The sequence below is a fragment of the Puma concolor genome, chromosome B2 (genome assembly GCF_028749965.1).
Source record: "Puma concolor isolate L17-30 chromosome B2, mPumCon1.1.hap2, whole genome shotgun sequence".
Taxonomy (NCBI): domain Eukaryota; kingdom Metazoa; phylum Chordata; class Mammalia; order Carnivora; family Felidae; genus Puma; species Puma concolor.
The window spans coordinates 32903326-32964273 of NC_141671.1; the positions used below are offsets into that span (position 1 = coordinate 32903326).

At 54.7% G+C, this 60948-nt stretch overlaps 5 protein-coding genes across 17 annotated transcripts; 3 read left to right on the plus strand and 2 right to left on the minus strand.

Annotated features, from left to right (window-relative positions):
* Positions 1–5106: 5106 nt before the first annotated feature.
* On the minus strand, positions 5107–34366 carry COL11A2 (collagen type XI alpha 2 chain). Of its 9 annotated transcripts, XM_086706553.1 has the most exons (68): positions 33993–34366; positions 33592–33740; positions 30855–31004; positions 30508–30718; positions 29887–30049; positions 28265–28456; positions 27294–27371; positions 26882–27133; positions 26573–26635; positions 25719–25898; positions 23528–23587; positions 23384–23425; positions 23095–23157; positions 22651–22725; positions 22091–22177; positions 21803–21859; positions 21583–21636; positions 21441–21494; positions 21289–21342; positions 21067–21120; positions 20808–20861; positions 20681–20725; positions 20505–20558; positions 20028–20072; positions 19799–19852; positions 19565–19609; positions 19374–19427; positions 19083–19127; positions 18793–18846; positions 18623–18667; positions 18340–18393; positions 17915–18022; positions 16783–16836; positions 16434–16487; positions 16292–16336; positions 16153–16206; positions 15982–16026; positions 15797–15850; positions 15648–15701; positions 15374–15427; positions 14851–14958; positions 14612–14701; positions 14355–14408; positions 14012–14119; positions 13766–13873; positions 13570–13623; positions 13411–13464; positions 13119–13226; positions 12875–12928; positions 12605–12658; positions 12327–12380; positions 12113–12166; positions 11661–11768; positions 11203–11256; positions 10962–11015; positions 10772–10825; positions 10186–10239; positions 9811–9918; positions 9647–9700; positions 9436–9489; positions 9062–9169; positions 8872–8925; positions 8526–8561; positions 8287–8340; positions 7904–8171; positions 7107–7219; positions 6530–6736; positions 5107–5822 (listed from the first exon to the last, which is right to left on the minus strand). In XM_086706553.1, exons 2-68 carry the CDS (start codon positions 33671–33673, stop codon positions 5682–5684), a joined length of 5463 nt encoding a protein of 1820 aa, XP_086562679.1. In that variant the 5' UTR covers positions 33674–33740; positions 33993–34366; the 3' UTR covers positions 5107–5681. The 9 variants fall into 9 exon arrangements, with proteins under 9 accessions (XP_086562679.1, XP_086562678.1, XP_086562680.1 ...); XM_086706552.1 differs by lacking the exon at positions 33993–34366 and having other exon boundaries at positions 33592–33912; XM_086706554.1 differs by lacking the exons at positions 27294–27371; positions 33993–34366 and having other exon boundaries at positions 33592–33912.
* Positions 34367–35066: 700 nt separating this feature from the next.
* RXRB (retinoid X receptor beta) lies at positions 35067–41771 on the minus strand. 4 transcript variants are annotated; one of them, XM_086706560.1, is made up of 10 exons: positions 41314–41771; positions 40238–40644; positions 39731–39887; positions 39195–39374; positions 37888–38060; positions 37357–37486; positions 37030–37162; positions 36823–36926; positions 36432–36537; positions 35067–36334 (listed from the first exon to the last, which is right to left on the minus strand). In XM_086706560.1, the coding sequence occupies exons 1-10, from the start codon at positions 41543–41545 to the stop codon at positions 36187–36189; spliced, it is 1770 nt and encodes a 589-aa protein (XP_086562686.1). In that variant the 5' UTR covers positions 41546–41771; the 3' UTR covers positions 35067–36186. The 4 variants fall into 4 exon arrangements, with proteins under 4 accessions (XP_086562686.1, XP_086562687.1, XP_086562688.1 ...); XM_086706561.1 differs by having other exon boundaries at positions 36823–36914; positions 41314–41770; XM_086706562.1 differs by having other exon boundaries at positions 40397–40644; positions 41314–41765.
* Positions 41419–45540, plus strand: SLC39A7 (solute carrier family 39 member 7). The gene is made up of 9 exons (XM_025925425.2): positions 41419–41554; positions 41907–42007; positions 42318–42732; positions 42823–42991; positions 43153–43206; positions 43339–43503; positions 43649–43789; positions 43995–44191; positions 44648–45540. The coding sequence occupies exons 3-9, from the start codon at positions 42322–42324 to the stop codon at positions 44918–44920; spliced, it is 1410 nt and encodes a 469-aa protein (XP_025781210.1). The 5' UTR covers positions 41419–41554; positions 41907–42007; positions 42318–42321; the 3' UTR covers positions 44921–45540.
* A 132-nt stretch (positions 45541–45672) lies between these two features.
* Positions 45673–47982, plus strand: HSD17B8 (hydroxysteroid 17-beta dehydrogenase 8). Of its 2 annotated transcripts, XM_086706566.1 has the most exons (9): positions 45673–45819; positions 46005–46222; positions 46325–46441; positions 46552–46644; positions 46747–46832; positions 46951–47035; positions 47244–47286; positions 47520–47594; positions 47789–47982. In XM_086706566.1, the coding sequence occupies exons 1-9, from the start codon at positions 45774–45776 to the stop codon at positions 47803–47805; spliced, it is 780 nt and encodes a 259-aa protein (XP_086562692.1). In that variant the 5' UTR covers positions 45673–45773; the 3' UTR covers positions 47806–47982. The 2 variants fall into 2 exon arrangements, with proteins under 2 accessions (XP_086562692.1, XP_086562693.1); XM_086706567.1 differs by lacking the exon at positions 47244–47286.
* A 1690-nt stretch (positions 47983–49672) lies between these two features.
* Positions 49673–53637, plus strand: RING1 (ring finger protein 1). Its single transcript, XM_086706565.1, has 7 exons — positions 49673–49831; positions 49944–50079; positions 50873–51033; positions 51141–51356; positions 52072–52461; positions 52647–52920; positions 53221–53637. Exons 2-7 carry the CDS (start codon positions 50002–50004, stop codon positions 53320–53322), a joined length of 1221 nt encoding a protein of 406 aa, XP_086562691.1. The 5' UTR covers positions 49673–49831; positions 49944–50001; the 3' UTR covers positions 53323–53637.
* The last annotated feature ends 7311 nt before the right edge of the window (positions 53638–60948 follow it).

The window sequence follows — 60948 nt, forward strand, 5'->3', positions numbered from 1 at the left end:
GTGGGAAGAGTGTCCCCAATACCTCTCATATACCCACCCTAGTGCTTCATATAAATTATCTGTTTGTTGTTATACTGGGCCGCCAGCCATAGAAAGTTGGTTCTCAGGGAGACAGCTGACCCGTCTGCAAGCTAGACCAACCAGACGGGACTCCAGGAACCTGAACCACGGAGCCCAGAGACACAGAGGTTGAAAGCAGATTGACCAAGTGGTGTTTGTGGCCACACTCAGGGACAAAGTCCATGAAACTCTGAGGTCTCAAAACTGCCCTTTTTCTTCTGTACTAAGTCAACCCTTCCTTCAAATACTGAGTACCCTGGTATTTTTATAAGAAATTTCCTTTCGAGGGAGCCTGGGTGGTTCAGTCGGTTAAGCATCCAACTTCGGCCCAGGTCATGACCTCATGGTTTGTGGACTCGAGCCCCACATCGGGCTCTGCCCTGACAGCCTGCTTGGGATTCTCTCTCTCCCTCTCTCTCTGTCCCTGTCCCGCTTGTTCTCTCTCTCTCAAAATAAATAAACTTTTTAAAAAATCATTTAAAAAAAAAAAGAAATTTCCTTTGGGTCTTAAGCTGTTTTAATCAGATTTTATGTTTGGAACAAAAAGAAACTTCAGAAGTACGAGGTCTTGACAGCACTAGAATCAGAAGTTGAAAGGAGAGCAGTGTGCCCCAATCACCAGTGTGTCGCCAGTAACCAAGGCAAGGCGTTTGAACCAGGGGGGTGTGGCCAGTTCCCCTCCCTTGTCACTACAAGGGGGATTACTGCCCTGTAAAACAAGTGCTATCCCACTTCACAGATGGGAAAACTGATGCTCATAGTAAATAAGCACCCCAGTTAGAAGCAAAACGCCACTGGCAAGCTAGATGCAGGAGAAGCCCTCGTGAGGAATGCAGAGAGGGGCATCTGGGTGGCTCAGTGGGTTAATCATCTGACTTCAGCTTGGGTCATGATCTCACCGTTCCTGAGTTCGAGCCCTGCATCGGGGTTGCTGCTATCAGCACAGAGCCTGGTTCGGATCCTCTGTTCCCCCCTCTCTCTGCCCCTCCCCTGCCTACGCTCTCTCACTCAAAAATTGAAAAAAAAAGGAATGCCGAGAGATCTCCTGCCGGCTATCATCAGCACCACCCTCAGCCCTAAGTCGGCTCAACCCTACCCAGCCTGGACCATTTGCCGCTGCAGACTCTTCTGTCTGACCCCCTCTGTCTGTCACCAGGGCTCCAATTAAAAGTACGGTGCTACTTCCCACCCTCTGCCCAACCCTAATATGTCTGAAACCTGTTTCTTAATTTGTAATTTTTACTTATGTGTTTCTATAGATTTTCAATTCTGAAAAGTAGGGGAAATACTGAGGTATTAATAAAAAGACGGGAAAGTTGCAGAGCCATAAGAAACCTCTACCAGCCCTTGTGGTACAGGTGTACCCGAGTTAGTGAGCGCTTACCCACCACGTGACCCACCAACAGAGCCCAGACCATGGGGAGCCATGCACATAACACAGGAATATATCACCACGACCCACGTACTCTGGCCCCAGACCCTGTGGAATCCCAGCCCTTTAGAGCTGAAATGGCAAGACCTGGAACATGACCTTTACGCCAGCTGCCGTAGTATCCAACATGGCTTCTATCTGTTACTCTTTAGAAAACCACACACCTAATTCATGGGATTCACAAGGCCTTCCACGCAGAAGATGTTATTGAGAGGAAGAGAAGCCAGAGCGAAGTAAACAAATGGATTGTCACAACAATTTGTAGACCAAATGCCCATTGCCTGAGGGAAGGCGGTGGAGGGAAGGCGGTGTGGTGGGTTGGCTCTCAGGCTTATTCTACACTCTTGGCTGCTTAAGGGTAGCCCTAAAGGAGGTGTCCCTACAGATGTCCCTGGTGTTCATTCAAGGACCAGTGGACAGTTCTTCCCTACTGAGATGGCAGTAGAGGGGAATGTGAGGGGGGAAAATAAGAAAAGAAAGCCAACTGCAAGCACCCAGGGGGTGATGTCAGCTCACTTGAGCAGATGTGGGCTGGGAAATGTGATCCTGGCCTCTGACCTGCATAGCTGGTTAGGAAAAAACTAAGATGTGGTCCTAACCCTCCCTGCCGACCACACCGAACTTGCAGGAATCGGGGCTACATAATCACAGAACTGGGTCACCACCCCCTACTACTCTGGAACTCCTTTCTGAGGCAACTGCAGCCTTGTTTTGACCCACTCCCTTCCTTATCTGTCTCTACTCCTACCTACCCTGATCCATGTAGAAACTACAAATCCCAGCACGCAACATAGCCAAGGAGGGGGAGGTCTTCTGGGATATGTAGTGCTCTCAGGTGCAGTGATCTAAGTGGTCCAAATTTTACAAGCTGTTTTTTGACCATGAGGTAGGACGCCAAAAATATCAGCCCAAGGCTAAGAAGTCGCTCCAAGGCTGTGACAGGCTACAGCATCCATCCCCACAGCCTTCCCACTAAATCTCACTAAACCCCCGTGGCTGGCCGTGTGCCTGTGTCCAGGCCCTTCACAGCCTCATCCAACCTGGGTGGGGCCTTGCTAACGCACAAATCTGTCATATCCCTTATCTTTCCCAACATCATCAGTGACTTCCTTCTCCTTATTGGGTTCAAGTTAAACTTGTTGGAGGCGCAGTCAAGAGTTTCAGAGCCCAGCCTTTCCTGCAAGCGTTCGTGTTCTGACCCAATCAAGCCCAAAGGAACTCCCCAAAGTCTCTGCCTCTCTCTTCTTTATCTACTCCCCAGCCCATCTGGAAGCCTCCTCTGCCCACAAACCACTGGAGCCACTACCAGCACCCGCATGTTTAGACACCAGGGGACCTGCGCTACCCACACCCAGCCCCGCCCCAAAACTCCCGCCTCTGGAGCCCTGCCCTGCAACTCCTCCCATCTTTCCTTAGAGCCAGGGCTTGGCTCCCCCCGCCCTGGGGAGTCAGGAGGCAGAAGGAGCGGGCTGTGTGGTTCTGGCATCCTCGGCTGCAACTTGGCACAGAATCGCTGGTAAAACGGTTGTCCGGGGTTGCATTCTAGCTAAATAGGCTTTTGCGGATTGGCCTGGGACCCAACTGCCATGTATAAGTGTTATTTGAGTGAATGTATGGCATTGTTTTCATGGAGAAAAGCCCTCTAAGCTCAGAGCATCTGACCAAAAGTGACCTTTGGGGACATTCCCCTTTGGGTTCTGGGGGCAAACTCTGGGTTTGGCTCCAATTGCAGAGAAAGCACGGAGAAGCCTCAGCACTGGCCCAGCTTAGCTGGGGGTGAGCGCGGGCAAGATCTATTTCCGTCTGATCTTCCTTTTAGCTGAGGCCCAGAAGGAAGCTTCCGGAAGGGGGTTGTCGGAAGCCTTCAGGACTTGGAGATTAAGACCGAGGGCGAGTGATCTCAAAAACCCGTCCACCAACTGACCCCGTAAAAATAAGATCAGGGGGCTTCCACTCGGCCTTTTGGGCTGAGGGAGTGAGGAGGGTTCAGTTGGGGACGAAGAAAGGGACAACGTGTTAGGAAGGTCTTACTCCGCTTGCCCTTTAGTTGGCCGAGGGCTTGGCGCTGGCACCAGGGGGCAGCAGAGGCGGAGAGATGCGCGGAGGGGCTTTTCACCTGCAAATGGTTTCCCTGCCCACCGTCTCTGCCAGGCTGGGCCTCTAGGCCCCATAGGAGAGCTTCTTTGGATCCAGAATGAGCTAGCTCCACCACTCCAGGGTTTCAAAGATCAGGGTTCTGTCCTCAGGGGACGGGGACGATCAAGGCTGTGCCGTCCGGGATCCGCCAGGAGAGGCGGGGCGCTGCCTACCGGGGACCTGGGTCCCTCCCAGGCCCGCCCCAGGGGCCTGCGGCCACCGGGACACCATACACACGCTCGGACACCCGCAGCCGGACGGCGAGCGAGGAAGGGGTGTCCTGATTGAGATGAGGCCCTGGAATAAGTTTCATTCTACTGCCAAGACGGGCAGGAGCCAGGAAATCCTGTGTGAGGATGAGCAGCCCCACGGGAGGTGGGGAGGCCAGCTAGCGATGCCTGGCTGAGCGGCTGCCCTGAACTGAAGGGACCTACCCAGACACCTGACCCGGAGGGCACAGAGCTGCTGAATAAGCCCTAAGAGGGGCCCCTGGGGAAGGAGGAAGCGGGGGCAGCACAGCATGCGATGAGACTAGGACTGTGCACCTTGACACAGAGAAAAGCCCGGCACTACGTAGCTGGGAATGCACACAGGTATGGGCAGGACACGAGGTGACCAGAGGTCCAGGGGCAGGAAACGCTGTCTTGGAAGGAGCCCAAGGTCCTTATTTGCAAAGAGTTTAGACCAGACCTTCTAAGCACCCCCTTCCAGCCCTGATGTCCTAAAAATGGGGAATTGGGGTGCGGGGGAGGTTGTGCTGGACCTGGAAACAAGGAACCCAGAAACATGCCAGCACCTGTGTGGGACAGAACCCTGGGCTCCCACCTGATGTCACCGGGAGATCAGTTTGGCGGTCCGCACTTGTCAGCCAGGTTTTATGAACTCTTTTCTGGGCCCTGACACTGCAAAAGGACAGGCCCTCTGGGCATAGGGATTAAGCCTTCCATTTCTGGTAACAGCTCAGCAGGCAAAGAGGGGTTTTGGATGGGGGCCCGGGTGGGGATTGAAATAACAACACAAGTACCACACTCATACGCCCAGGAGGGGACAATCACATTATTTAACCATCAGTCAGAAAGGACACTGGGCATGGGGCTAGACAAGGTCCTGGGACCTTCCATCCATATGCCACACATTAGCCCTTCCATTGCGGGATCAGGGAAGGCGAGGTGGGGGAGGCTCAGGGGTGGGACCAGGGTGGCCAGGCTGGCGGTGGAACACTCAGCGGGCTGAGTCGTGGCCATTTACCAGCTGATGAGGAAGAAGCATTTCGATATTTCAACAGCGCTGAATACAGGCCCTGCACTCACCCCTCACTCTTCTGTTTCACCCCTGGGGGCTCGGCCTGCTCCCCAAGTAGCAGGCGGTTCCTGCAAGCCCCAGACCAAGTGAGAGACAGCCGGTGTGGGGGTCAGGGAGCCAAACACCCGGTAGGGGGAGATGAGAAAGCCCCACACTGGACAGAGAGAGTCAGACCCTGAGGCAAAGGAGACCATATATTCCAACATTCACAGTGGGTGCTACAGGCGGGCTGTGAGGGAGGTGGGGTTTGGCCTGAAAACCTCCCCCCACAGTCACTGAGGAAAGCCCTGAGGCAAAGAGGAGGGTGCCGGGGCTCACCCCTGGAGAGCCCTGTCTCCAAAGTCCGCTGATTTTTGTTGGCATTTCTCTCTTTATCTTGTTTGTTCTTTTGTTTTCCACTCTTTAAATAATTAATATAATTACTTTTAAATACAAAATACACAGTGTCCTTTCTCTTCTCTTCTGCTTGTTTGGGGTGATTGGGAGGTGCGTTTTAAATAAGGGTCTCGGCTGTCCAACGGGTCACAGGCTCCAAGTGGGAGGACCAAGAGCCCCAGATGCCACCCCTCCCCTGGGGCATCCCGGCACCCGCTTCACCCCTCCCCTGGTCTGCCCCTGGCTGGGGGCTCCCGGAGCCCTGGCCTGAAGCCACCTAGATGGTGAGGAGCCCTCTCGGGAGGTGGCACAGAGCTGATGCTGTGGGATTCCAGGTGGGCCTGGTTTCGACGGACAGGGTCAGACAGAGGAGGACCTAGCCCATGAAGCAGACAGGCCCCAGCAGCACCCCTCCCCGTTTCGGGGGGGCCCCCAGGTCTGAGAAGGAGGCGTCCAGCACTGGTAGCTGCTCCAGCACAGGTGTTCGCACCTCCAGCACCGTGCGGCCTTGCTGTGTCTTGAGGGGGGAGACGGGATAGAGGGAGCAGTGAGCATGGTGGAGGCGTGCACACGCCCCACGGGTCCCCCAGCCTCAGGCCTAGCCCCTAGCTGCTATTCCCCCAGTCCCTGTCACATGATCCAACTTGCTAGATTTTCTTCTTCAAATTTCTTCCAGAGCATCAGGATTGGGAACGTGTGCGCGTATCTGTGCTCCTGAACGAGTCTGTGCAGCCTTGGGTTTGTCCTTGAGATTGTCTACGTGTGGTGGTTGTGTGAGTCTGTGGGACTCCATAGCGATGTGTAAACACGTGTCCGTGGTGTAATCGTGTGATAATATCTGACATGATTCCACATGTTGTGTGTCCCCGTGTGACCCTGTCCAGACAATTCTGGGGATGTATGTACAGACGATGGGTGTCTGGGTCCTCCTGTGCCTTCCTGGAATGGGTGATTTGCACCCCCGTGTGCCTCTGTTGGGCAGCCTGTGTAAATGAGTGCACGAGCCTGCACGACTCACTCTGGGTGATGCTGGTGTGTGCGTGCAGGTGAACCCCACCTTCCATCCTTTCCACCCCGCCCCCCATCACCCCCGTCTGAGCTCCCTCGGGCATATCTGACACCGAGAAGCTGGACTTCTCCTGCTCTTCCTGGTGCCTCTGCCCAAAAGGTCTTCCCCCAGCCTGACTCTGGGATCCACCCCCACCCAGCTCTTCCGGTTCCCACCTGACAGCCGTCTCTGAATTCCTTGACGTAGGGGCTGGTCTCCAGGCTCAGCTCATCCTCGTTGGCCCCCCGGAGCTTCAGGGGACCATCTCGGGCCATCCCAGAGCACGGGTAGGAGACATCCTGGTGGGCTGAGACGCTGAGCAGCCGCAGGAAGGTGAGCTGGACCACACCTACCGGGGAGCCTTCTGAGTCCACGTAAGAGAACTGGCAGGAGAGAGGGCCACAGTCAGGGGCAGACAGAGACGGGCTTGCGGGGCATCTACAGACGCAGGGTAGCTGGGCCACGGTCAGGGGCAGGGAATGGGTGGGCAGAAAGGGCCGGGGGAGAAATGAGGGGCCAGAGTGGGAGCCAGGGACTGACTGAGGGTAAACAAGAGGCAAACTTGGTCTTGGGTTATCAAGGGAAGGAGACACAGTGAGCGGCAGAGGGCCGGTGAGAAGGAAAGAGTCAAGGAAAGAAGCGGCAGCAGGCTCCGCAGGGGTGAGGGTGCCTGTCACATAAACCTAGAAACCACTAGGCCCTGACTGGGCCATGCTATGGGGCAGGGATGAGCAGTCAGGCGCCAGCTCTCACTTGTGTGACATCATCCCGGGGCGTCACACATGTTTCCCCTCCTGCTGTAAAGTTGCAGAAAACCCGGAAGGCATCCCGAGCACAGCCCTGGTTGGGGTCGACCCAGTACTCTCCTGTTGGGTGAGGGAGAAGGAAGGGTCAGCGCCCCAACAGGTGGGACCCAAGGTGCTCCTTGCCTCCCTTCCCACTTCTCCCCTGATGCTGCTCCAAACCCCAGCACTCCCTCCCACGTCCTCCCCCCTTGACCTCCTCCCCACATGCTTCCCTCATGACCTCACCACCATGCCCTCCCCCCTTGACCTCCCTCCCATGACCCCATACCCTCCCCACCATGCCCTCAGTCTCCTCATCCCATTCTCCCCCAGAGCCCCACACCACCACCCACCCTTCTTCACATTCCATCATCGCTTACACCCCTGCCCGTCTGTGGCACCCCTCCCCCCAGCAGCACCCCCAGGCTCCCAACGGAGGAGGCAGGAGCGCTGACATCCTCACGGGGATACAACACGTGATTGTAGATTCGCACACATGGCCATCCGTGTAAATGTGAGCACACGTGTACACATGTGTATATTTGTCGCTTCCCATAGGCAGCAGGCTGACGACGAGCTGCCGTGCACTGGGAGGACCAGATCAACTGGGAAATATGGCAATACTTCTGACCTAGTTGGCAAAGAGCTGCCCTTCCAAGCCCCTCAGCGCTCACCCCCACCCCACACCTTCCCCAAGAACCCCCTCCATCCATTCTGCTTTTCAAGCCCACACTGTTATTTTTGTTTCCTGAGGCCGGCACTGACCATCAGGCAGCTCCGGGTGGCAGAGCTTCAGGTCCTGGCAGGTGCGAGCGGGGCTGTCCTGGGTCCCTGTCGGCCGCCTCATCTGCTCAATCTCCTCCCGCAGGGAGTCCAGTGAGCCAAAGATCTCCTCCAGCCCCCCAGCGCTGCCCGGAGCCCCCCCAGCCGGTATGGCCTCATCCTCTTGCATCAGGCGGCTTCCGTCCACGGAGCGCCGAGTCTTTTTGGGCATCTGGATGGGCAGGGGCTGGATCACCTCACCCGGGGGGCCCTGGGTGGAGAGACAGATGGAAAGGGTGACAGGCAAGGTCGATATGAGGATGAAATGGAGAAACACTGGGACAGAGAGGGACAGTCAGAGAAGCAAGCCCTGGCTTGTAACTTACCGGGTGTCCCGGAGGACCCTGGACGCCCTTCTCTCCCTTGGGTCCAGCTGGGCCCTGCCAAAGGAGTAGATAGGTCATGGAAGGGTCAAGAGGTCAAGCATGTGATCAGGGTCACAGAAGGGTCAGTCTCCAGGCCAGGGAGGAACTCCACTGGAGGGAGCACATTTGCCCGGGAGAGAAAGTGTCAAGTCCAGCTGGGGGAAGGGGGCAGAGCTCAGAGCTGGCTGGGGGTCACTCACTGTGGCTCCTTTGGCTCCTTTGGGGCCAGCAGGTCCCTGTGAAATGAGGTTACAAGACAGAGATGGTCAGCACAGGGGACGGTTGGGATATGGAGGAATGGAGATGCAAAGTCATGAGTCCACAGACCCTGGCTTTACCACAGGAGGGGCAGGCGTGAGGGAACACGGGGACATTTGGGAGGCCCCGAAAGGACGGGGAAGGAAATGCTGCAGATGTAAGGACATATGGAGGACCCTGGGACCTATGCTGGTTAGGCTGGTGGTTGCCATGGAAGCCATTGGGGGATTATGGAGGGGGGAGCAGTGGGGTTTAGGGGATTTTGTGAGGAACAGATGGGGTACTCACGGGGAGGCCAGGGGGCCCTCCAGGACCAATAGGCCCAGACGCTCCTGGAATACCCTAGGAAGGAGAGGGGCGTGGTTCAACTGGGTCCTCCTCCACACCCCCTCCCTCACCCCTTTCTCCACCTCCACCCTCACCCCCAACACGAATCCCCACACTCATCCTCCCAGACCTTTCAGGACCATGTCCTCACCGTCTCTCCCTTCTGTCCAGCGGAGCCCTGGGGGCCAGGAAGTCCCCGATCACCCTTCTCTCCCTGCTCCCCAGGGGGCCCGATCAGTCCGATGAGACCTGGGTGACCCTGGAGAAGGGACAAGTGGTCAGGGGGGTGCAGAGAGGAGACACGTGGATGCAGAAGAAGGAGCCCATGGGGGTGACAGCGCAGAAGGCAAGAGAGACTTAGGCACAGGGTCTGACAGAACAGGGCCTGTGAACGGTCGTCACTGGGTAAGCACCCCCAGAGATGGTGCTGGAGCCCTGAAGCATAGTGGTGGGCACTCAGGGTCCCCCTAGGCTTCAAGGGTGAGGGTGAGGGGAGATACTTGGCCGCATATCTGTGTCACTCACCTTCTCTCCCTTGGCTCCGACATCACCCCGGAGGCCAGGAAGCCCCGGAGGTCCCTGTGGGGAGACAGGAAGTCACTCTCTCCAGGGAGGGGTGGGACCAGGCCCTCCCACCACCACTTCCCACTTCCTCCAGGGCTTCAGCTGGATTCCCCCTGCCCCAGGGAACCAGCATCCTCACCCCGACCCACCCCACTAATCCACAGTCACTCACCACAGGACCTGGAGGCCCAGCCTGGCCTGGGGCCCCAGGACGGCCTTGCTGACCCTGCAGATTCAAGGAGGCCACAGAGGTGAGGAAAAGTGTCCCCACACAGGTACCCCTCAAGGCCCCTCACCCCTCCTACCCCAGCCAAGCCTTTCCATTCCATTACTCACCACTGAGCCTGGGAGACCTCTTAACCCATCAGGACCAGGTTTCCCTGCTGGGCCTGCAGGGCCCACGGGGCCTGTCTTCCCCGGGGCACCTACAGCGCCAGGATCCCCCTGAAACACATACAAGGAGTGAGCCTTAAAGGGTAGAGGAAGGGAGTGTGGGTGGTGGTAGGGGGTCCAAGGCGGACTGGATGAAGCAGAGAGGAGGGGTCAAACCCCAGGAGCCCCTTGAGCAGGAGTAAGTATAAGGAACGGAACCCCCATCCGAACAAGAGGCTCAACATAGAGGAGGTCAACACAGGGTAGACATCTAGAGAGAGGAGTCTGGGGAACCAGAGGTGCCAGGAGATGGAGGGAATATTCCAGCCTCTCCCTTACCTTGGCCCCCTTCTCTCCTTGCCGCCCCTCAGGACCAGGTGTGCCAGCGGGACCCTGCAGATGGATACAAGGAAGGAAAAGTCGGTGAGGTAGTGAATAGCCAGGCTCAGCCGCTTTCTCCACTCACACACACTTGGGCATGCACAGACGCGGTCACAGAAGCTGAGCCACAGACAAGCTGGTACAGCTGCACCCGTTGTTAAAATACCGAGTAGTTCTGTGCATCTCGCAAAAAGCCACTTGCCCACACACCATCTAGTGCCCCACCTCCTGCCCCAGCAACTAGAGGGTTAATCTTTGGCCTAGCAGGGGCCCTCCAGGAAAGCTAGCCCCTTCCTCCAGTGTCTGTTCTGATCAGTTGGTGAATACCACCGCCCCTGGCAAGAATATATACAGCAAAACCCAAGAACAGACACACTCAGTTATACACAGACACTTAAAAATACAAATGTTCACACACACGTGCACCCCACCCAAGGACAGCCTAGATCCCAAGCACCTCCCTGCCCATCCCATGTGTTACTGTCCCATCCTCTATCCACCCTAAGGACCGCCCCACAAGTTCCCAGGTGTCCACCTCACTTACCCGCTTCCCAAGTGGTCCAGGGGGTCCATTCTCCCCAGTGGGACCAGGGGATCCCTATGGAGGGGGGAGTAGGGGTAAATGAGTGGTTAGCCTCCAGCCAGTGGACCCCTCAGGAGTAGGGCATAAAAAGGGGGCAATGGGCCTGAAGGCTTGGGCTCCATGGTGGAGGGAGGGGTCACTGGTCACTCACGGGCTGTCCTGGCTCGCCATCCTCTCCTCGGTCACCCTTTGCACCATCCTGGCCCTGCAGGGATGAACCAAGGTCAAGGGTTGCCCCAACCCAGCTGGCATCAGCCCAAAACTGCTAATCCTCCCATCCCTCCACCTGCCCTGCCCCGCCCCCAGCTTCTCACACTCAAAACGCATCAGCCACATGGAGGCTCCGTACAGAAGCCCACCCTCTTTCCCCTCTTTCTCTGAGGAGGACTCACCCGAGGGCCACCTTCTCCAGGAGGGCCAGGATCACCAGGAAAACCAACAGGACCCTAGTCCAGAAAAGAACAGGCAAGGTCACAACCCCCTAAGCCTACCCAGAGCCAACACAGACCCCCATGGGCACATGTGACACCCTCCCTCTCTATAGGCAAGGCCCGCCTGCACCCCTTGAGAAGATGGTCTCCTGCACCCACTTTTCTCACCTCATGCACTTTATGCCTTCTAACGCTTTCAGGGAATTAATTAGAAGGCATCTCTCACCTTCTGTCTCTGGATTCCAGACCCCATACATCCCTCCCAGATCTCATTCCCAGAGACTTCCGCCCAAGTACTCCCCCCATCCTTGGGCTCTCCCCACTCCAAGACCCTCCCACTCATACACACCCATATTCCCAGGTCTCTCATTCCCAAGACCCTCCTCCCAGCCCTGCCTCCCCCCCTCCGCCAAACTCACAGGGTTCCCTTTGGGGCCATCATCACCGGTGGGGCCTTTAGGCCCTGGTGGTCCGGCCTCTCCTGGCTGCCCTGATTCTCCTTTCTCCCCACGCTCCCCACGTGGGCCCTGGAAGATGAATGGAGGGTACAGATGGTCCCAAAGGGGTCTTGAAGATCAAGGATGCAGCCCCTGCTTCCAAAACACCTTCAGCCTCCCCTCTGTCCCCTCAGTGACAGCAGGATGCACACAGAAAGTCAAGCCCACAGGGAATCATCTGGTCCCTCTTCCCTTCAAAGAAAGAGTGTGGGGCTCACTCAGACCCAGGGGTCCAATCTCCCTGAGTATGGGGAGCACAGGCTCCTGGGCTGTAGAAGAGCTCCAGCTCTAGCAGATCACACATCGGGGGTGGGGCGCTGAGGTTGAGGAAGGTGATGGGGATTAGGGAGCAAAGCCTCAGAGCTTTCATTCACCTTGACACCTGGCTCGCCCTGGACCCCTGGAGATCCTGATTCTCCTGGCTCCCCCTGAAAGAAGACTGGGGTCAAACACCTCCTTCTCCCCCAAAATCCTGCTATTCCCCCCCCATCTCATTTTCTTTTGCCACCCCCAACCAAAACTAACAGACGATCCAACCCTCATACCCCCGCCAAGGCGAGTCCATTCATTCACCCCCTTCCCAGTTACCTTCTCTCCAGGGGGACCCAGGTTCCCAACACCTCCCGGGGGACCTTGCGGACCCTGAAAGAGGAACAGAAGTTAGGGTAACTGCTTAAGGAAGGAGGTGCCATTCCAGGGACAGAGCCTGGATGAGCGCCCCAAGGTCACAGCAGTGAGACAGTGGGAGGCCTTCCAGGCCAGAGGCTTCTCTCAGCAGCTGAGATGAGACTAGAGTTTATAGTCTGAGGAAAGGGAGGCAGGACTGGCCACGTTGATCTGAAAGGACAGAAGCTAAGAGGACTCACATCAGCTCCATTGGGTCCAGCTGGGCCTCGAGGTCCTGGGGGGCCCGGAGGTCCCTGGGGAAAGCAGATAGGGCAGAGATGGGGAGGGGAGAGAAAGAGCATTAGGCACACAGAAATGGCAGGGGGCTGGGTGAGGCAGACATCCTGGGGGTGGCAGGGGACGGGGACAACCCTACCAGGGAGCAGGGGCATCGGCGGCAGTGGGGTGTTGGGGCTGCTGGATGGGGGGGTGACTAGTAGGTGGGCTTGGGGCTAGGGGGTCACACTCACCATAGGGCCCACATCTCCTGTTTCTCCTTTCTCCCCCGAGGGGCCTGGCAAACCCTGTGTGGGGGTACACAGCACGTGCCCAGATGACCAACCCCCTAGAGCACAGCTCCAGGTAGACAGTGCCCTTCCCTCCAATCCCACATGCCCCCTAGTCCTCAGCAGCAGGGGATGGTGGGGGTCTGGGGCAGACATCAGACCCATCCTGACCCCACCTCTCAGCCCCTGCCTCTACCTTCCAACTAACCTGTAGGCCAATGGGTCCCGGGGGCCCATTGAAGCCTCTTGTTCCTTCATCGCCTTTGGCTCCAAAGTGTCCCTGGGGCCCCCGAGCTCCGGGCTCCCCATCTGCTCCCTGAGGTGGAGAGAGGGCAGGGACAAGGACACAGAGACGGTCATGGGTCAGGTGTTCTCTATTCACAAACTCCACACTGAGCTGGGCACCAGCCCCAGAGCCCCCACAGGGCAAAGCGGAACTGAGGGCAGACTAGAGGCTGCCAGTGCCCCTGGTGGGGGCAGACAGGGCATCAGTCACTCACCGCTGCTCCAGGTTGCCCCACGGGACCAATGGGCCCAGGGGGTCCAGGAGGGCCCTGCAGGGGAAAAGGAGAGTCAAAGACACCAAAGACAGGAAGAGAGACCAGGTGGAAATGAGGCTAAAGGTCAGAGGTCAGAAGTCAAAAGTCATGGCCACTTACATGTTCACCCTTATTCCCTTTAGTGCCCTTCTGCCCAGGGTCTCCCACCTCACCCTGCAGGGAAAAGGCAGGTGAGATATTAGAGAAAGGACCTGGATGAGGCAGGGAGGTTAAGACAGGAAAGGGGATGGGAGGTATGCCCAGATCATCGATCTCATCTGGAAAGATTGGGTCCAGGGTCTGTGGGTTCCCACACCTTGTCTCCATCCTCTCCTGCCACGCCTGGGGGTCCAGCGGGACCAGGAAGCCCCACAGGGCCCTGCACCCCATCTCGGCCAGTTGGACCAATGGGGCCCTTCTCACCCTGTAGGAAATGAAGAAAGGAGTCATGACCCAGAATCATCACCTTCAAACACCCTCACAGGAAACCCTCCAGAGCCCAGCAGCTCACAGCTCACAGACCCCTCCCCAGTGTGTGTCTCCCCAGGGACCCCACACTCACCGGGACACCTTTCTCTCCTGCAGCTCCAGGGGGACCCTGTGGGCCAGGGCGCCCTGGGGGGCCAATGGGTCCGCCTGATCCTGCTGCACCTCGCTCCCCAGGGGAGCCCTGAAACAGGAAATGGCGTCAGACCCCCAAGGAGGAGACCACAGCCCGCCCACACCAGAGGACCCCTGACCATGGTTCCCAGGAGAATAGCCCAAAATTGGATGCACTATGGCTGACCCTAGGTTCCCTCTGCCCAGTCCCACAGTCTTGCCTAGATCCAGATGCCACTCTTCATCCTTCCACACCCACTCTTTCCTGGGTCCTCCCTCCTGTCCCCCAGGGTCCCCAGACTCACTGCAGGGCCAGGAGGACCAGCCGGACCTTCGTTTCCCTTCAAACCGGGTCCACCCTATGAACCAGAGATTTGGAGCAACAGATGTGAGACGGGAGGGTGGGACACAACAAGAATGAGCGTCCAAGAGACATGCAGGGAAGGATGAAAGTCGAGGGGGGGCAGGCTCAGAGAAATGGGAGTGGGGTGACACTGAGGGATGCCAGGACAGCAGTAACTTTTCTCAGGCAATGCGGCTGGGAGATTGGGTTCACACTCACGGCAATGCCCGGGAGGCCTCTCTCTCCTGGGAACCCCCTCAGACCAGCAGGTCCATCCTTCCCTGGGGCCCCTGGGGGACCAGGGTCACCCTAAAATGAAACAAAAAGTGATGAGCCACAGCTATGCTCCCAGATTGGACAGAGAGATTTCTGGCCTTTCTCAAATCCCCAATTAGCTGTTCCCTTCAGCACCCCAACCCTGGCCCCCCAAGTTCCCCTCTGCCTGGCCCTTTACTGACCTTTGTTCCTTCTTTTCCAGATGTTCCAGTCAGTCCCTGCTCTCCAGGGGGCCCCGGGGGTCCTGGGTGACCTCTCTCCCCCATGGGCCCAGTTTCTCCTGCTGCTCCCTGGGAAAGAGACAGAAAGACTCCATCTCAGATCCTCTGCCCGTCTCCCTGCCCAAACAGGCCACTCTGGCCACCCTGAAATAACCCCTCTGGAACCCTTTTAGCTGTGCCCCAAAGCTACTGAGAGACTCCTAGGGCTCTGCTAGGCTACTGTGCTGGTGTTAACTCCCCAGTTTGGAGTAACCACACCACTTGTGTCCCCACTGGGGAACTGCCCCTTTGAGGCTCAAGAAGATGAGAAGCGGCCCAGGAACCAGACTGAAGTTGGGGTCCCTGCTCCAAATTCCAGCCCCGGTGGGGTGGGGGGCAGGTCAGGCAAAGCAGGGGCTGGGGCATGTGATTGGAAAAAGGGACAAAAGGGGCAGAAAGACTAACTCCAGGGTCTGGGGTCCATTCTCTCAGAGGGCAGACATACCTGAGGTCCCACCACCCCTGGAGGGCCAGGGGGGCCAGTCTTCCCTTGGAAACCCTGAGAGAGGAAGAGGAGAGAACAGTCAAAGCATATCAGGCATGGACACTGTGGGATGGACCCCAGGTTCCCAGAGGAACGGCAGGGTCACCACCAGGTCCTTGGCCATGGATCTGAGCAGCACCAGGTTGATCTCCACTCTGCCAGAAGAACCTCCCTGGTGGGCCTTCCAGACAGCTCTGGAAGTTGAAGGTCTCAGGGGGCCAGGGGCATCACTTACCACTTCTCCTCTCTGGCCTGGGTGTCCTGGCAGCCCGTCCTTCCCAGGGGGACCCTGGAAGGGGTTCAGATGTCAGGTGAACTCTGAGCTGGAAAGGAGGATGGAGAAGAAGGGTTCACAGAACCAAGGCAGGTCAGAGGTCAGCTTACCGGAGGTCCTTTGGGGCCAGGAAATCCATTGGGGCCTTGAGGTCCAGGGAGACCCTAGAGACAGAGCTGGGTTGAATCAGGAGAATGGGCAGGGGATCCAGCTTCCCCCCTGGGGTGAGAGGGCATGGGCTCCACTCAAGCTCCCTGGGGAGCATTAGGGATCAGGAGACTCAAACCACACTCACCCTTTCTCCAGGGGGCCCATGGGGGCCATCACCACCTGATGTTCCCTGTGGGGGGAAAGAGGGTCAGAGAGCAAGAGGAGCTGATTTCTAGCTATCCTGGAAGTCAGAGGAGTCAACGGGGAGCTGGGCTAAGGGCCAGATGGTGGATGGAGCCCTGCCAAGACCACTAACCTTAGCTCCAGACTTCCCCGTGGCACCTCGGGGTCCCCGCTGACCCCGTGGACCCTAGAGAGAGGGGAGGGGAGTTGTCAGAAGAATCCCAAAGCACCTCTTTGGATCTTGAGCCACATGTCTGCCCCCCTGCACTCACCGTGGGGCCCCGCTCTCCCCGAGGCCCTGATTTCCCTGACAGGCCCTGGTAGGAAGGAAGCAGAGACACCACATCACCCAGGGCATGACTCCTCCAACAGAGCAGCTCTGCCCTCTACACCCTCTCCCTTCCCCCAGCTTACCCGGGCTCCCTTCTCTCCACTGGCGCCAGGAAAACCAGGAAATCCCAGGGAGCCCTGGTGAGGGTAGAGAAGGAGAAAATTGAAAAGTCATAAAAAGGGAGGACCTAGAAGAGTCAATAGGGGGTCAGAACTGGTGACAGAGGCAGCAGGAAGGGAGGACTATGCTCTGCCAATAACTAGGTGTCCTTGGGCAAACCCCTGCTGCTCTCTGGCCCTCTGTTCCCCCATCTGTGGAATGGGGGTGGACTAAATTCACTCCAGGGTCCCCCACTGCTCTGTCAGTCTGTGCTTCCTGGAATCAGGGGTCAGAGAAGGGAAGAGGAAGGTCACAAAAGGGGCATCATATCACCTTGGGACCCTGGCGTCCAGGGTAGCCAGGCAGACCAGGAACACCCAGCTTGCCCTGTGGAGAGATAGGGAGCAGTCAGGAGCAAGAGGAGCCACAGATACCACTCCATCCCTGCCCCCAAGAGACCCCAAGCCCCAGAGACAGGAGCCAGCCCCTACCCGGCAAGGCTCCCCAGCAAACCTCCAGCCCCTGACCCCTCATCTCCTGTTCCACAGGCTGCCTGGCTTTTGTAATCTCTCCTTCCTGAGAATAGATTTTCCCCAACTCTGGTGGTGGGATCTCACCCCTTCTGTGTCTTTAAATCTGCAGTTCCATCAAGTTCCTCAGGACTGTGATCTAGCCCCTGCCTACCCTTCAACCTCAGCTCCCTTTGCCCAGCGCACACTTCTACTCCATCAAGACCAGTCCTCCTGCAGGCCCGCACACACCACACTCAGGAACGCCTCTGCCCCCACCCATGCTCTGCATCACCCCTAATCCCCCTGACATGCACCCCTTCCTCCTGATGCTTCAGGGCCCACCTTGCCCGGACAACTGTGAAGCAGAGGCTGGGAGCAGGGATTCTACAGCCTGACTGCCTGGGTTCAAACCCAGGCTATGCCCCTCACTGGCTGTGTGACTAACAAGCATCTTAACCTCTTGGTGCCTCATTGAAAGCTCTCTGAAACACAGGGCTGTAGTGGAGCCTGCCTTGCAGGACTGATAGGACAAGCAGGTGGGGTGTTGGCACTCGGTGAGTGAGGGCTTGCTGGAGTTACCTCTGCAGGTCTGGCTCACCTCCTCTTTGACTCTCCCTTCTTGGAATTTCTCCTGCTCTGAGTTCAGACACATTTTCACTCTGCCTTGCACCCATATACCTTATGCCAGCCTCATGCCTTGTCCTCACCCCTATGTCATGTAAATTCTCATGACAGGAACTTTTCCTTGACTTCTTATACATCCTCACCCCCACCCCTAACTGTCAGTGGCCAGGAGGAGCCTTCTACAGAGAGGTGAATAACTAATGGTCTTCAAATGACTAACTGACTCCAACTATTGGCACCCTAAAGTCGATCCTGATCCTAGTGCCCAGGCCTTCATCCCCTCCATGTCCCTAGAGCATGTAGGCACAGACTCCCTCATCCCCGGTCACCTTCTCGCCCATGAGCCCAGGGGGGCCAGGGTCTCCAGTGGGTCCAGTACGTCCCTTTGGTCCCTCAGGACCATCTTCTCCCCTGGAACCAGGAACTCCAACCTCTCCCTGGGTAAGAGGGTTGAAGAGGCAAGTGTCAGGGACTGGGGGTATAGGCTGGGCTCCAAGAGGAGAGGTAGGCCTCGGTGAGGCTGAGTAGAGTCCCAGAGCTACTGCAGGACAGGGAAAGGGAGAGTGCTGTGATCTTTGGGCTGGTGGGACTCAGCTGTAGGGTTGTCATTCTGCGGGGGGGGCAGGCTTTAAAGGGAAAAGACCACTGGATGGGGACTCTGTGGTTTCAGGAAATAGGCTAGTGATTGGGGGCTCCAAAATGGAGGAGGATCAGGACTTAGGACTGGGGGGCCAGTGTGTGGGCTTCTACTCACCCTGTCACCTTTCACACCCATGTCCCCTTTGAACCCGGGAAAGCCATCCTCGCCCTGAGAAAAATGGGGGTGAGAGCTCATCAGCGATGATGTGGAAGGTGGGGGGGGGGGTCAGGAGGTAAAATAGAGCATTTTAGAAAATATGGGTGGAAGGGTGGATTTCAGAGCTGGAAAGCAGCACAGGGCAGGCTGGAGGACAGGAAGTAGGGGAAGAGCTGGACCAAAGGGGTGGTGCTGGGCAGAATGGAGGGAGGTGCTGGGAAGCTGGAGGCACGCTGCTCACCTTTTCACCCTTATGGCCCTTCAGACCACGAATTCCATCCACACCCTAGAATTAGAAGGGAGATAGAGACAGGGAGATCGGGGGTGGAGGTTGGGAAGGATTGAGCTCCTGAGATCCCAGCTGCCTCCCCCAACCATAGTGCTTTATTTCCCAGCCTGGTTGTCCATTACCTTGACACCTCGAGGTCCCGGATATCCTAGAGGACCCTGAGGTCCAGATGGACCCTGGAAGAAGAAAGAGAGATACCTGTAAAGGGGTCTCAGGGTGTGACTTATGGAGGCCTTGGGGGTGGAAGAAATGGAAGAGACAACATTGGAATCTGGATAGGGATACAAGGCATGGGACCAAGAATACTTCAGCCACACGTGAATGATAAGCCAAGGAAATTCCAAGGATTTTGAGGCCCCAGAGTCTGGGTAGAAACTCCTCCAGGGATGAAAGCAGGCATGGACCATCTCACCTGGTTTCCTTTGGTTCCAGGGGGACCTTCCTTCCCCGGGTGACCCTGCAGGTAAAGGAAGGAGAATGTGACATCTGGCCACTGTTACCTTCCCTGCACCCCTTCCTTCACTTCTTTAGCCCAGCTTTCCCTTGTGACCCTAATGAAGCCTAGTGACCATGGGCAGGCACCACCAGTGACCTCCTGGTGTAAGGAACACACTATGTAGATAGTCACCAAAGGCACTTGGAGGTCATTCACTGGGGTGGAGGGTCATGTGGAATTTGGATTAAGAGGTAGGGACCCACTCACCGGAGGTCCATCTGAGCCAGGCATGCCAGGGAGCCCTGGTTTCCCTCGGGGACCCTGCAGGAAGACAAGGAGGCTCAGGGTCACCAGTGGGATCAGGTCACACCATGGCTGAAGCCCCAGCCACACATTTAAGGCTCTCCCTACACCTCCCCCGGTGTATCTCCTGTCCCCCAAATCACTTAGTCACTTACCTTCTCTCCATGAGGGCCAATGGCACCCTGGGGCCCAGGGAGACCCTATACAGAGAGAGAGAGGAGTCACAGGAGCCCCACAGGGGTGGACTACTCTCTCCTATAGCCAGCATCCCCATTCAGAGCATGAGTGGTGAAGGCTTGAGACCTTTAATTTCCATCCAGGGTCTGAACCACTGTGGAAGCCCAGGGGAAGTTGCTAAAGATGGGGAGGGGTTGGACAGGACAACTCACCTGGGTTCCAGGAGTGCCCTGTTGTCCAGGAGGTCCTGGCTCTCCCTGGGGTCCCTAGAAACAAGCAACCAGGCAAGGGTCAAAAGAAGATGGTGACAACAAACTTAGGGCCAAGAGCTGAGTCGCAGCAGGGGCAGCAAGAGGGCAAGAACCAGAACCAAGCAGGGAGTCAAAATGGAAACAGGACCTTGGCTCAGGGCCAGGTGGTGTCTCTGTGCCCATTACTCACCAAGCTCCCTTTGGGACCATGGGGACCATCCATGCCTCGGACTCCCTGAAACATGAGAGGGGCGTGAGCAGGCTGGAAGATGGGGCCAGGGCCCTGGAAGGACCTGTGGTTTCTGAGAGGCCTGGTCATTCCAGAGGGTGGGACGGGGCAGCCTGACATCGGTCAGACCTCCAATTCATCCCAAACCTAAGCAAACATAGCCAGCCCAGATCCACAGGGCGTAGGTCTATGGGTCTGTGGGTTTGTGGGGTTTTGTTTTTCTTCAGAATTTTTTTTAAGCTACCCTCAGAGCCTTTAGTACAGTGCACCATACGGCCCTGTAAGAGTACCTGGGAGTAAAGGCTGGAGCAGAGCTGGGGGCTGGGGGGGAAGGGAGAGGGAAACAGAAGTGTGGGAGGAAGAGGCAGCTAGAAAGGTTGGAGAGTTGGAAAGGTCAGGGGGTGAGGTCAGGGTCAGAAGTCAGGGATAGTCACATACCGGGGGTCCAGGAATACCAGGTGGGCCTTTGGGGCCAAGGAGACCTCGAGGTCCCTGCAATCAGGTGAGGGGAAGATATGGCATGTGTGGGCGAGAGGTAATGTGTCTCCTTCATGCCCATGCCGCTCCCCTGACATCCCCAGAGACCCCCCTCACCCAAACCCCTAGACACTCACTGATTCTCCAGGCAGTCCCCGAGGCCCAATCTCCCCATCGTCTCCCTGGAGGAGGAAGACATGATGAAGCAGCCTCACCTTCCCCACTTCTCCCATACTGAGCCCCTGCCCTAGCCACAATACTTACCCGCTCTCCATCCTCACCAGGGGGGCCAGGAAGGCCCTGGGCACCAGTATCACCCTGGAAAATGGGGGAAGAGATAAGAGGGGCCTCAGAACCCCCAATTCAGGCAGATACTGACCCTCTTTAATTAACCAATCAGTTTCACCCATTGAGTTCCTCCTGGGACCCTCAGCCTCCTCCTCTTGCCTTGAGATCCCTACCTCCCCACCCCTCCATGGAAGGTCTACCCCTCGTCACAATGCACTACCCCCAATATACTCACCCTATGTCCCTTCTCCCCAGGTAGCCCTGGGAGTCCATCAAAACCTCGGTCACCCTAGGGGAAGAGGGCAGCCCAAGTGAGGTCCCAGCCCTTTACCCACCCTATCCATCCCTACTTTGTCCTGAGTGTCACTTCATGGGGAAACCTGGGGAATTCAGTAATCCCCAGAGCTTAGATAGTGCTAGAAGCCACAGACATCAGAGAGGGACCCATACTTGTTACCTTCACTCCTGGTTCTCCAGGCATCCCTCGAGCTCCATCAGCACCTGCTCGGCCCTGGGGTGCAAAGGAAGTGTCAGAGCAAACAGAGGCACATTCCTTCACACTATGTGTGTGCCCTCTCTCCCACCCACACCCACCACACCCCCACTCACCCTTCGCCCAGCCTTGCCAGGAGGGCCTGTGAGGCCTTGAGGTCCTCTGGGGCCCTGGTGAGGAAGAGTCAGGGGCAGGGTTAAAAGGCATAGACAGAAAGGGAGGCCCTGGATGGGGGATCAAATGGGTGGGGCTTGTCACCTGAGGTCCTAGGTCTCCAGATTCTCCTTTCAGGCCAGGGCTCCCAGGCTGTCCCTGTGACAGAGAAGAGAGGTGGCTATGTTAAATGATACACCCAACAGTGACTTCAAAGCCCTCCCCAAAATAAGCAAAATAACTTTCAACACGGTCCCTTTCTAGAACTATCCCTACTCCCCCCCACACACAAAGAACTCCGTACCCCAATACCTCACTCACTCACCAAGGGTCCAGGGCGGCCTGTGTATCCCATGGGGCCAGGGGGTCCTCGGAGCGCCAGCTAGGGAAGCAGGGGACACAGCAGAGCTGAGGAAGAGGTAGCTGGAAACTCCCAACCCCAGTACACCTTCCACCTTCCAAATTTGCACTTCCACTCCTTGTATTCCCCCAAACCTTACTCTCAGCCTCAAACTAACCCAGACCTTACCCTCCTCCACAGTTACTCCAACCTACCCTTCCAATCCCTCCTAAAGTCTTCATTTGCCCTCCATGCCCCTCCAGCCTTATTTACCCGTGCTTGCTGCAGAATCGCCTGGGCCTGAGCCTCCTGGGCTGCTACCACAGGGCCCTTGTCACCCCCACCACTGCCAAACCGGAACTGAGGGGCAGAGAGAAAGGAAGGTGTAGGTTCTCTTCCAGGAAACCCATGTGACTCTCCCAACCAGAGGCTTCATCCAGAATTTCTGCCCCATCTCCCAGGTTCGGGGACAGCCCCACCCCATGCCTTCCTCCACTGTCTCCCACAGAAGTTTTCCGGATAATCACATAGAGATTTTCAGAAACTACTCGCATCTTCCTCCCCTACTCTCTGGCTTCTTCCTCTGGGAAAATTCTCCTAGAGTTTTTAGAAGTTCTAGACTTCCTGAAATATAGGATTTTCTGCCCAGTTCTAGATGATCCATGTTTGGTTCCAGGTCATCTAATGAGATCTAGTCCATCCACCTCAAAGATCAATCTCTTTGAGTTGATGGTCTTTAGAGAATCCTCCTTTGCTCTCCTGGTCTTCTGGTTCTTGGTGACAGAACATGATTCCCCTACCTTCCCCATTCCAAAGCCCAGAAGACAACTCACTGGGAGCATGAGCGATGTGCCAGGAGGTCCAGGGGCCCCATCTGATCCAGGGAGCCCTGCTCGGCCAGGGGGGCCCTGGAGTGGGGAGAAAATGAGGATAGGTGATAGTTGGGGAATGTTAGGGTCCTGGCATCATTGTGAATCTGTCTACAGGATAAATGTAGACTTTTCTAGATCTTTCCTGAACCCTCCCACTCCCACAGAGAAAAATGAGAGTGAGACACCAGATTACTCCCCTCCCCATCCAGAGCCTGTCCTCCTTTCTGGGTGTTGGAGAGCACACCAGCCCTTTGTTCATTAATCAATCTACTAATGAGGAGTTATTGAGCATGGTGCCCCCATTGGGTTCTAGAGGCTCCTCTGCAGCCCTTCCCTCATAACACACACACACACACACACACACACACACACACGTGTGCATGCGCACACACGCTGCTCCCTTACCCTCTCGCCAGGGTCTCCAACTGGGCCTGGGTTGCCCTGGATGCCAGGGGGACCAATCAACCCCTGAGGAACAAATGAGGAGTGGGTCAGGTGTGGGCATTCACATAGAAGAGGGGTATGTGGCTGAAGAGTGGTCTCTATAAAAGAGATTTGAGGATCTGGGAAGCTTTGGAAGGATTCTCCAGAGTTCCAAGAAGGAAGCCTGATCATATGTGGGGAAGGCAAAGATGATTGTGTAAGTAGGGTCTCTGAGAAAAGAATGGAGGCTAAAGGTCACAGCTAGACTCACCGCAGGGCCTTCTGGGCCAGGAGGCCCCTCCACCAGCATACCCTGTAGAGCCAAAGGTTGAAAGTCAGAGGCTACAGGGCTAGCAACCCACTTCTTTTTCTTCTTCCCCCTGCCTTCAGCTCAGTGATCAACAGACCAACTTACAGGTTCCAGCACCGCAGGTTCCCCCTTCTCTCCCTTCAGCCCCCGGGGTCCACGGGCAGCCTGAAGAAGACACACATGTAACCCCCAGTGGGACCGGTGAGCAGCCAGGACACCAATACTACCCCCATCCTAACTCCTACTTTCTTTCATTCCCAGATCCTCTGGACACCTCCCTAACCCTACCCTCAAAATCTCCCAGCCCTCTCCTAAGACTCCCTCTTCCCAGACCTCCCAAGCCTTCCAAGGAGACCTCAGGGCCCTCCACCTCCCAATTCCCAGCCCCACCTTAGCAAATACACTTCCTCATCTCCCTTAGAACCTCTTTCAGAAAGGTTTTCACCCCAACCCTTTCTGGGATTCCAAACTCCCCAACCTCCCCCAAACTCTCTCTGACCCCAGGAATACTTAGAACTTTAAGAAAACATCAACATCCTTACCCTTACCCCAATCCACCAAATAAGAATCTCTCTAAGATTGTGGATTGATTTTATCGGGGTTTGGAGGGAGGGCATGGATCCATATGAGAATCAGATATAATCCATGAAGTCTTTTCCAGAAAATAAAAGGTGTACGCCTTTGTGCACAGAATTTTTCTTAGAATTTCAAGGGGTTCACAAAGTTCAAAACTCTCCAGGGATTAAACATCCATACTCTAAATAGATTTGGAGATCAGGCCCCCCCTGATATGCCAAACTCAGACCTCATAACTGGTTTTTTTGGAAAAATACAGCTCTTGGACTGTTGCTCAAGCCCCAGAGCAGACTCCCCTGGCCCCGTTCTTCTCCCAGCAGGGACACTACACCCTTCCTCTGGCCCTCATATATACTCCAAGCCCACCAGTTCTTGCTTTTCTACACTTCTCAGATGTCCACTCCCAACACTAAGGCCAAAACCAAGATAAGGATGGGAAGAATGGAAATCATTCCCCAACACCCCCAACTCTCCCAGCAAAGATCTTCAGAATGTACCCCTCCACCTCCATCCTGCCAAACAGCAATGACCAACTTCTGAACTTTCCCAAATCCCAGATCAACCCCAAATTTCCAAAAAGCAGCAAAAGGGAAAGGCAGCAGAGGGTTCAGAGTGTCAATATTAGAGAAGGGAAGTGTGGGATGAGGCAGCAGTGTAGAGGAGGCAGCTCTAATTGCAAGGCAAGCAAAAGATGAATGGAGTAGACAGGAAATATCCCAACTGAGAAGGAGTGGTCGAAGACCTGGGAAACAATTAAGGGAGACATTTCAAAGGGACAAACACTTGGAAACAAGAATGATGCCAGGGCCAAGAAAAATTAAACATGGCCAAGATGGCTAGAAAATGAACTCGACAAACAGGAAGTGGTTGGACAGACAGGAAACAGCTAAGAAAAGAGGATCCAGGAAGTGGACCTTCAACAACAACATGGCTACCATGACCAAGAGAAAGAAGAAGTTCACAAAACAGATAAAAAGTGACTCCTGGAAAGGGGATTATGACAATGAAATGTGATTCTTCCAGAAAATACAAACATTGAGGCTAGAACACACAGGAGGTAGCCATGACAAATATCTAGGCCCACAATGGAAACTTTTTGGATTTGGATGACCTGAGACACACAGGAAGTGGCTTATTAGCAAAGGAAAGCTAATGAAGACAGCATGAAAAACTAGAAGCAAAATATAAATAAGTCCCTTTCAGTACAAATTTTCACAGTCACCAAGATGGATGCCATGGCCAGAGAAGACAGAAAAGGGCAGACAGGAAGTGGCTGTAGGTTAGAAAATATGACACAGGAAGTTAGATCATTTGGCAGCAACATGGATAAGAAATTGTTTTTACCAAGAAGAAATGATGGAGACAGACTGAAAACGGACACAAAGTAGGGGCTTAGTGACCAAAAGCTTTCTGAAATACAGCTTTATTAAGACAGAAAGTGGCCAAGAAAGACAGGAGGTGGCCATAGGATTAAAAAAGAAAGAAAATACCAATTTCCCTGGGAAGAGGAATCCATGAGGCGTCACAAGGCAAGGTATTTGGCAAGAGAAAGCAGAAAGTAATCCTTTCAAGCAACATATACAACTTATATGAACAGAAAATGGCAAATCATCAATGGGAAGTAGCTTGCAGCCAACAGACAAGAATCAAAAACAACAGGAAGCGATTCTTAGAGCTACCACTGGAGGTCAAGAATGGAAGAGGAGCTCCTTTCACTTACGGCTCCCGAGTGGGCTGTCTCCGCAGACAGGGCAGGGCCAAGCTCCGTCTCCTCACGATAATCGTCCCCATAGCCATATGTGTAATCGTAGGGCCCTGCTGGGGGGTCTGTGCCACCCTCCCCATAGTCCTCTGTCAGGAACCTGTCGGCTGTGGAGGGGACCTGGAGATCTGTCTGCTCCTTCCCGGGGATGGGGAGGGAGAGGGGTAGATGGGGGCATTAGGGCTGAGAGGAGGTTTTCCCTGGACCCGAGGGTGTGGCAACTTCTAGCCTTAAAGGATTCTGAGGGTAACTGGGACTGGAGTTTTTCCCCCAAGAAGAGCAAGGGAAGTGGTTGCATAGAAAGGGGATGGCCATCAAAGACCCAAAATGAGGAGGGATGCCCCAAAAATGGGCCTGGTGGGAAGAAATGATAAATTACAAGAAGAAAGAAGGATGGCCGGAGGGCTGGACACAGAGTAAACAGTCCATACAGACAATGGTAGACAAAGGATTCCAGAGAACAAAGAAATGGATGGAAAAACTGAGAGAAGAGAAAATGTGACAGCACTGGACAGAAAGTGACTCCTGGGAAGAGAAATACAATACAGAAAATAAAACTTTTTGACATCAACATGGAGAGGTTACTCCAGAATCAAAGAATGGAAGGAGACATGGACACTGAAGAAAAATGGCTATACTTAGAAAGACAAGCAGACCAATAGGTCTGGAGTGACTGGAAGGCCACAAATGGACGTGACAAAGAACCCTCCGGCCAGAGGAATGGCTGATTCACCAAGATGACATGGGGCAAGGGGGGTGGGTCACAGATGCCCACTGCCCCCAGCGGGGGTTAGGGTTGGGGATGAAGTTACCTCCTCATGGGGTGGCAAAGGGCTTGGTTCCAGGGTTCCTTCCTCTCCACCTGGGGTGGGATCCTAACCCCAAGGGGAAGGGGAAGAGTAGCATGGGGTGGGAAAGGAAAGAGAAAGGTTAGTGGGAAAGGAGGCAAAGCAGCACCTTGTCCCCCTACCCCCTCACCCCGTGGGCAATGTCTGTCTGTGCTGGGGGGTGGGGGTTATCTCAGATCTTGCAGCCCCTTCAGAGGGGGGGACAGTTTGGGGAGAGTGAATCTCCGAGGTCATAGAGGTTTGGGGGCACAGATCTGGATGCCCCAGCTCTACCTGCTGGTAACCGCTTCCTCTGGTCCTGGGGGGGGCCCGGACAGTTGGGGGAGCTGCCCGCCGAGCTGGGCGTCGGAAGGGGGGAGGGTGGCCCCGTGCTTGGCCAGAACCTCCAATTCGAGAGGGCCTCCGGCCTGGTGAGGGGGGCGCCTGCCGGGCTGCTGACCTCTTGGCAGGTGGGGTAGGCTTTCTGGGAGGGGTCCGACGCCCCCTGGGGGAAGGGAGCACCCTGCGGTTGGGGCTCGGTGGCCTCTGCAGCAGAGAGACATGGGAGGGGGCAGTGAGGAAACTCCTATAATCTAAATATATAATGTCTCTTCCCACATGTTAAGAGGGGAGGAAGGTGTCATAGGAGATGTTTGCAAGGGGTGGCAGGAGGAAGGGGAGAACTGATGGGGTCCCTCAAGTTTACCTGATAATCAGGGGTCGTCCCTGTAGTCATCTCATCATAATAGGGGGTCTCGTAGTCATAGAAGAAAGACTCAGTGGGCTGGGGTTCGGGAAGGGGCAGTGGAAATAGTAGGAAGAGGTAGAGGTGCAAGAGTGAGGAGAGGGAAATGAGATAGTGTGGGAGTTTGGAAAAAGGGTAGGAGTTGAGGATGAAAGGAGAGGTCAGGGGGTCAGGAGAAGATGGGGAGAGGTGGGAAGGGGGGGTGGATCCCACATGTGGGACAGAAGCAGAGACATGATTAAGAGACTGACCATCTAAACTTCAGACCACTGACCCCAGATCATATCTCACCCCTAACCATCTGGACCCTACCCAGTCCAGAATTCCTTTCCCTCCCCTCCCCCACAGCCCCTTACTCTGCATGTCCATGTGCAGGGGGCCAGAGACTGGGCTCCTACACAGAATTCCATAGACCCAGCCCTCCTCTGGGATTTTCTCTAGCTCCTGCTCCTTCCCATTTCTCTTCCTAGGTCTTACCATAACAGCTTCCTTCTTGCTCGTTCTGTCTCTCCCCTTCCATGCTCTCCCATCTGCCATCCTCTGTCCCCAAATCTTCCCCCCCACACACACATACACACTGTCCCCCAATCTCTTAATTCAAGGAAGGGATGGGAAACCCAAGGACACAGTCCCAGAAAGACTGGCAGAGGAAAGGAGACATGAGCAGGGGACACAGCTCCCAGCCATGAATTCTTCATAATGACACTTTTTATTTTTAATTGAAAATAAAAAGGTTGATGAATGAGGACTGGGAGGAGGGAGTGATGAGAATAGGGAGGTATGGTTAGAGAGCAGCCCTAGTGGAGGGGAGGATGGGAGCCCAAAATAGTATGGGGAGCTCTGGAACATTGGGGGAATTGCCCTGGGGAGGTGTATGGGTATCTTCCCTCCCTGGGGTATGCTGTGGTTTGGGGTTCACCCAGTTCTCTCACCTGTCGCTGGGGTTCCTGGTTTTGTGGCCTATGAAGTCTTGGTGGCTGCTGCTTTGGAGATCTCTGGGCCCTGTGAGAGTGTTGTTTCTGAGGTCTCTCCCTCCAAGCTCCCTCACACTCCAGCTCCTTCTGTTCACAGGATTCGTAGGCAGCTTGCACCCCTGGGACAATGACAAGCTCCTGGATGTCACCCTGCAAAGACACAAGGAAGAAACACCAATGGAGGGAGGCAGAGAGGGCCTCAGAGAGAAACAGAAGGTAGAGTTTGGGACACAGGTAAGAGCCAATCCTATGTAAAACAACATAATGGGAGAAGATCGTTGTCAGCCTTTTCAGTTTTCAGAAGACCCTCTCATCCATAATCCCATTGGACCTTCACAACAACTGGGAAAAGTCAGTAGGATAAGGATATTTATGCCTATTGTCTGATATATTCCATTCAGAACAGCTCAAAGGGACAATGACTGCCCCCAAGGTCACTTTCAATGGTAGACTCAAGACTAGAATTCAAACACTCCAACTCTAAGTCCAACACTGTTTGCCTACCTCCTGCCCCTATGGTAATGCATCAACTTTTTCACAAAGGCCCTGGAAACAATGGCCCAACCTTAGTTGCTTTGACCTGCCAATGGCAGTGATGATGATAATTCTCAGAACCTCTAGAAATGGGGGAGAGGGAAGCCATTTTTGAATTCCAATGGCATTTACTTGTGCCCACACACGGTACTTAGCACAAGGCTGCCTTATATTGTAGTTTGGGGTTATTGTCTCATCTTCAAAGAGGAGCCAGGAGCTGCTAAGAATAATAGAGACCTTACATTACTCTTCTGTGTTCCCCCTGAAACTGGGACAGCAGGTATTCAGAGAATATTGACTGGCTAGGTGAGAGGATGGATGGATGGATGGATGGATGGATGGATGGATGGGGGCTCAAATGCACCACTGGCTGGAGGGTTGGTGGATGGTGAGTGAGCGAATGAATGAATGAAAGAATTGGTGGGTAGATAAATGGAGGTGAGAAATAGAGGAAACAGAATGGTAGGTAGGTAGGTGGATGGAAGGGAACATGTGAATGAATGAATGGTTGGATGGAGAGTGGTTGGGTGAGGATATAGGTGGGTGAATGAGTGGATGAATGAATACATGCATCCTCATGTGCATGGGTAGATGGGCTGGGTGGGTGGATGAATGAGGGAACTAATGGATGGGTTCAAGATGGATAGATTGATGGATGAGTGAAGAAGAAAGTGGCAGGGCAGAGGAAGATGGGCAAGCGTGTGGATACAAACCTGAATGTTTGATTAGTGTGTGAGCACATAAATGAATGAGTGGGAATTACATGAGTAAATGAATGGGTGGGTGCAGATAGAGATATTAGTTAAAGAGATGAATGGATAGGCGGACTGACGAAGACTGATGGAGACATCTGTCCTGCCATACACATGGGCACCTATTTCTCCTACATAGAAAATCACCCCTGAGGATAGGATATGGAAATACAAACTCATAAGAGGTCAAATGAAGGGTCAGGGCATAAGAAGATGGAGTACTGGTCCCAGAAGGGGAACAGACACAAGATATGAGACCAGAAATACCTCTGTTCTCTGTTCTCTGTTTGTTACCTCAAACACTTCTTCATCCAGGATACGGGCACCAAAGATAATCACTCCATGGGTGTCCAACAGCGGACGAGCACTTCGGGGGAGAGGCCGGGTGACTCGCTTCTTGCAGTCAACTATGAGGGTGACAGACTGGCCCTTCACAGCCACTGCCACACGGTGCCACCTGGTCATGGAGGGAGCGGTTCAAGTGACTGACGGACGGGGGGCGGGGAGTCAACAGGGCTGGGGAGCAATTGATGGAAAGGTTGGAGCCAATGACAGTAATCGTAGTAGCATCATAACAGCTACCATTTGTTGAGTGTTTACAATGCACCAGGCACTACTTTTCTCATTTGATTCTCATGATTCTCATCCCTATTTTACAGCCCATAGAAACTGAGACTTAAAACAGTTAAGTAACTTGCCTAAGGCACAGGCAAGGATTTAAACTCTAAAGCCCAAAATCTGGGCTTGAAGTAGCTGAAGCCCAAAACCTGGGCTTGAAGTGTCGCTAGGTTGGTGACATGTGGCCAAAAACGTTGGCAGGTTTCCTAGTTTAGGGAGTAGGGGTTCTGGGGCAGTGGCCAGAGGGGAGCTCCTGAAGGTGTAGTCCAGGCAGACCAGAGGAGCAAACGGACTTACTTGCCATCTGCTAGGCTGAGGCCTCGGAAGACTGGCTGAGCGGGGGGTCGAGGCCTTCCAGTCTGGTCCTCATACAGGAAGCGGAAGGGTCGGCCAAGCTCCAGGCCCAGCTGTCGGACACCCTGGGCACTATAGAGAGTCAGGAGGGGAGCCTGGAGGCCAGGGCGGGTCCGGACAGCAGTCAGCAATGAGAAATCTTTGGGAAAACCTCCTGGTACCCGGGAGAGACATAACCAGGTGGAATGAGAGGCACAAAGAGCCAGAAAACCCTTCCCTTCTGGTGTCTGATTCCAGACCCCACCCCATGACCTACCCCAGCTCTCACTAGTTCACCATGTCACCCATACCTGGGAAGAGCTGGCGGGTGGGTGCACTGAGCTGGGCAGGTCGGGACACTCGGTAGGCCACATCAGCTGGACAGATGCCTCTCGCCCTCCGGACACCATCAGGAAGGGAGGGGAACCTCAGGGCCCGGAGCACATCCACAGGGGGTGCACCTGGGAAAGTCCATAAGGATCAGGAGAAGGGACACACCCTCAGGACGGCCAAGATATGGGGGTATTTGGGATCTAGAACTCAGCTTCCTGGGGCTCAAACTCCCTGAAAAGAAAGGTCACCTCTTCCGTACTTGTCTCTGAATGCCCCTTAAATGGACGGGAAATCAGAGTCACCTGGGAAAGGGCAGCACTGGCCCTGTATTCAGCTCCATGTGACCCCTGCCCCTCTCCCTCTCGGTGTGTCTCACTCAGTCTCCTCTGATCTTTGTCTTTCAGCCTATGAATCTCTCTCTACTCTCCACCATCTCCCCTTCTCTCTCTCCGTCTTACTCTCCCTGTCTCCACATCTGTTGACCTTTGTGTCTCCCTGTCTTTCTCCCTCTCTCACTCCCTTTCTGTATCTCTTGGTCCCTGGGTCTCTGGCCTCTTTCCCATATCTCCAGCACAAACAACATCTGGGCAATCGATCATCCTGGGCACAGGAGGTGCAGGGGGGCCACCAGGCAGGGAGTAGAGAGGCAGATCTAAGGGAACGGGGCTTCGGGCTGCTTCAGTTCCGTGTTTGGGGAGGTGGGGAGGACCACACTGAGGAAGGAGAGAGCAGAAACAGCCACCCCAGGAGTCTATACCCCTGGCTGGGAGATGGGCTGGGGGGGCGGGGGTGGGAGCTGAAGCTGCCACGAGGAGCCGGAGCAGGTCCAGGGCCCTGAGCCACACATCTGTGGATCCCATCAGAGTCCTTGCCCAAAACCCGGGCAAGCTCCCCACACCTGGAACTTCAACCCTGCCCCACCACCCCCACCTCTTGGATCCAAAGATTCAAGACCCAGGCCATCAGCCCTATCCACCTTGAATTCAGCTTCCCAAGGCTCACACTCCTGGGAAGACAAAGGTCACCTCTCCCTCGCACTCCTCACGCCATCAGCTCCAGATTGGAAAAATTCCAAAAAAAAGTCCAGCAAAATTTTCACAGAAGCATGGGGCAGGGCAGGGGCCAGAGTGATCAGGAGAGGAGAGCTGGGTGGGGTGGGTGAGGTGGGGCGGACAGGCAGAGAAAAGGCCCTTTGAGTCCAGGCGCGGGGAAACCACGGCCGTGCCCTCCCCTTCACCAACATCCCCCCCCCCCCACCCTAGCCTGGCCCCTGAGTGTGGCAGCTCCGCAAACACCAACACACAAGGGCCGCTTTGAGAAAGGAAGGGTGAGTGAGACAGAGAGACAGAGACTCACAGAGACCCCAGGCCAAGGAGACCTCAGAGGCCCCCGCCTTTCACCAAACCCCACAGGAGTACAGTTCCATCCTATAGACGGTCTACCCACAGGACTGCCCACCCATCTGCCCACCTCAGGCCACATACGTGCCCCACTGACTCCAGCCTCAGTCTGCCCCACACGCTCCCCACTAGTAGCCCCATCACCCCCACCATTCTACCTTTGGCCCCCAAGTGCCCCATTTTTTACTCTAATGAAGTCCACACTAGCCTATCTACCTACAGAGTCCCATCTCTAGCCCCTCAGCCCCAAAACAAGAGACAGTCATCTCAGCCATCCCCTGCCTCCATGCTAGAGGGTTCCTTTCCTCCTTAAGAAAGATTCCAAGAGTCCAGAAACATCACACACTTCAATTTCCAGTCCCTCAGCCTCATCCTCCTCACATCTTGAAAGTTTTTCCTTCTGTAATCTAATCTAAATCCTTTATGCTGCTATTCTGACCATTTTCTCTCCACATCGGAGAAGAAATGAATGGTGGAGTTACATGCAAATTATCCTCTAGTGTTTCTATGAGTGGGAGGCTGGCTCCTGCCTGCTTAGGACCCAGGTGCTCCCAGCCCCCTCCTGTCTGACATCAAATCCCTTTCCTAGATGCCAGGACTTCTGGATCCTGGGAAAAAGAAGGAAAAGATTGGGGTTGTGGACACCAGGGTCCCAGGGGAGCCCCGCTGGCCAGAGGGGGAGGGGTGGGGCAGGAATGCAAAGAGTTGGCTCTCGCCTCAGACACCTGATCCCAGCCTGTCCAGCGGCCGTCCTGTTGGCAGCCAGCCCCAGTGCTCCCCAGAGCCAGCCGCGTGGCAGCATCGAGGGCACAGGGAGGGGGAAGGGGATACTGTCGGGAAAGCCAGTGGGACAAACAGTCCAGGCATCCCTTCTTTCTCTACTCACTAGGCTCTGCTCTGACCCACAGATGCTCACCCCTCACCCCAGACATATAGATAGAAAGCCCGGAAGATATACACACCGTCCTCACCCATCAACACTGGCATCTACCTGGCCACCCCAGCATTGGCTGGACTGCACCAGCTTTGGCCAGCTTTGGCTCTCCCTGAGTACCTCAGCATCCAGTCCCCTCTTTAGGTGAGCCTCCACCTTTCAGTTTTACCTGCCCTCTCCCAGTTACTCCAAGGAGGCAAAGAGATCCCTATCTTTGTTCCAAGGGAACCGAGTGACCTGCCCTCGAGTCTGGACCCTTAGCCCCCTAAATCCCCTTTTTGAACTTAGAAGCTCTGCCTCGGGCATCAGCTATCTCCTATCCAGGGGGGTACTCAGAGCTGCAGCCTGACTCCAAGAACCCAGGCGTCGGACTCCTCTTACCTGCCCAGGCAGGGACGGCGCTCAGCCCCAGCACCAGCGGTACCAGCAGGAGGAGGCGATGACAGCGGCTGCACCGCTCCATGGCTGGCGACCCGAACGCCCGGTCCCAAGGACCTACGGGCGGCCGGAGACGCTGAACGCCCCCAAGGCTGACAGGAGAGAGCGAGCAGGCTTTGAGCCTCGGACGCCCGGGTCCTGCGGAGGTCAGAGGCTGTCGGGTAGCAACAGCTCTCAGCGGCCCAGCTCCATGCAACGAGGCGCCGTCGGGGCTCTGGCGCTGCTCCTTCCTCAGTGGCCGCCGCTCCTGTGTGTCCCCGGCCACCCCGGCGGCCCACAGCCCCCACCCCGGCCCAGCCCCCGCCTCCAACCGCCCGCCCACAGCCACCGAGGGGAAACCCCACCCTCGATCTCCACCTGGTTGGGGGGGGGGGGGGGGGAGGCGGTGGGAGACAGCAGCCCTCGTTCAATGACCCTTGCTCCTTGCAGAGGCTGAATGGCCTATACCCCAGATTCCTTTTTCGGGAACCCCAATATCTCTTCCTCTGCCCCTTCCTTTTCTAAGACTCAGACGTCCAGTCAAAGCCCCCACCTCAATTCCCTCCCCGTTAAGGGCCCAGAGCCCCTTTTCAGCAGTCCTGGGCGGGATTTAGGGCACTGTGGGAGGAGAGAGGCGGGCCTGGGGGTCTCTACCTCCCCCCAACAGGTCTCCATAATTACTTCCCCTCGCCCCGCCCAGTGTAATTACAGAGCCGGCCTGGGGTGGGGGTATTTATAGACAAGGCTATAGATAGCGACTGGAGACCTGCAACCCGACGGCTGCGGGGGGGGGGGGGGGGGGGGGCAGGTGGTTAGAGGGGAGGCAGAGGGACTTAGTTTGGGGGCGGAGAGAGCCAGAGGCTGTACAGCCCGACACACACAGGATAATCAGGTCCAAGGAGATGAAAATGGGGGGACGAGGTCAGGGAGTCCGGGAGCCCAGGTGGCAAGGGACTCAGGGGGCCATCGACGCTAGTTGGAAGAGTCCGGGGAAACAGGGTCACTCAGGGACGAGAGGCCGCCTCCGGGCGGGCAACGCCTGAAGAGGCCGCCGCGCTCAACGCCCAGTGCGCCCCCACGGACGGGCACGGCGCCGGGTCTGCCCGGAGCCCGTGGCGCGGCCGGAGAAGACAGGAGCGAGCCGAGGCGCCGCCGCCCGCTGGCGCTAGGAGGGCGCAAGCGAACAAGGCGCCTTTGAGAATCAGCTGCCCCCCTCTTCCTCCTCCGGCCGGCCCCGCCCCCAGCCTGGCACACCCTCTCCCCCCTCCCCGACAAAGCGCGCCTTGTGTCCCCCACCCTGTGCCCGCCTCTCAGGCCCCGGGGAACCTCGGCGGCGGCGTCAAGGGAGCTCGTCCGGAGCTCCCGACCGGATGCCCCCCCCACACACACGCGGCCAACGCAGTGCTGCTCCCCCCCCCCCCCCAACACAGTCACCTCAGTCCAGAAAACATTGATTTTAATTTGAAAGCTATTTTATGTGTGAGTGAAAGAGAAGGGAAAGGAAACCCAGAGAGAAGGACTGCGAGGCAAAAATCATGCAGCCCCAGCACCCTATCTCTGCAGGCTGACCATCCCCCCCTCAATTCTCAGGCCAGGGTCCTGTGTCCCCAGTCTACACTGTGCCCAGGTCTGGGGGAAGGCTGTGAAAGGAAGGGCCTGAGGACTACTCACCAAACCACCCTGCCATCACATCCCAGGCCCCTTCCCCAAGTTAGACAAGAGATGGGGGAGGGGATAGGGAAGGCCAGTGCTTGAAGGGCCCCAGGGACAGACCATCTCAGGGCCCTGCCTTTCCCAAACACCACCTCCACCACTGGCATTTCTTAGTCAACCTGGGAAAGTACAGTACTTCTTTGAGTCTAACTGCAAGTCTCTATCCTCAGAGGAAATTAAAAATAGCAGATCGGTTCCTACATCTTCACCCACCCCTTAACCACCACCACCTTTTTATTCAGTCTGACTGCAGCAGGAGGTGAAGTGTGAGGGGGGCTCTGAACAGGAGACAGTGACAGGGCTCCTCCCTCTTCCAGAGTAGCCCCCACCTGCTGGGCTACTGTCAAGGCTGTCAAGGCCTGGAGGAAAGCCTGTCAGAGTGCTACTCCCATGTCCATCAGTTTGGGGGGCCTGCCCCCCAGTATCCATCTCCGAGAGAGTTCCCATTTTCTCTCTTCACATGGGTAGCTAAGTGAGGCAAGATGAGAAGGAAGCAAGGTCCTGTGAGCAAGGCCAGTGCTTTGTGCTGGGGGAAGGAGAGATCGTTCCAGGCAGGGGGTAAGAAATCACCCCAAATCATGACAGACCCAAGACAAATTCAGAGACTCAAGGTCACTGAAGGATGAGGTCCAGCCCTCACAAGGATCTGGGGTCCCCTCTGACTTGGGATATCAAACAAACCTCTTGGAGGGTTTATGGATCCCCTTGGAGGTCTCAACTCTGCCCCGTACTCCTCACCCCACCAAGATTCTAGGACACGGCCCCTCCCCACCGTGCCCCCAAGGCTGGAGTCCCTCTCAGATGTGTACTCCTCAAGTGTGAGGAGCACCACGTGTAGGTCTGGGCTCAGGCCAGCTGGTGGGGAGCCTCAAGCATCTCCATGAGGAAGGTGTCAATGGGGGTGTCTCCAATGAGCTTGAAGAAAAACAGATGTTCTAGACACTTAAGGCCAATGGACCTGAGGGCAGGAAGACGTAGCAGCAGCTTGGCAAACCTGAAGCAGAGGTGGAAGAAGACAGCTGGAACCACACGGGCCCTGAACACAACTTCATGGCACCCCCCAACCCCACACCCCCACAGCTCCTTCTCACCGTCCCTGCTGCTCAGGGTACTTCTGTTTGCAGTAGGTCTCCAGTGATGCATACACTTTCTCCCTCAGAACCTCCACCTCACTGGGGTTGGAGAGACCCTTGGCATCTGGGATGGCAGGGAAGAGAGAAGGAAGAAGACAAATCAGGACAAATGTGGAGATGTGGCCCATACGATGTCCCTTTTGGGCCCCACCTACTGGCCCTTTAACAGGTGCCTGGCTAAGTTGTGGAATGGGGCCAAAGGGGAACGTATCAGTGCATGTGGGTTTTTCTTGGTCAGCTGGGAGAGTTCCAGATTGAGGGGGACAGCTGGGTAACTTAGGAGTCTCTGGAGAAGAGGAGGCTCCAAGGTTGCCTTGGTCTTGAGAAACAGGGGTAATCCTCCTCTTACCTGGATTGAACAGAATGATTGCCCTCAGGCAGCCAAGCTCTGTCTTGTCCATCCTCATGTCACGCATTTTGGACACTAGCTCTGTCAGCACCCTGGAGAGGGACCTGCAGGTCACTCAAAGGTCACAGCTCAGCCAGCCTTGGACACGGACCAGCCTATAGCCCCACCCCCTCTACCTACAGGCCAGCCTAGCCGAAGGCCACTGACCGATCAAAGATGGCTCCCACGCCTGCAGAATGGGCTGAGTTGCGGTGCACATGAAGACCTGTGGCGAGGAGGATGCCATCTCGGACATCAATGGATCGGTGGGAGAAGGAAGCAATGAGGAGCTCGTTCCAGCCTGCGTGGGGGGCGGCAAGGGTCAGGAGCCAGAGCTCAGACCATGGGATTCAAAGCATATCAGGGGAAGAGAAGAAGTGAGGAAATCAATGAACTTGGCTCCCTTGGTATGTAAGTATGCACTGGGGTCACTGAAGGTCAGAGGTCAAACAGGGATCAAATATCAAGAGGTAAAGGGGATCCAAGGTCACTGACCTGCCCGTAGCAATATGACCTGGTCATCCAGAGGCAAGGAAGAAAAATGTGGGATCCTCTTCGCCCACTCAACAAGCGTGAATAGCTGTTTGTCAGCTGCCTGACAGATGTTAGTCACGGGGTCATTTGGCTGCAGGGGATGGGGAGGTAAGAGTTACGGAAGGTCTGGAGGTATACTGGAAGTCCCCACCTTGTAAGAGGTTTCTGACACCACCTCCTTATCTAGAGTCTCCCTTCAAACCCATCTGAACCAATCCCCATTAGTCAGGCTTCTCTTCTGGCATTCGCGAAAACAATTATTTATTTAGGACTAGCCCATGGTTCTACCACTGGGTTGTTTTGGGATGGGGACAGAGAAAGCTATCACACCCACCTCAGATGTTTGAGAGACCTTGTTTGGCAGCACTTCCAGTCCCAGGCAGTGTTAGGGGGGATGGAGGGTAAAGGGAGGGGAGAGGGAAATAGAACCAACCTAGACTCCCGTCCCCCATCCCCCATCAGGAGAGAGAGTGGATTGACCCCATCACTCACGCTGCTGCCGCTACCCCCGGTTCCCCCAGGACCCTCAACGCCCTGGTCACTCTTCTGCTCCACGGCAAGCTCTGCCTCCAGGATCCTGTCCACAGGCATCTCCTCGGGGGCTCCCCCAGCCCCCTCCCCATCCCCGTCCTTGTCCTTCCCCCGCTGACGTTCCTCCTGTACCGCTGGGGTGGGGGGAGGGGAGGAGAAGAAAAAGTGGAAAGTCAACAGTCAGCCGTGAAGGGTTCTGAAATGTCTTTAGGGCCTTATCAGGGTTCTCAAGGCCCTTAGGAGATATTTATAGAAATTAGAGAAGTCACTAGAAATGGTAGACTAGGGAGTCTGGAAGCAGGGGCTATAAAAGAGCATATAAATAAGCCAAGAAGGAGAAGAGGAAGGCAGGATAAAGGAATTAGGAAGAAAACTAACATTTAAACCTAGGGTCTAAGAAATGGGCCAAATACATTTTAACATTCACTCAATTATTATGAAAATTCCAGGATCTCTTATCTTTGTTATTAAAGATGAAAATTTTAGGGCTTGGAGAAGTTAGACAGCTTGTCCAAGTTCTCATAACATAGAGCAAGTCGTCCATCTAAATCCAAGTGTGCCTGGCTGCAAATCTGGTGCTCTTCCGATTCAACAAAGTCACAGTGAAAGGATCACTGGCCCGGGTCTTCAAACTTGTGGGTTCTGATTGCAGCCCTGCCCCCTCTTTCGTTGCATGACCCCAGAAAAACCAGGCCTCAGGCTCATCTTCTCTAAAATGAGGCATTGGACCAAGATACCTTAAAGTGTCTGATAATTCCAGAATTAGACTTAAGAAGATAAGAGAAAGAGAAGGGGAGGCAGCCCTGAGGTCTTCAGTAAAGTCTGCAGCTTCAAAGAGTAGAGTCCCAGACTTTGGAGGAGGAATCACAGATAACAGGGAGACAGAGAGAGAGGGAGAGGTAAATCACAGGCACACAAGCACTGGTCAAAAGAAGAGGAACTATTCAGGTTAGTGAAGGGGAGACAGAGAAACTCATCATGGGTAAGGAATAGTTATCCTACCCTAGCACCAGATGGGAGGGGTCATGGGTGCCGGACACAGAGAAGCAGCCCCATTAAAAAAAGGAAACTCAAGAGAACAGAGCAGAATTCGAGAGACAAGAGCTGATGAGGAGGGAAGAGAGAAATCAAATATCGCCCTCTGGAGGAGGAGGGAGAACAGTCCAGTCCTGAGAGGTACAGTCTGCAGTTTCCTGCAGTCTTCCCTCCACCTCCTCCCTCCTCTCCCATAGGGTAGCTAAGGAAGCCCGGCTGACGCAGGCCCTTACCCTCCCTCTTCATGCCAGTGGCCAGGCACTTCTGATAACGGCAGTACTGACAGCGGTTTCGCTGGCGCTTGTCCACTGTGCAGTCCTTGTTGTCCCGGCACGAGTAGGTCAGGTCCTTACGGATGGTACGCTTGAAGAAGCCTTTGCAGCCCTCACAGCTGTAAACCCCGTAGTGTTTGCCTTGAAGGAGATGGGAACAGCAACAGCAAGGCCGCATGTAGACCCCTCACAATCAAGTCCCTTGCCAACTTCCCTCCCAGCAAACTTAGTTTAAATCCATCCACACAGATGGGGAACCAGGACATGAGGGATGACCCAGTCCCACTCTCCTTACTGTTCAAAAACCCTATACCAGCCCCCTCTTCCCCCTGACCATCCCCCATCCCACATCTGAGCTTCAGGTCCCTTAGTCATCACCAGGCTTCCTCCCATCCACTTGCTCCAATGCAACCCCATGAGCCCCTGGGAATCCCACAGGTGATGGTAAATGTCAGATACTCTCTTTCTTCCTTTCCGATGATCTCTGAGCCCCATACCTGAGCTTCGGTCCCCGCAGATTGCACATAGCCGTTTACCAGCCCCAGGGCCACCTGGAGGGGGTGGACAGTGCAGGCCCCGGACCCCTAAGACTGGTGGCTTCACATCTTCAGGGGGGCCAGACCCACCCCCAGGGAGCGACACTGTTGAGTTAATCTGGGATGGGGGAAATAGGGAAGTCACAGGGAGACTCACTGGGAAGGAGAATCTCTCAGAGGTCATGGAAATCATCCCCTACCACCTAGGCAGGGCCCTGCATTGCACATCACAGAGGACATTATTTACATTGCAGTCTGTGAAGGGCCACCCTTGGAGCACAACCCCCCAAAAATTAGACATACAGTTCTCCTTGAAATTGTGCAACACAGGGGCCCTGAAGGGCATATATCTCAGGACGGCAGATGGGATAAAAAGGGCAGAAAAATAACTGATAGATGAAAGGGACATCAGAATATCGGGTTGTTTTATAGGGCTGGGAAGGAAGCATGCACTGAAAGATCAGTCACCTCAGGAAGGGCAAGGGGTCTCACAAGGACCACAGGCCTGCCAGGATTAGAGGACTGGAAGGTCAGTGGGCCATGGGGAAGTTCACACAAGGATCTGGGGTCACAAGGAAAACAAGGAAATGAAAGTGGAGAGGCAGTCAGTGAGCCACGACCTCTCACCTGGGGACTGCTGACAGGCCCGGAGAATCCTGGGGGAGCTGGAGGGGGCAGACCAGGGGACCCCATGGAAGAGCTGATGACTGGGAAAGGGGAGCCCAGTGGAGGGGGTGGCATCGGGGGTGGGGGTGGGGCCCCGGAACCTCCAAGGGTTGGGGCTGCTGAAGGGGGTAGGGGTAGGCCAGGAGGAGAAGAGGGAGGGCCCCCCTGGGGAAGGGGATTCGGGGAGGAACTGTCTGGGCTTCGGGAGTCTGAGGGAGGGGTACGTACAGGCACAGAGACACACAGACAAAGACAAAAAGAGAAAATGAGTCTTAGATCATCCAACTGGAGACTTTAATTCTCTCTAATCCCCCGCCGGGCCCCACCCCAACCCAACCCACCCCACCCATCCTCAAGTCCAGAAACACCCTGTTGTCAAACAACGGTTTAACTCCTAATTGTGGTGAGGGGAGGGGGTTAACAAAAGGCAGGATAGTTCAAGTGAGGGACAATTCCAAGCAATCCGTTTGGTCACCCCAAGCCAGACATGTCTTATGTGGGTGGGGCAGCACGTGGGGTGGAACTGACAGCCCCTCCATTCCCAGCGTGTAGCCAGAGCGTGCAAGGAAAACAGGTGGAAGGGACCCTTCTTAGGACGCAGAATCTGCCTTCAAATGACCAGAGTTCCCAAACTCGAGGACTCAAATCCCATGCCCGGGACCTCTGGATTGTAGGGCCTCAAACAGCCAAAGCTAGGAGGGCGGAAGCTCCCCCGCCCCGCCCCGGTGGGGGAGGGCGCTAAGGCCCTCGGGAGGGAGGGGACGCATGTTTACAAACAAGGGGGCGGGAGCGCCAGGGAAAGAGCTCCAGGGGACGGGGGGGAGGGGTCGCAGATAACGCGGTGACTGGTTCGCCGGTCCGTCCGCTAGGACACTCACCCCGCCCGCTGTCGCCCATCCCGTCCCGTCCAGCCTCCCCTGGCTCCGGCTCCGGGGTTTGTTGTTCTCCGGCTGCTGCCGCCGCCGCCGCCGCCGCGGGATCCAGCCAGGGCCGTCGCCGCCGCCACCGGGAGGCGACCCCACAATGCATTTCTTTTCGCACCCCCACCGGCCCACACTGCCCTGCGGCATGCCGCTGGGGGAGGAAGGGCGGGCGAGCAGCCCAAGACATGACTCTTGGGTGAGTGCAAGGATACCGTAGAGGTACCAGGGATTCCCACGTATTGACCGGGGGACTAGCTGAGCACGAGGAAGCCCCAGAGAAAAAGACTCTGGCCTGAACCGGGTCAAATTAAGCGCTTCGCTCTGCTCTGTACCAAAATGACAGCGCCGATATGGCAGCCATCTTGGTATAGACGGGAAGTCTCCGTGCTAGTTCCCGCCCCCTCGTCTAGTTGGAAACGGAGGAGGCGGTCTCCTCAGCCCAGTTAGCCAGCCTCGCCCAGCCTCCCCTCAAATAACCTCCACACCTGCGCATGCGCGCCAGAGCAGCGTGGCCTCGCCGCCACTGGTGTGTCGCCATCTTGGTAAAGGTATCGGGACGGAGGTGGAGCGGAACTTCCTGTTCTCGCGGGAGCCAGAGGCGGGACTGCCACGTCCGAGCAAACCGGGAAAGGAGAAGATCCTGAAGCCGGTGAGAATTCCCTGCTTTACCCTACCGTCCTTTCCAGACCTTTTCCATCTTCTAGTGGATCATAGAGACTAGGGCCCAGAGAGTCCGTAAAGTGGAGGATCAAAGCCTAGAGCGGTGTCCCAGGGCCCTACATCCGGGAGGGGGTTCGAGATAAAGAGACCGAGTCTTGGGAACAATGTGGGTGGGGACAGAACGGAATGGGGGAGCGGCCCATAGAAGTGGACGGAGGGCACGAACGGAGTAAAACTGACCCTGCATAGGTGTAGAGTTGAGGGTCAAGTGGAGTCACTATCTCTGTCCCTCTGGTCAGCGTGATGGCCAGGGGCCTGGGGGCTCCCCACTGGGTGGCCATGGGACTGCTGACCTGGGCGGCCTTGGGGCTGCTAGTGGCCGGACACGGGGGTCATGGCGACCTGCACCAGGACCTGCACGAAGACTTCCATGGCCACAGCCACAGGCGCTCACAAGAGGATTTTCACCATGGACACAGTCATGCCCATGGCCATGGCCACACTCACGAGAGCATCTGGCATGGGCATACCCACGGTCACGAACATGGACATTCACATGAGGATTTGCACCATGGCCATAGCCATGGCCAATCCCATGAGACCCTCTACCACAGAGGACATGGACATGACCATGAGCACAGCCATGGAGGCTATGGGGAGTCTGGGGCTCCAGGCATCAAGCAGGACCTGGATACTGTCACTCTCTGGGCCTATGTGAGTCCCCAGGGGATGGGAGAGAGAGGGGCCGGTTCTGGATTGTTGGGAAACCCCACACCACTTGACCCCTGACTCTCCCCTCACCAGGCACTGGGGGCCACAGTGCTGATCTCCGCAGCTCCATTTTTTGTCCTCTTCCTTATCCCTGTGGAATCAAACTCCCCCCGGCACCGCTCTCTGCTCCAGATCTTGCTCAGTTTTGCTTCCGGTGGGCTCCTGGGAGATGCCTTTCTGCACCTCATTCCTCATGCCCTGGGTAAGTGATTTTTGGCCACTACTGCAAATCTTAACATATTTTATTCTCTGGGCAGAAGGGTTCTTCATCCTTTGTGATCCTTGACCTTCCAATATTCTCCCAAATGCATGCCCCTTGGGCAGGGTATTCACTCATCTGGCTTTTTCTCCCCCTTCCTCTAGAACCTCATTCTCACCACCCTCTGGAGCAGCCTGGACATGGACACTCCCACAGTGGTGAGGAAGGGGTGGATGGAGATGTATTGGGATGTTGAGAGAGGTCTTTCCCTCCCTGTTCTCTTCCTGCACTTGGGGAGGAGGAGTCTGGAATCCATATTTCCCTTAATGTCTCAATGTCTCTATTCCCAGGCCAGGGACCCATTCTGTCTGTGGGACTGTGGGTCCTCAGTGGAATTGTTGCCTTTCTTGTGGTGGAGAAATTTGTGAGACATGTGAAAGGAGGACATGGACACAGTCACGGACATGGACATGCTCATGGTCACACACAGGGAGGTCATGGGCATGGAAGACAGGGTGAGTACAGGAACAGCTTTCCTTGAAAGCCACCTTGCCTGCTGCAGAATCCCCTTACCTTACGGCTCTTCAGCAGGAGGGGACTTCCCTTTTGAGGACATTTCTGGAGACTTCTGTTCTCCACTCTACTAACTTCTTCCCTCAGAGCGTTCTTCAAAGGAGAAACAGAGCTCAGAGGAAGAAGAAAAGGAAGCAGGTGGGTCTCGGAAGAGGAGAGGAGGGAGCACAGGGCTCAAAGATGGGCCAGTGAGACCTCAGAATTCTGAAGAGGAAAAAAAAGGTTCAGGTGAGGGCCAGGGTTATCGATAAACTTGGGCAAAGGATATCACAAATCACATGGAATATACACTGTGGGTAATGGCAGGTGTCTGAGAAACGTGAAGGGGCTGGATGTGAAGTGGTCTCTGGGGGGAGATGTGATAATGGCTGAAGGGCTGGGACAAGGGGTGGTAGATGACTCTAACCATTGTCTTCCTTTTTACTTGTACAAGATCTGCGTGTATCAGGGTACCTGAATCTAGCTGCTGACCTGGCACACAACTTCACAGATGGTCTGGCTATTGGTGCTTCATTTAGAGGAGGTCGGGGGCTAGGGATCCTGACCACAATGACTGTTCTGCTACATGAAGTGCCCCATGAAGTTGGGGACTTTGCCATCCTGGTCCAGTCTGGGTGCAGCAAAAAACAGGTTGGTAATGATGTGCGCGAGACACGATTGCCTCAGTCTTTACCTCTCCTGTTCACCCACCCAAAACCCAAGATCGCCTCGCATTAGTTTCAGACAAGTTGGTACTGTTAGAAACAATACAGCCTCTAGAAACGAGGGAGAAGAACTTCTGTTTCTTTGTCCTGTGACTCAGTATTTCTTGAATTCTAGTCCACAAACCGTCTGAATGGTTTATCAGGGTGTTTTACACTGCCCCCCACCCTGACCTTCCGAATCAGAAGTTCTGTGGAAAGGACCTCTTTGATATTTTTAGGTTTTTCAGAAAGTGTCGATTCTAGATCCTCCTCTTTTTGCCTTATTCTTCAGGTCCCAAAGACTTGCACCCTTCCCATATATACCTGTACCCCACCAAACATGCCTAACCACTGATCATCTTTAGATGTTGTTGAATGCCTTTCTGTCTTTTCTGCCCACCAGGCGATGCGTCTGCAACTACTGACGGCAATAGGGGCACTGGCAGGCACAGCCTGTGCCCTCCTAACCGAAGGAGGGGCAGTGGGCAGTGAAGTTGCAAGTGGTACAGGTCCTGGCTGGGTTCTGCCATTCACTGCAGGTGGCTTCATCTATGTAGCAACGGTGTCCGTGTTGCCTGAGCTGTTGAGGGAGGCATCACCATTGCAGTCACTTCTGGAGGTGCTGGGGCTGCTAGGGGGAGTTGTCATGATGGTGCTGATTGCCCACCTCGAGTGAGAGGTGGGGTAAACCGTCCCCACTCCAGCCCTAAATCTCTAGTGTGTAAGCCTTCCAGGTCCGGGGTCTGTGGAAGCTGGGGACCCTGGCCAGGGATGTCTGCTGAAGGAAGTTGTAAGCTAGGGAAGTGGTAACGTTGGCATTAGGGCCATCAAGATTTTGCAGTCTTATAAGAGCTGCAGAAGTGAGAATGAGAAGTCAGAGGGACCATAGTGTTAGTCATGTGCTAACCATGTTGTTGGGTTTAGGGGGTTAAATGGGGCCATGAAGAAGGCTGGAGAAGAGAGGTGATGACAGCCTACCCCGTGTCCCCTACCGAACCTGTTTGCAGAAAACCAAGCTACCAAGAGCAGGTTTATCCAAGGTCCACCCTCCCTTCCCACCTGTTGGTGGAAGCTTCAGGGAAGACCAGAGTCCTGGACAGAGTGGGTAGCAGGAAGAGTGGGGGATATACATCAATTAAACATCAATCGTGTGTCCTGATTTGGGAGTGATTGAGGGGGGGGAGGTGGGCTTGCCAATCTCGTGGCCTGATTTTTTTTTCCTATTCTTTTGATATCACTGAATTGAGGGGTAGGGGTGGTAACCGGAAATAAAGTCCTCGGATCTTCCGCCCCAAACGCGGTCTTTGTCTTTTTTGAAAGAATGAGGGCCCCTCATCTTCCCATTCCCCAGGCCCCCAAGCGGTGGCGCGTGACCACGCCCCCGCGGTGGAGGGTCAGCCTGTGCTGGTGGCCTCCGAAGGCTCAACGCTGGCCGGGCTTAGGTTGGCGCGGCTTTGCTCTTGCCACGCCTCCTCTGCGCTAGGATTGGTTCAGTGCTGGGTTCAGTGCCCGCCCACCCGCCGGCGGACATGGCGTCTCAGCTCCGTCTCCGCTCGGCGCTGGCCCTGGTCACAGGTTGAGGGAATGTTCTTCCAGGGCGGGTCGGGGTGCCGGAGTGTTGTCCGGGGACGCCCTTGGGGTCTGCAGCCGCTGTGGCCCCTGGTCCGAATTTTACTACTTTGCGCCCTGTTGACCCCTGACCCCGCCTACTCCTCCCTTTCTCCCCTTCCCCCCACTCCGTGTGTTCTCTCCCACCTCAGGCGCGGGTAGCGGCATCGGCCGAGCTGTCAGTGTGCGCCTGGCCAGAGAGGGGGCCGCCGTGGCCGCTTGCGACCTGGACGAGGCGGCAGCAAGCGAGACGGTGCGGCTGCTGGGCGGGCGGGGTAGCGAGGAGGTGGCGCCCTGCGGGGGCCACGCAGCCTTCCAGGCTGACGTGTCTGAGGCCGGGGCGGTCAGGCGCCTGCTGGAACAAGTACAGGTGAACGCGAGACGACCTCGCCCCCTTTTAAGAGCCAACATTGATTGTCTTCACTAACCCGGCTCTACTTGGGTTTTGGTGTGTAACCGCCCCCTTCCATAGGCCTGCTTTTCTCGCCCACCGTCCGTCGTTGTGTCCTGTGCTGGGATCACCAGGGATGAGTTTCTGCTCCACATGTCTGAGGATGACTGGGACAAAGTCATAGCTGTCAACCTCAAGGTGGCGACTTCTGAACCTGTGACTTCTGGTTTCTCTAGCCTGGGGGAGGGAGCTGGAAGAGGACTGTCACCCAACTGTTCCTTTCTGCCTTGTTACTCTTTCCCCACCAGGGCATCTTTCTAGTCACTCAAGCTGCAGCCCAACTCCTGGTGTCCAGTGGTTGTCATGGTTCCATCATCAACATCAGTAGCATCACAGGAAAGGTCAGGTTGAGTTAGGAGAAGGTCAGCCAGCCAATTGGGCACAAAGAGGAGAGCCCCTCCTTGGGACTCCTGACTCATTCCAAATCTCTGACTCACCTATAGGTGGGGAACATGGGACAGACAAACTACGCAGCATCCAAGGCTGGAGTGATTGGGCTGACCCAGACTGCAGCTCGAGAACTTGGCCGGTTAGTCAGACACAGCTGGGGGTACAGAGGGATTTGCTGAGCCGTGTGGGAGGTCTGGGGAGGGGGTGTGTCAGTGTTGAGCCCTTTCCAGAGTCAGCAGCCACTCTCCCTTCCACAGACATGGGATCCGCTGTAACTCTGTCCTCCCAGGGTTCATTACAACACCTATGACACAGAAAGTGCCACAGAAAGTGCTGGACAAGGTAGGAGGCTGTGGGTAGAGGGCAGAGTTATTCAGACACCCAATCTCTCTGGGATTCAGAGAGAATGCTGAGCACAGGGCCTGACAAATAGTAGATATTCAATAAGTGTACAAGGAATGAAAAAAGAAAAAGGTGCCACAGACAGCCTACCAAAAAAAAAAAAAAAAGTAAAAGAAACATTTACACATGTATGAGTGTTTTCTTACAGGTGACTGGAATGATCCCGATGGGGCATTTGGGGGATCCTGAGGGTGAGCACTGAATTAGGAAAAGGAGTTAGGGAGGGGGCCTGAATGAAGAAATCCCAAACTTTGTGGGATCTGAAAGGATCTCACCAGGATTGGTGGTTGGTGTGTGTGTGTGTGTGTGTGTGTGTGTGTGTGTGTGTGTGTGTGTGTTGGTGGGGAGGGGTTCTGGTCGGAGGTGATGACTTTGGATCTATGAAAGTGAATAGGATTCTGCCTTTTCCCCACCATTCCCATAGATGTGGCAGATGTGGTCGCATTCTTGGCATCTGAAGACAGTGGATACATCACAGGGGCCTCAGTGGAAGTCACTGGTATGAGGCCATCATGGGGAGGGAGAAGGCAGAGAAGTGGAACCCAGATGATAAGAGAAAGCAAGAGAAGGGAGTCTGGAGCCACTAAGGGAAGAGCAGAAGTTCCCATAGGCGAGGGACTGAACTGGGCACCCCCCCCCCCAGCCCATTTGTCTCCACCTATGCATCTGTCCAAATGTTTCTGCCCCTCCCAGGAGGTCTTTTCATGTAACTGCTTCACGGACCCTGGATTCTGCTCACTCCCCCACCACTCCACCCGGCCTCCTGCTGATGAGGACTCTGAGTTCCCAGGCTACAAAAGTGGTGGCAGTGTATGGCTCTGGAATGCTGAATATGGGAGGCAGGGGTGCTTGTGACCCTAATAAATTCCAAATCCTCTTCCCTGCCACCTCCGGTTCTTCTTGTGTCTAAGCCCTCAGACCCTTCCCCACCTCCCCCTCCTTTCCCTTTCCCGAAGGATTGTTCCCTTTCACTGCCTGGTCTCCCAGGGCAACCCCCGCCGCCGGGTGTGAGAGGAGAGAGTGTATGTCACTGTGTATGCGTGACATTCTGGGTCTTTATAGAGGGAGGGGGTCTCTGCTCCCACCCCCTTCCACTGGTCCTACAGCCCCAGTACCCTCTCCCCAATTCCCTGGGTCCTTATGGTCCCCAAGGGTGGTTTGTTCATGGCCCCATCCTGGTGTCCAGTCTGGCCTTGGGAGGGGGTCTTGGAACAGGTGGCCCTCCCCTACCCCCTCCCTTTTCTGAGTCCCCCCCCCTTTCTCTCCACCTTACAATAGCTGCAGCCGGCCTGGGGTCGGGTGGGGGGGATTAGGGGAGGGGGCCAGGATTAGGGGAATGGACCAGCCGATGAAAGGGGCTGGAGGAGAGCAGAAGGGAGGGGGCTGGGAGGAGGAGGAGGAAGGGGAGGGGGTCCGCGCTAATCGACTCTGGAGCCCACATAAGGACTGGCCACGGACTGAAGGAGAGGACAGGGAAGTAGGGGGGAACTGGGGGAGGGGGCGAGGGGACCCACTGCTGCCTTGTCCCAGAAACAGGCTACCCCCTGGCAGCTGCAGCCCAAGTCCGGGAGCCCCAGCTCAGGCTGGAGGAGACAGGACGCCCACTACGGTCTTTCCCCCCCCCCCCCCCCCCACATCTCATCCCCTGCCCTCAATGGGGATCGCTCTGCCCCTTCCTCTTCTCTTTCCTCCCTGTCCCCTTCCTTTACAGAAAAGTCCTGGAGGAGGCTTCTGTCCGCTTCCCACTCCAGACATTCTGCCCCTTGTGCCCCCACCCACCCACACGCGCACACCCCCTCCCCTATAGGGGCCCCATCGTGTGTGTGTGTGTGTGTGTGTGTGTGTGTGTGTGTGTGTCCCTGCTTCCGCGTGGTGTCTCCATTCCCCTGTTCCTCCCGTGCGCCTCCCTCCCCCGCCCCGGGCCGCGGCTCTTGATTGTCCAAACGCAATTCTCGAGTCTATGGCTCCGGCCGAGAGTTGAGTCTGGACGTCCCGAGCCGCTGTCCCCAAACCTCGAGGGGAGAGCGGGTCGGAGGGTCTAGGGAGAGCCAAACCGAAGGGTGCAGCAAGTCCCCAGGGTGGTAAGGGGAATCCCGGGCTCATCCGGATTTAGTTGCGTTCACAGGACTGGAGGACTGAAAAGGCCGAAGATCCTTTCCAGCCTTCCCCCTCCCCTCCCCGGAATGCCGGGCTGGGGTTACGGAGTTGTGGGGAGGGGGGCAGTTGTCCCCCAGAGCCGCTAGGGGACGCGGAGTGGGGGAGGTGGCCCCTTTTCCAACCCCTCTCTACTCTCCCGGGGTCCAAGAGATCCCAGGCCCCGCCCTCCGGAGCGGAGGCCCCGGGTGGGGACCTCGGGAAGGGAACGGTGGCTAAGGTTGGCAGCGCGACGGTGCCGGCCCGGGGACTGAGACCGCGGTCCCCACGTAGCGGGGGACTCCGGGGACGCCGGCTCCTCACGCGAGGCGGACGCGCCCGAAGGCGGGGGAACCCGGGAGCCCACGTCGCGTCCCACCCGAGCCCGGAGTGGCGGGTGACGTCTCCGCTGGCGGGGGCGGGGGGGGGGGGGGTAGCGGAGGGACAAACGGAAGTGACGTAGGGCCCCAGCGCCCGGGCCATGGCGGCGGCGGCGGCGGGAGCTGCTGTCTGAGCAGCGGCTGCGGACCGAGCGAACTGGGGCTGAGAGCCCGGGCCCAGTGAGAGGCGCTGCGGCAACGGGGCGCGGACGGCTGGAGCCCGGTGAGGGGCAGCGCGGCGCGGGGCGGAGGTTGTGGGGGGAGCCACCGGAGGGGCGGGGTCTGCGCGAGGGCGGCCCCCCTAACACCCTTCCCCCCCTTCCCCCTTTCCCCAGCCTACCTCTCCTCCTCCACCGCTGCCGAGCCCGGGTGGGGGGTCTGTGCCCTGTCACCATGACGACGCCGGCGAATGCCCAGAATGCCAGCAAAACGTGGGAACTGAGTCTATACGAGCTCCACCGGACCCCGCAGGTGATAGGGACTTTCCTTTCACAGCTTACTCCCTTTCCCCAAACCCTTCAAACAGACCCCTATCTCACAGCCTCTTTTCCATTTTTCGCCCTATTCTGCCGACCCTGCCGGATGTCACAGACTCCCTTGACCCCACCTTTGAATCACCTTAATCTTTTCCAAGCACTTTCACATTTATCTCGTTTCATTCTCACATCAGCTATTGCCACAGATGTAGGGCGACTATGACTGCCTTCATCTGAAAAATAGTAAACACATAGACATTACCTTCAGTGTTCCTCAGTTCAGTGTCAAAGGTCAATGCATATAAGACTTTCCTTCCAAGTTTACTAGAAAGGGAGCCCTCCCCTGCGCAACCCACCCCCTCACCACGCCTTGCCAATATTCTGATACCATGAGATGGGGCCCCAGAATCTGTGTTTTAAACAAGCACCATAGGGTATTCTGATACAGGTTGCACCCAGACCACACTTTAAGAAATTAGATTGAGAAAGTCTTCCCCAAACCCCACATCTGTGCCACCTCTGCCCCAGACCTCTGACCAAACCTCAGATCCTCCTGTTGCAAAGCTCCTACTTTCAGTTAATGGACACTACTCTTTCTGTTCTCCATTCTCTCCAAGTCACTAGCTCCTCTTTCTCAGAATTCCCGTCTTCCTCAAGTGGTCAACACGGGGTACCCAGATTCTGTTATTTCACTGTATTTCTCAAAACTCCCATTCCATTGACCACCTGTTTCTAAAACCCCTTTCCCCCCAACCCACCATCACCTTTCCACTCACTGATGTCTCCAGGAAGCCATCATGGATGGCACAGAGATTGCGGTTTCCCCTCGGTCACTGCATTCAGAACTCATGTGCCCCATCTGCCTGGACATGCTGAAGAATACAATGACCACCAAGGAGTGCCTCCACCGATTCTGCTCCGACTGTATTGTCACGGCCCTGCGGAGCGGGTAATGGGAGGGATGTGTTTGAGATGGGGTGAAGGGTACAGAGTTGGGGCCTCAGTGTCCTAGCAACTGAGACTGACTCATTGAGGGCCTCCTCTCTCCCACCCCAGGAACAAGGAGTGCCCTACCTGCCGCAAGAAGCTGGTATCCAAGCGGTCTCTGCGGCCAGATCCCAACTTTGATGCCCTGATCTCTAAGATCTATCCCAGCCGGGAGGAATATGAAGCCCACCAAGACCGGGTGCTCATCCGCCTCAGTCGCCTGCACAACCAACAGGCACTGAGCTCCAGCATTGAAGAGGGGCTGCGTATGCAGGCCATGCACAGGTTCGGGCCGGGAGAGAGGCGATAGCAGGGCTGGTGGGGACAGATCCGTGGGTCAGACTCCTGGTGCCGTCTTTGCTGCCTGCCAGCTTCTAAACCTTAGCATCTTAATAGCTAACCACAGCCTGATTGTCAAGGTCTGGAAGCCAGGGGTGTAAATTGCAGCTTCCTAGTTAGCAACTGGTACTGCTATTCTTAAGAAAAAATTATCTCACCCTCTAACTTTCTAGAAGTTAGAACAGTGGAGTGATTTTGAGCATAAACTCTGGATTCACCTTGCGTGGAATTAAATGACCTTCTAGGCCAGCATTGCTCGGTCTTTAATAAGCATCCAGATTACCAGAGGGTCTGTGAAAAATGCAAATTCTAATTCAGTAGGTCTGGAGTTGGGCCTGAAATTCTGCATTTGTACAAACCTATGCGACTGGTTCTTGGAGTCCATGTGGAAAGGCAAGAGGCTGTGGTTGCACACAAGTTATCTAACATTTCTAAGCTTCAGTTTTCTCAACCATAAATAGAATATAATCACCTGCTTCTAAGATTTGTACTATGTGAGGCGATCAGTGCAAAATACTTAGCAGTGTGTTTGGCGTGTAGTTAGTGTTTAATAAATATTAGGTGTCATCATTAAGATTTCCCTGATCTCTTGTTCTCTTAAGTTTAAAGTTTAAACCCCTTATCTGTGGTGCTTTCTAACCTCAACCACTTGCTTCTACAGGGCCCAGCGTGTGAGGCGGCCGATGCCCGGGTCAGATCAGACCACCACGATGAGTGGGGGGGAAGGAGAGCCTGGGGAGGGAGAGGGGGATGGAGAGGATGTGAGCTCAGACTCTGCCCCTGACTCTGCCCCAGGCCCTGCTCCCAAGCGACCCCGTGGCGGGGGTGCAGGGGGGAGCAGTGTAGGGACAGGGGGAGGTGGCACCGGCGGGGTGGGTGGGGGCGCCGGTTCTGAAGACTCTGGTGACCGGGGAGGGACTTTGGGAGGGGGAACCCTAGGCCCCCCAAGCCCTCCTGGGGCCCCCAGTCCCCCGGAGCCAGGCGGAGAAATTGAGCTCGTGTTCCGGCCCCACCCCCTGCTCGTGGAGAAGGGAGAATACTGCCAGACTAGGTGAGAGCCCTGTCTTTCCCCTGACCTCTGAGAAATCAAAAAGATCATATAGATGTCCATCAGAAGTGGGCTTCACCCAAACCCAGAAAGAAACCCTAACCCAGAAGCCCTTTTGGAAAATCCCCTACTTCCCTTTTCCATTTGCGGCTTCCTGTCCCCTAAACGTGCCTTCTTTCCCACTTCAGGTATGTGAAGACAACTGGGAATGCTACAGTGGACCATCTTTCCAAGTACTTGGCCCTGCGTATTGCCCTTGAGCGGAGGCAGCAGCAAGAAGCCGGGGAGCCAGGAGGGCCTGGAGGGGGCGCCTCTGATGCCGGGGGACCTGATGGGGGTGGTGGAGAGGGTGGGGGTACCGGAGGAGGTGACGGCCCTGAGGAGCCTGCCTTGCCCAGTCTGGAAGGTGTCAGTGAAAAGCAGTACACCATCTACATCGCCCCCGGGGGTGGAGCTTTCACGGTGAGAGCCTCTGAGGGCAGTGCTATAAGAGGGGAGAGGCTGGGAGGATGGCCTGGGGCCACACAGACCCTGGATCCTGACCTAACTAGCCCACCCTCCACTCTCCCTCTGCATCTCTCATCTCACGTCTGTGTCTTATCTTCTTCCTACTCACTCCCTATGCCCCTGCTTTACCCCACCTTTTTTATTATTCCTTTTTCTTTTCTTCCTCCCTTGGTCACTTTCTGCCTCTCATTCATATCCTTTACCACCTTCTCCAACTTTTTCTTACCCTGCCTCTCTCTTCTACCCCCTCTGTAGACACTGAATGGCTCGCTGACCCTGGAACTGGTGAATGAGAAGTTCTGGAAGGTGTCCCGGCCACTGGAGCTTTGCTATGCCCCCACCAAGGATCCAAAGTGACCCCACAAGGGGACGCCAGAGGATGGGGACCAGGGGGTGTCCCTGTGTCCTGGCCCACCACCCCAGCTTCTTTGTTCCCCAGTGCCCCCCAGCCCAGCCAGTCAGCAAGAGGACACAAATGAGGACAAGTGGCTTTTATACAAAGTGTCTATATCAGATTCTTCTATATTGTACAGAGTGGGGCATGCGCCCCCATCTACTGCCTTTTCTATTGCCCCTCAACCTCCCATCTCTACAAGATGTTGGGGAAGGTGAAGAACCCTCCCCTTCATGCTCCCCTACCAACAACAAATTTGCTTCTTTTCCTCTTTGAAACCTGCAGTTCTGTGTGTGTTTATCACGGGTGTACTAGAAGGGGTGGGGGGAGATTGGGGAGACAAGCTGGAAATCATGTGGAATCAACCTTGGAAATGGGGAGGAAATGTCAAAGGTTATTCACGGTATGTAAATCCCATTTTTCTGAGTCCCCAAATCAGCAAATATGTTCGAAGCTAGCGGGGACCAACCTATGAAGTTGAAAGGGACAGGGTGAAGAGGTAAGCGTTGTCTGAAGTCTTCTCAAACTTGCCCCCTAAAAGCTGAATCGCCCAGCTTGAGATCCAGGATTTAAATACCAAAGGGAAAGCAGGAAAGTGGCTCGAGAGGAAGGTATGTTGGTAGACTCCAACGGGACCCACCGTAATGTTTGGAAGGAGGATAATTTTTCCTCACTGCAAGAAGCTAATTTCCATAGCTGGAAAGAAAAGAGGGAGGGAAGTGGGGAGCAGCGCTGCCAGAACCCCCCCCCCCCCCCCCCCCCCCCCGAGCTGGACATCTCGGCCGCCTCCCAAAGAAGGCGGACCCGGCCGGGGACTACAGTTCCCAGGAGTGAGCGAGCCGATGCCCGCCGAGCCGCGGGCTGAGTGGAGGGAGGGCCGCGCGGGAGGTGTAGTTCTGTGCCTGTCCAGGCAGCGGCCCAGAGCTGAGGGGTGGGGGCGTCAAGTGAAGCCATCGCTGGCTCCGGGCCTCGAGTTCCGCGAGCGAGCCGGGCCCCAAGTCTGGGCGGGGGACGGGGTGCTCGGCTGCGCGCCGGGTCTCGGGCACTGCGGGGGTCGGGGAGGAGGACCGGGCCACCCCAGGAGTAACTGATGCTCCTACCCCCTTCAGCCTCTCTGCCCCTCACTTCCTGTTTCCGTTGCCCTTCGCGCCCCCACCCGACCCGCCCCAAATTCCTGCGGCTCGCTCAGTTCTCCGCCCCGCTGGCAAAGAAGTCAGCCTCTCGATCTGATCCACAGACCCGAGGGCATCCCAGCCCACGCTTGGTATTTCTCTTTTCCCCTGGTCCCTAACACCTTCAATACCGACTGAGGGGCACCTCGAGCCCCAGCAAGTCTCGCAGACCTGGTGGCCTGGAGCTCACCCCCAGAGCCCTCTCGCCCTGCAGAAATAGACAACACCCACTTCACCCTTGTAGGAGCCTCTTTCTGTGCCCGCTCCCCGGAACCCCTGATCTTGGCTTCCCCTCCTCTCCAACCGCAGGTATCCAGCGGCTGGGGAGCTCCCGGGACGGTGGGTGGGGCGGGAGGAGAGGTGGGCGTTGCTCCTGAAGTTTCGAAGAGAGAGAGAAACAGATGCGGAGGAGTCGGGAAGGATGGAAGGATACCGAGGTGGAAGTTGATGCGTATGTAATGAACCCGGCTTCTCTTCTGGTTCCAGGCGCTGCCAGGAGCGTCAGCGCAGCCTCACGTTGCTCATTCCCTCGCAGCCTCTTCGGTCTCTGTTCCCCCGCCCTCTTGCTGAACTCTGGAACAGCCAGCGGCCCCTGGCCCCTGTATCTCCCTTCCTATGGCTCCTCTGTCCCTCCCCGGCTCCCCAGTCAACACCACCCCACCCTCCCCTTCTGTCCACTTCTCACATTTCGACCCCTGTCTCCTCTCTGCTGCCTCCATGACTGAACTTTGAAGATGTGCCTGTTTATTTGGGTGACATCATATGGGAGACCTAACAAACCGTTGCCCTAGGTAAGTCTCCTTCACCCACGCAGGAAGGAAAGAATAACTACCCTACTTGACCAGGTGTTCTCCCTCCCCAGTGCTGGGAGAAGGAGGTGTTGTGGGTTGGGGGTTAGTTCAGATTCTGTTGCACCGCTAGCTTCCCTGGGTTAGTTCCCCAAATCTTTCAGCCTCTCTCAATTAAGCCTGCCTATATAGATTAGGCAAAGCAAGAGATACAAAGTATACAAAAAAAGCAATGGACTATTTTGTTGAGGAACAACATACCTGCAGGAGGGTAACTAACAATGCAAAGGAGCAAGATAGAGAAAGAAAGGTTACTAGAGTCGGAGAGACCTGGGACGAAATCTTCACCCCGCCACTTAAACTGAGGGTCCTAACACATAAAACTCTGTAGGTGGGGCCATTGTGTTCTAACAAACCTTCCATGTGATTCTGATGTGCACCAAGGCAAAGAACCACTGCTGTAGGTGCTCCATGAGATGTTAGCTTTGTCCTTATAGGGTGAACGGCAAATGTCCCTAGAAGGGGCTCCGTACCTCTGGAGCAGGGGGATCACTGGGAGCCTGTAGGGTGGTTAGGAAGGGCCTCACAGGGGAGGTGGGACCAGGCCAGCCAGGATCAATGAGAAGGGAAGAAGAAAGTCTTGGGTGGGGGAAGGGGTGGGGGGTGAGGGGGGAAACCTCTCTCTCTCTCTCTCTCAATTTCTCTCCTCTCTCTCTCTCTCAATTTCTCTCTTTCTCTCTGTTACGCATCCACCTCCCCCCTTTTTCCTCGCCCAGGCTTCTCAGTCCCCAAACCGTGGCAGGTCGTGTGTCTGAGTGCAGAAAAACTTAGAACTCCTTCAGGTACAAGTGTCCCAAGGACGTCTTCTTCAGTGTGTGCCTTCCCCCCCAGTGTTGTCAAGCCCCAACACAAGCACTTTCTGTCCTGTTATCTCTACTTATTTCATGAAATTGTTTTCTTTATGTCCTCTTCTTGTGCTGGGAAGCTGCTTCTTGTGCTGGAAACGCTGGGAAGCGTCCCCTCCCCATGGTGCCTCTGGCCCCAGCCTGGCACTGAGGAGGGTGCTGTTATTATTTATTTGTCATTCACCTATTTATTTATTTATTTATTTTTATTATTTTTTTTATTTATTTATGTTCATTCATGAGAGAGAGTGTGCCAAACAGTGTGAGCGGGGAAGGGGCAGAGAGGGAGAGACACAGAAACTGACGCAGGCTCCAGCCTCTGAGCTATCAGCATGAGCTATTGATTCGAGGCTCAAACTCACGAACCGTGAGATCGTGACCTGAGCCGAAGTCTGACACTTGACTGAGCCACCCAGGCACCCCTACCATTCACCCTTTTAGAAGGTTCTGTTGGGGGAGTTGCTGCCTTGGGCAACACTTGCAGTAAGTTTATTGTTACCATTCACGTTAAAAGAAAAGGTAGACCTTAGTTCTTGGGTTAACTCCCCCCTAAGTATACCCTAAAGGGTATACTTCCCTTTAGAATTTGGCAGATTTCTCCCCATGATGTGTCAGAGAGGCTGATTATTGACACATAAAAGAAGCAAGGAAAGAACCTTTAGAGGCAAAAGGATCACTTGGGGGACTGCTGGTCAGTTTCACCTTTTCAGGAAGTGTGTACTGAGTCCACACCACCTGTCAGGGGCTGTTCTGGGACCTGGGTCTTACAAACAGGCATCCTATGATGTAGCCCCTGCCTTTGAAAAGTTTGACGTAGAGGTGTTCATGGCGAGCATGTCAATACTGAATCCACCTCTAGTCTGATCAGTTGTATCCGTTAAAATATGTCTCAAGTCTGTCCCTTCTTGTCCATCCTTCCACCTCCCTGTTCCAGCCACCATCTGGACCATCTGGCTCTCCTCTGAATCACGGCAATAGCTGGAGAGGCTGGGAATGGCCTTCGAGAATACAAGCCCGCATACCTGTTAGGCCTTTTTGAAATGCAAATCCGATTGTTTCGGGCACCCTGCTTAAACCCATTCAGTGCTTTCCCATTGATTTTAGGTTAAAGACACAAGTCCTTAACCTGGCCTCGAAGGCCCTGCCTACTGTGATCCTGCAGGCCTTTCCGGACTCCTCTCCCACCACATTTCCACTCAGTCTGAAGCCTCCACTTCCTGTCCGCTTTGCACTTCCTCCCGCAGACAGCCTTTGTGCAGGCTAGGCCCTCAGGCCTGAAAGGCTCTTCCTCCCATTTCTCTTTCAGCTAGCTCCTCTTCCTTCCTCAGATCTCAGCTCCTCTGCCAATCCTCAGGAAAACTACCCTGACCTTCCTTCCTGGGTCAAATCCCCCTCTTCTGAGCCCCCACACCAAGGTGTACCTTTCCTCTGAGGCAGTTGGCATAGTTGCAGTTCCGTGTTTGTTCATTATTTGATGGATGTCTGTCTCCCTGGAAGATGTAAGTGTTCTGAGGGCAGGGATCATGTCTGCAGATGCTTGCTCTTGTCATATGCAGGGGACCTCGAACTGAACACTCCATAAATATTGAGTTGAAATATTGGTTTAATGGATGCCTGCGTGCCAGGATCTGGAGAAGGGGGCTACATATTTCAGAATCTCAGAGAGGATTGTTTGAGGCCACGATTCTCCCTCCAGCAATGCAGCCCGGGAGTCCCATATGCCATTTTCTTAACACCATCACTTCCTCCATACTTCCTAGCATCATTCATCCCCACAGTCCCGGCTTCTTCCCAGGCCTCCTCCATTTGCCCATGAGATCCTTTCTTTTTAACTTTGTAATCCCCTTTTCTGGTCTTGCCTCATTGACTGCAGAAGGCAGCATGGAATAATGTGGCAACAGCCCAGGATTCAGAACCGTACTGTGTTCAAAAGTATTAGTGGTGTGGCCTTTCTCAGGCTCTTGAACCACTCTGAACCCAAGCTTTGTTATCTATAAAATGAGAACAGAATCAAACAAGATGGAAGAATTAAAAATCTAAATGTACCATCACCTAGAAATACTGGATAAAATATGGGGGGAAAGTAAACATGACTGAGTTTTCAAAAGAAAAATAAAATCCCAAGTTCTAGAAACGAAGAGAAAACTGAAAGCCAGAGGATAAGCTGACCATGGTTGCTAGAAGGGGACTGGGAGAGAATTGGTTCTATTAACTTAGAAATGTTTTACCAGCCACCCAAGGATGGGAGAGGAGGTTTTGGTCCTGAAGAGGTAGGGAAATTAGATGAACAGCGGCCAAAGCTGACTCAGAAGAAACAGAAAACCTGAACAGATCTGTAAATTCTAATAAATTGAATGAGAAGTTAAAACACACACACACATTTTACAGATGTATTATTCTGCCAACTCTTTTTTTTTTTTTATTAAAATTTTTTTTTTCAACGTTTTTTTATTTATTTTTGGGACAGAGAGAGACAGAGCATGAACGGGGGAGGGGCAGAGAGAGAGGAAGACACAGAATCGGAAACAGGCTCCAGGCTCTGAGCCATCAGCCCAGAGCCTGACGCGGGGCTCGAACTCCCGGACCGCGAGATCGTGACCTGGCTGAAGCCGGACGCTTAACCGACTGCGCCACCCAGGCGCCCCAACTCTTTTTTTTTTAAAGTAAACTCTACGCCTAATGTGAAACTCACGATCTTGAAATCAAGAATCACAAGCTCTACAGACTGAGCCACCCAGACATCCCTATTTTGCCAACTCTTACAAACCATTTGTTTATTTATAATACGTCTGTCCCAGACGATGGAGAAAGAGGGACAGTCACACTTATAAAATTAAAATCCTAAATAAAATATTAGCAAACTGAATCTGGCAGAATCCGTGCAAGTGTGTGTGCGTGTGTGTGTGTGTGTGTGTGAGACCAAGAAGGGTTTATTGCAGGAACACAGGGATGGTGTACTTTAAAAATCTATTAATGAAAAATAAATGAAAGAAAGAAAGAAAGAAAGAAAGAAAGAAAGAAAGAAAGAAAGAAAGAAAGAAGAAAGAACAAAGAAAGAAAGATATTTACAACTGGATGTAGTAAAAGGAAAAAAATGGGAGCACCTGGGTGGTTCAAGAGTCAGTTAAGAATCAGCTCAAGCGGGGCACTTGGGTGGTTCAGTCTGTTGAGCATCCGACTTTGGCTCAGGTCATGATCTCACGGTTCGTGAGTTCGAGCCCCGCATCAGGCTCTGTGCTGACAGCTCAGAGTCTGGACCCTGCTTCAGATCTGTGTCCCTCTCTCTCTCTCTGCTCCTCCCCTGCTCACGTTCTGTCTCTCTCTCTCTCTCAAAAATAAATAAATGTTTAAAAAAAAAAAAGAATCAGCTCAAGAGCCAGTTAGGCATCCAACTCTTGATTTTGACTCAGGTCATGCATGATCTCACAGTTTCATGAGTTTGAGCCCTGTGTGGGCTTTGAGCTGAGAGTAAGAAACCTGCCTGCAATTCTCCCTCTGCCCTGCTCCTCCCCAGCTCATACTCTCTCTGTCTCTCCCAAAATAAATAAATAAACTTTGTAATAAATAAATAAATAGGAAAAAATGATTGCCCCAGTAGCTTCAGAGAACACACTGGATGAAGTTTAACACTAATTCATTATTTTTTTAAAAAATCCAGTTAACTAAGATGAGAAAATAACTTCCAAAGTCAAGACAAGGATACTGCTTTTTACTGTTTGTATTCAACTTGTTCTAGGGAGTCTGACCTGGCACAATAAGAAAACAAAGAAATAAAGCCATCACTACACATAGATACTTGATTAGTGACAAAGAAAATTTATGAAAACCCACAAATAATTAGAACTAATACACCCCTTTCTGGGGACAAGATTAATATGCAAATATCAATATGCCTATATTACAACAACAAATAGAAGATTTTGTTTTTAAAAATTGGCATTTGGGGACACCTGCTTGGCTCAGCCAGTTAAACCTCTGGCTCTTGGTTTCAGCTCAGGTTATGATTTCGTGAGTTCGAGCCATGTGTTGGGCTCCACTCTGGCAGTGGGAGTCTGCCTGGAATTCTCTCTCTCTCCCTCTCTCTCTGCCCCTCCCCCACTCAGCACTCGCAAGTTCTCTCAAAATAAATCAATTTTTTTAAAAGAGAGAAAATGTCATTTGTAATAACAATGAAGACTATAGAATACTTACAAATAAATACAACATGATTTTTATGGAGAAAATGATAAAACCTGATTGGAGAACATTTTGAAAAGAAGACAAAAAATGACAGAGAGATATTCCATGCTCAAGAAGAGGCAAATTCAATATAAAGTTGGCAACTTTTCTCAAATATACAAATTTCAGTATAATTCTAATCAAAACCCCACCAATATATTTTACGGAACTTGACAAACTGTTCTTAACATTTTTATAGAGAAGTAAATGGCCAAGAAAAGCCAATACAAGTTTGAAGTGGAAGAATACCAGGGTGCTAGCCTTAGCACATATCACAACTTTACTATAAAACCAGAGTGATTAAAGCAGTGTAGTCCTGGCACATGGGCAAATAACTAGACCACTGTTACAGACTAGAACTTCTTGGAATTAGACCTTTAAAGACATGTGAACTTGGCATATGACAAAAGTGATGTACGATCGGTGGAAAAGGATGGACTGTCTGTTAAATTGTCTCGGGGTAATTGGCTACCCACATAGAAAAAAATAGATCCCTACATTACAAC

Bases quoted from the DNA above. Each gene is read 5' to 3' on its own strand.
- HSD17B8 (XM_086706567.1), top strand. From the start codon at position 45,774: ATGGCGTCTCAGCTCCGTCTCCGCTCGGCGCTGGCCCTGGTCACAG. The intron at 46,223-46,324 runs GTGAACGCGAGA...CCCCTTCCATAG, and splicing joins GCCTGCTGGAACAAGTACAG to GCCTGCTTTTCTCGCCCACC. The intron at 46,645-46,746 runs GTCAGGTTGAGT...ACTCACCTATAG, and splicing joins TCAGTAGCATCACAGGAAAG to GTGGGGAACATGGGACAGAC.
- COL11A2 (XM_086706553.1), bottom strand. From the start codon at position 33,673: ATGGAGCGGTGCAGCCGCTGTCATCGCCTCCTCCTGCTGGTACCGCTG. The intron at 15,428-15,647 runs GTAAGTGATGCC...TTCCTCTCTCAG, and splicing joins CAGGCCAGAGAGGAGAAGTG to GGTTTCCAAGGGAAGACTGG. The intron at 11,016-11,202 runs GTGAGTCCTCCT...TCATCCCTGCAG, and splicing joins CTGGAGAAGGTGGCCCTCGG to GGCCAGGATGGTGCAAAGGG.
- RXRB (XM_086706560.1), bottom strand. From the start codon at position 41,545: ATGTCTTGGGCTGCTCGCCCGCCCTTCCTCCCCCAGCGGCATGCCGCA. The intron at 37,487-37,887 runs GTGAGTGATGGG...CATCCCCTGCAG, and splicing joins CCGGGGGTAGCGGCAGCAGC to CCAAATGACCCCGTGACTAA. The intron at 36,927-37,029 runs GTCAGTGGCCTT...AGTGACCTGCAG, and splicing joins GTGGGAGCCATCTTTGATCG to GTCCCTCTCCAGGGTGCTGA.
- SLC39A7 (XM_025925425.2), top strand. From the start codon at position 42,322: ATGGCCAGGGGCCTGGGGGCTCCCCACTGGGTGGCCATGGGACTGCTG. The intron at 42,992-43,152 runs GTAAGTGATTTT...CCCTTCCTCTAG, and splicing joins CCTCATTCCTCATGCCCTGG to AACCTCATTCTCACCACCCT. The intron at 44,192-44,647 runs GTTGGTAATGAT...TCTGCCCACCAG, and splicing joins CTGGGTGCAGCAAAAAACAG to GCGATGCGTCTGCAACTACT.
- RING1 (XM_086706565.1), top strand. From the start codon at position 50,002: ATGACGACGCCGGCGAATGCCCAGAATGCCAGCAAAACGTGGGAACTG. The intron at 52,462-52,646 runs GTGAGAGCCCTG...TTCCCACTTCAG, and splicing joins GGAGAATACTGCCAGACTAG to GTATGTGAAGACAACTGGGA. The intron at 52,921-53,220 runs GTGAGAGCCTCT...CCCCCTCTGTAG, and splicing joins CCGGGGGTGGAGCTTTCACG to ACACTGAATGGCTCGCTGAC.